We start from the raw sequence: 72,089 nt of genomic DNA on the forward strand, positions 1-72,089 counted from the left end.
TCTCACACACACACACACACACTGTAGATTACACACACACAGACTGGCCACCCCCAAACCCCACACACACCCACTCAGACTACAAACACATTCTCATACTTTCCCCTCCCCCACACACACTGGACTGCAAAAATGTACACACACTCACACTGTACCACACACACACATTTAACATACACTCACACTGTCCCACACACACACAATTAACACACACGCACACTGTCCCACACACCAGTGGCGTGTGGTGAGGTCAGTGGCTGGTGAGGCACTACAGCCATAATGTCAAGAAGGAAAATAATCAAAAACCCAAGGCGCAATCTCACTTATGCAGCTGATTGAGCAAGTGAAGGCCACTTAACCCTCATATAGATACAACAGACAAATAAAAAAAGCTCAAATAAAAGCGCTCAGTGTGGTTTCATATAACTGAAATGATACTTAATGTCCATATGATTATGTATGAAATAGTCCAATCCCAAGATGATTCCTCCTGTTGTGGTATGAGGATGATCAAATCTCCCACTCCATAGGACGTATCAAAGTGATATGTAACAAAAGCAGAAATAACACATTATGGTGTAGTACGTCTTTAAATGCTGAAAATGAACATGTAGCTAGAAAAACCAGATTTTCAAAGGAGATGAATGGCGTACCCCACTCACAATCAATATAGCTAGTCTCCGCACATAAAGGTATCTTTCACTCCACCATAAACTGTAAGTCAAACGTATAGTACGATGCGTACCATTACTCACTCAGAAAAAGATGTAAATCCTCACATAACGGTTTCTTTGTGTGTTGCTCCAAGAATATTCATAAAAAAAAGTGTTATAGTTAAAAACACTTTATTGCAAAATTAAAAGGTTATATTTACACAAGCAGGGGACCTTGACACAAAATGGCTCAGGGGCGGACAGTGAAAAAGCTGATATGGCCGCCGGCTGTTTTCGGAGCAACACACAAAGAAACCGTTATGTGAGGATTTACATCTTTTTCTGAGTGAGTAATGGTACGCATCGTACTATACGTTTGACTTACAGTTTATCAGAGGCGTATCTAGGGTAGAGCGAGTGGGGCATGTGCCCTGGGCGCCGTGGCAGGCCCAAGAGAGGGGGCGCCGCCGGCGTCCAGGGCATCATGCCCCACTCGCCCCCGTCAACCCTAAGTGTGAGGGGAGGAGAGCGCAGCGTCTCTCCCTCCCCTCACCGCCGCTGCCAGCACTATCAGCGCTGCTGTGTCCGGTCTCCGGCGTTAGCCAATCAGAGCTTGCGGACCGGCTCCTGATTGGCTGCCGGTCCGCGAGCTCTGATTGGCTAGCGAACCGGCGCCAGACAGCCGCCGGAGACCTGGAGCGGTGAGGGGAAGGAGAGGCGCTGCGCTGCGCTCTCCTCCCCTCACATAGCAACATCAACAAGCGGTAAGTGACCGGGGGGGGGGGGGGTCCGGCGGCACAGTGGGGCATATGTCTGGCACCAAGTGGGGCCTGGCACTATGGGGCATGTATCTGGCACTGTGGGGCATGTAACTGGCACTGTGGGGCAATGTATCTGGCACTGTGGGGCAATGTAACTGGCACTGTGGGGCAATGTATCTGGCACTGTGGGGCATGTAACTGGCACTGTGGGGCAATGTAACTGGCACTGTGGGGCAATGTAACTGGCACTGTGGGGCATGTATCTGGCACTGTGGGGCATGTAACTGGCACTGTGGGGCATGTAACTGGCACTGTGGGGCATGTAACTGGCACTGTGGGGCAATGTATCTGGCACAGTGAGGCAATGTATCTGGCACAGTGGGGCATGTAACTGGCACTGTGGGGCATGTAACTGGCACTGTGGGGCAATGTAACTGGCACAGTGGGGCATGTATCTGGCACAGTGGGGCATGTAACTGGCACTGTGGGGCAATGTAACTGGCACTGTGGGGCAATGTAACTGGCACTGTGGGGCAATGTAACTGGCACTGTGGGGCAATGTATCCGGCACTGTGGGGCATGTATCCGGCACTGTGGGGCATTGTATCCGGCACTGTGGGGCAATGTGTCCGGCACTGTGGGGCATGTATTCGGCACTGTGGGGCATTATATCCGGCACTGTGGGGCAATGTAACTGGCACTGAGTGGGGCATGTATCTGGCACTGTGGGGCAATGTATCTGGCACTGTGGGGCAATGTATCTCGCACTGTGGGGCAATGTATCTGGCACTGTGGGGCAATGTAACTGGCACTGTGGGGCAATGTAACTGGCACTGTGGGGCAATGTAACTGGCACTGAGTGGGGCATGTATCTGGCACTGTGGGGCAATGTATCCGGCACCGTGGGGCATGTATCCGGCACCGTGGGGCATGTATCCAGCACTGTGGGGCAATGTAACTGGCACTGTGGGGCAATGTATCTGGCACTGTGGGACAATGTAACTGGCACTGTGGGCCATTTTCAGTGGCCACACCCCTTCTGCAGCGTGGCCACACCCCTTCTAGTGTGTGGCCACGCCCATGCTTCTTTTTTTGTGTGTTTTTTTTTTTTTTTGGGGGGGGGCGCCATTTTCCATCTTGCCCTGGGCTCCGAAAACCCTAGTTACGCCTCTGCAGTTTATGGTGGAGTGAAAGATACCTTTATGTGCGGAGACTAGCTATATTGATTGTGAGTGGGGTACGCCATCCATCTCCTTTGAAAATCTGGTTTTTCTAGCTGCATGTTCATTTTCAGCATTTAAAGACGTACTACACCATAATGTGTTATTTCTGCTTTTGTTACATATCACTTTGATACGTCCTATGGAGTGGGAGATTTGATCGTCCTCATACAACACCAGGAGGAATCATCTTGGGATTGGACTATTTCATACATAATCATATGGACATTAAGTATCATTTCAGTTATATGAAACCACACTGAGCGCTTTTATTTGAGCTTTTTTTTATTTGTCTACTACAGCCATAATGTCCGCCGAATCCTGCCGATGACCCCCTACCGTCGCCGAGCCAATGCCCGTTACTGCCTCTGAGCCGCTGCCACAACCAATGGCTTACAAACTCGCCCACCATCAACTGACCCAGCCCTCCGCCACTAATTTGCATCTCAGTCTGCTGCCTGCCTGCTCATGCTTGTGATATATTGTACATTTTTATAGAAAAAAATAATAATTAGGGTTTGGGACTGGGAGGAGGACATGAATGCAATTTTGTTGTCCAGGGCTTCCATTAACTTAATGGAGAAGGGTCTGAATGGGTTAAAAAAATTAAAAAAAAAAGTGTGAGGTCCCCCCTCCTAAGTATAACCAGCCTCGGGGTCTTTGAGCCGGTCCTGGTCGTCTAAATACTGGGGAAAAATTGGACAGGGGTTCCCCGTATTTAGACAACCAGCACCGGGCTCTTAGTCCAGTCCTTGTTCCAAAAATACGGGGGACAAAAGATGTAGGGGTCTCCCGTATTTTTAAAACCAGCACCGGGGGGGGCGTGGCCTGGAGGCTGTATGAGCAGGCTGCTTTTCTGGTGAGCTCCCAGGGACCTGGGAGTTTTGTTTATAATAACCTAGCCTCCTCACGATTATTTTCCACCCTAAGTGCCTGGATTAACTTCCCAAAGTGTTGGAGCAGGTGATGAGTACGAGCTGCGGAATCGGGGAGCCGGTTTCCTGGCTCCCGCGGATTGCGGCCTACTCGTTGCCCTGAAGCCGGGGACTAAATTTCTATACTACCCCCAGCCGGGTGGTCGGCCTTCCCGGGACGTCGGACGGACCTGCCTTGACCCTGTCCCTTGCTGGGACGTCACTACAAACAACCCGGCAGTCCTTGCTGGCTGGCGGGGGAGATCCGGGACCGGATCGGGGCCGAGACGCGCGCTCCGGAGCGCGGGCGGCGGCCATCTTGGAGGCCGAACGAAGGGAGGCGAGGCGGCGGTGACTCAGAGGAGACGTCGGGCGGCCCTCGGGGGTAAGCGAACTGCAGCGTTGGCTCCACAGGGGTGGCTGTGCCTCTCCCCCCCGAGTGCTTTTGCCGGACACCAGCGGCGCGCTGCTGCAGAGGACTGTGGGCCCGGCCGGAGCCCCCCCCCCCACTTGTCAGAGAGAACGTAAGCAGCCAATTTAACAGACGCCCCCCCCCCCCCGTACACCTGGGGTCCGGGGTTAGCCGGGCCACACCCAGGGGTGCAGACCCCCTCGAGCGGAGGACGAGGTCCCCCCCTTCTTCACAATCTGCCCTACCGATCTACCCGTAGATACCCGAGGGACCTGTGCGCCCCGACCCCTCTGCGAGTCCGCCCGCGGCTGTGGGTGGCTCGTTGGACGGAGCGGGAGGTCGACACGGAGTCCTGCGACCTGCAGTTGCCCCACATTAGACCCGGGAGCCGTGAGGAAGAAGCCCAGACTAACACGGCGGTGGGGGCGAATACGACAGACCGGGCCACCCAGCCCTGTAGACGCATCCTCCATCTGTCTGGACCCCTCTATTGTGGCTGTGCAGCGCTACTGGATCTCCACTTGGAACTACCAAGACTCTCCTTTCTCCAAGTTATAATATCCCTCCGGGGAGCCCTGGGCTTGATCTTGATCTTCTACAACCTGCAGCCCGATCCTGAGTGTACCTGGGTTGCCTGGGGTGGGGGACTGGAGTTCCCCCCAATGCTTCATATGCACACAGACGAGGATGGCTAGTCTCATAGCCCTGCCGGCCCTGCTCATGCCAATGTAAAACAAGCAGTATCTCCTACCCTTGCCAATATCTACGTGACATCTTGGTGATCCCGGAGACAGCGGAGCCTCCAAATTTTCCTATTTTAAGTGATTGGAACCGTCGAACTATCTTTCTCAGGCCTTAGTATGCCTTCCAGATGCAGCAAGCCATCAAAGCCCGCACAGCAGCTTTCATTTTTCAAGTCATCTCCGAGGATGTCGGGTTCTAAAACCACTGGGTCCTCTACAACAGATACAGTCCCGCAAACTCCCCCCTCTCTGGAGGTGCCCCCTTCCACTTCCACTTCCATAGCTGCTACGAGCCTGGACAATGTCAGAGATGGAGATGCTCTAACCGTGGGCACTATGAAACTACTTCTGTCTCGCTTTAAGGAGGACGTGGCAGCGGAGTTCCGTACCACATTAACGGCGTGTCAACAATCCATAGATGACCTAGGTGACCTTACTGACCATTTGGAAACTAAAATGGAGGAGGTCGTGGGGTCCCATAACAGCCTGCTAGACTCCCATGACGCCTTGGAGGCGGAGGTGAAGCTTTTGCGGGACAAAGTCACAGATCTGGAGGACAGATCGCGTCGCAGCAATCTTAAATTGCGTGGAATCCCCGAGTCTGTGTCACACAGCAGTTTGCACGACTATGCCGTGGCCCTATCTAAAGCTCTATTACCCCAGTCCCCTTCGGCAGAACTCCTTATCGACCGAATACACCGGTTGCCAAAGGCTAGAGCGGCCCCAGGAGACGCGCCTAGAGATGTCCTAATGAAAATGCACTACTTTCACGTTAAGGAGGCCTTACTGAAAGCATCAAGACCGACGTCAGACACATCTTCAGCCCTTCAAGGACTTCAACTCTTCGGGGACTTGTCTGCAGCCACCCTCTACAAACGGCGTTCCTTTCACCCTATCACGGCAGCTCTTAGGGAGGCGGATATCCCTTATCGCTCGGGTTTCCCCACCAAGCTGCTGATTCACCGAGATGGCTCCACTGTCTCTATTTCTACCGCAGATGAAGGAGCAAAGTTGCTTAAATCCTGGAACATTGCAGAACCCTCAGCGGACTCCTCACCCCGTCGACTTCAGCAGGACTGGTCCTCGGTGAAGTGAGATGGCCTGCTCGGGATCGGAAAGCTTCCAAAGATTCTATTTCTCTACTGTTACGACTCTGGTGGCTTTCCAGTTATGGTTGTTGGCTCTGCCAGCATTACCTCTACCCTTATTTGGGGGGGCGTGATGTGTCGGGGGAGGCGTTGAATGTAGCGGGCGATCAGTCCATGTTTCAGAAGTATTCTCATAATTGCATACTTTATTTTACTGGCTGCCTAGTTTGTTCTTTTTTGTTCTTCTTTCTTACGGGCGATGTGCCTGGCGCTCCCCCGGACATGGCGGGCCCCTACCAAAATTAACCTGTTGGAATAACTCAGGAGCTTGATATGTAGGGTGAGTCGCTGGAGAGACCCTAATGATTCTACTGATTTCAATGTTGGTTTCTATGCTTTGTTTCCAGGTTGGACCGTTTCTGTTATGCACTATTTGCTCTTCATGTTCTATTTACAAGCATGTGTATTTATGTGCCCTAATATTATCAAGATGTTCATGTGCTCTGTATAGTTTACAGTATAAAGTATGGCAACGGGTGGGTGCTATGCCACTAACCCCTCCTTTAGCCTACACAGCCGCCATATAATGGCGACTGGTTATGATCTCAAGAGAGATCAATTCAGTTTTGTTTTTTTACTTTTTATTCTGTCTACCTTCCTGTTCCCAGATATGTTTCCCCCCCCCTTATCAGGTATATCAGTTTAAGCACGGAAATTGGTCAACGGAATTATCAGCCTTATTTGCAATGGATTATGGTTAACATAATCTCTATTAATGCCAAAGGGCTCAATTCTCCCCATAAACGAAGAGTAGCCTTGAATTTTTTTCATAAGCTCAAGGCACATGTGGTTGCAGTACAAGAGACACATTTTCAGAGTCAAAATCCCCCCTCCTTCACTAATTCACGCTACCCCCACTGTTATATGGCAAATGGACCCGCCAAGAAAGCTGGCGTGGCTCTTCTTATAGCACAACATTGCTCGTTTGTTCTGTCCGATAAATATGAGGATCCAGACGGGAGATATTTAATCTTAGTGGGCAAACTGGATAATGTAGAGACCACTTTGGTCTCTTGCTATGCACCCAATGCCAAACAAATCCCATTTCTTAGAACCTTCTGTAGAACTCTCAAGGAACATACTAAGGGAGCCCTTTTGATTTTAGGAGATTTTAATATGGTACTGGACCCCGTTATTGACCGCTCCCGTCCGACCCGGGCCCTTCGTAGCAGTCCGCCCCAGGATCCCTCAGGCAAATTTGGTCAACTGCTAGCTGAGTATGCACTGTATGATGTCTGGAGGGCTAAACATCCGGCAGAACGGGATTACACTTTCTATTCCCACGTACATAGTTCGTACTCTTGAATAGACTTAGCATTAGCTGATAAATGGACACTAGCGGCTATAAGCAAGATAGACATATTACCTACTGTATGTCCTGGTCAGATCACTCACCGCTTATTGTTGTTTGGGATATCAGTAAGAAGGTGGTCCCTCACGCCCCCTGGAGAATGGGCCAATACCTACTGGCCCACCCTGAGGCTCTCCAGGCCATCCAGCAATCTCTGGATTTATATTTGACCACTAACTGCCCCGGGGATACATCTGTTTTCACCCATTGGTGTTCTCTGAAAGCCGTGATTAGAGGCTCTGCAATTCAAAGTGCGGCTAGACTTAAACGCGATTATAGGAAAAGACACGCCTCGGCCGAAAGAGAGGCTGCCCGGTTGGAAGCTGCACATAAAATTAGCCCCGATAATAAATCTCTTTTTAAACAACTTCTTAGTGCCCGTGACAAAGTAAACACCTTTGCCTTAACCAAAGTTCACCGCAACCTGCAGCGGCTAAATAAAAAATACTATAGGCTTCGTAATAGAGCGGGACGGTTATTGGCGCGTAAATTGAGAGGGCGTAGAGCCAAGGAACGCATACATGCTATTCATACATCTTCTGGAGTCAAAGTTACTGATCCGGTTGAGATAGCGAATGCGTTTGCTGAATATTATTCGCAGCTGTATAACTTCAGAGATGACCCTGGTACCCCCCAGCCCACTTTGGCAGATATTACCGGATTCTTGGACGGGCTGTCGCTCCCCACTATAGACTCCCAGACCCGCGAATCCCTTAGCACTCCCTGGTTACTCGACGAAGTCGAAGCAGCCATAGATTCACGTCCAGTAAATAAAGCCCCCGGCCCGGATGGGTACCCCTCCAGCTTCTACAAAACATTCAAATCAACCCTGCCCCACTCTTAACGTCAGTCTACAATGAAGCCACTGACTCCACATGTTTCCCGAAAGAGATGTTAGAGGCCCGAATAGTTACCATCCCTAAGCCAGGAAAATCCCCTACAGTGGTTAAGAATTACCGCCCAATAGCATTGTTGAACACTGACCTTAAATTGGTCGCCAAGATGGTTGCAAATAGGATTTCCCCTCTCCTGCCTAGTTTGATTAACCCTGATCAGGTGGGTTTTGTTCTGGGCCGGCAAGCGTCAGATAACACACGTAGGGTTATTAACTTGATTGACCGCTGCCAGGCCCGGAGCGAACCCCTCTTGCTTCTCTCCCTGGATGCAGAAAAAGCATTCGATAGGCTCCATTGGGATTATTTAAGGGTTACCCTGGGCCATTTTGGATTAACGGGTAGGATACTTGACTCCATTTTAGCTTTGTACTCCTCGCCTTCGGCTTCGGTTTTCACCAATGGGTGCAACTCCTCTTTATTTAATATTACTAATGGGACCCGGCAGGGATGCCCATTATCACCCCTTATCTTTGTACTAGCTGTGGAACCTCTGGCAGAGTGAATTAGGGTGTCAGACTCAATTGTTGGTCCAGAGGTGGGAGGGATACCACATAAAATCTGTCTTTTTGCGGATGATATCTTAGTGTGAGAGCCTGAAACGTCCTTACCTCATTTACACTCTCTTTTAGACTCTTATGCAGCGGTCTCTTACTACAAACTGAACGCTACTAAGACTGAGGCCCTCCCTTTGAATATTTCTGACAGCGCTCTTAGTCGTCTAAAGAATGACTATAAGTATGCGTGGCAACTTAGATCGCTTAAATATCTGGGTGTTCATATATCTAGGGGGCGGGACTTAATGGGGTGCAACTACGACCCACTTTTTCGTGCATTTGAATTATTAATTAAAGACTGGATGATGCAGGAGGTCTCCTGGGTCGGACGGGTGGCAGCTGCGAAGATGGTCCTCTTACCAAAATTGATGTACCTCTTTCGTACCATCCCAAGGGCTTTCCCCAAAGATGTTTGTAACAGATTCAATCGTCTATTAACTAAATATATATGGGAGGGCTCAATGCCGAGAATAGCGAAATCCAAATTAACTGCGCCAAAATGTGCCGGGGGAGTCGCATATCCAGATTTAGAGAGATACCGTATTGCTTGTTTACTCACCCAAGCTAGAGATTGGTTCACCCAGGGCAATTTTAAACCATGGGTATCCCTGGAACAAGACGCAATATCCCCCTTCACACTATCGGATTTGTTATGGTTGCCCATCAAATCGTTCCCAGCTAGAGTTGCTGAGTGCTCCGCAGTTCACGCAACCCTGTTGGCATGGAAAGAAGTAATTAAGTCTCTCCCTCCTGGTGCTTTGCCCTCTCCCCAGTTGTCCCTCCACGCTATAGCCTTATTGATCCCGGATTTGCAATTACACCACTGGCGAACCTTGGGTCTCACCACTCTAAAAGATGTCCTCCGAGACGGCGCCTTAGTCCCCTTCTCCCTACTCCAAGAACAATTTCAGGTACCCAAACAAGATTTTCATAAATATCTACAATTGCGGCATTGGCTTCAAAGCTGCTCTCCAAGTCGAGTCCCACATACTGATCTCCCTAAAATACTGATGTCACTTCTAGTGCCCAGCGGCAACAGGGGAGGCATTTCCCGATGGTACCAGCATCTTGTGACCGAGTCCCACCATGGGGTCTTCCCTGCACAGACTAAATGGGAAAAAGACCTCCATGCGGTCTTCACTGAAGATGTCTGGAAAGATATCTTTAAATCTTGTTTTAGAATTTCCAAATGTGTAAATCATTGTGAAATGTATTACAAACTGGTTCATAGGGTATATTTAACGCCGGACCGTTTGCATAAAATCTGGCCCGATGTCTCCGCTAGTTGCTGGAGAAATTGTGGGATGGTGGGAGATATTTTACATATTTTTTGGTTATGTCCGGTAATCCGGGCGCTCTGGAGGGAGGTGTTCCTATTCATTTCCCACATATTAGGAGTGGTCCTTGTGCCTGACCCCCTCTTGGCACTCTTTCACTATTATGAGAAGGAGATGTCCAGCGGTGATAGATACATTTTAGGCCATATCCTCATAGCTTCTAAAGCCGCCATTGCCTCCAAATGGAAGTCGGCGGTCATCCCCAATATTTCAATGATAGAAAATAGTGTCCATCAACACTATGGCCCTCATTCCGAGTTGTTCGCTCGTTCTTTTTCATCGCATCGCAGTGAAAATCCGCTTAGTACGCATGCGCAAAGTTCGCACTGCGACTGCGCCAAGTAACTTTACTATGAAGAAAGTATTTTTACTCACGGCTTTTTCTTCGCTCCGGCGATCGTAATGTGATTGACAGGAAATGGGTGTTACTGGGCGGAAACACGGCGTTTCAGGGGCGTGTGGCTGAAAACGCTACCGTTTCCGGAAAAAACGCAGGAGTGGCCGGAGAAACGGTGGGAGTGCCTGGGCGAACGCTGGGTGTGTTTGTGACGTCAACCAGGAACGACAAGCACTGAACTGATCGCACAGGCAGAGTAAGTCTGGAGCTACTCTGAAACTGCTAAGTAGTTAGTAATCGCAATATTGCGAATACATCGGTCGCAATTTTAAGAAGCTAAGATTCACTCCCAGTAGGCGGCGGCTTAGCGTGTGTAACTCTGCTAAATTTGCCTTGCGACCGATCAACTCGGAATGAGGGCCAATGTTTTTGAAACAGCAGAGGGCAATTGTTCTCCAGGAAATACCTCTATTAGTAAGAAATGGATTAAATGGTCCCTTTACAAGGAGGGTTTGGGCCAGATAGGTGCATCCAGTGCTCCAGCTGACATTCCAGACCTCTCTGTGCTTCGCTCCCCGGTCCATACCGGACAATGATTAGCTAAGTGATGCAGTCCTCTTGTCTTTCACTATACTATGATACCATTGTTGTATTACGATATCCCTGATACGTACTCCCCCCCATGTCTTTATTATTTCTGTTTTGTATGTTTCTCCCCCCCCCCTCCTGATTTTACTTACCAATCTAAATGTACATGTACATGTAATCTGTATGAAAACTCAATAAAAATTTAATATTGAAAAAAAAAACCAGCACCGGGCTTCACTAGCCAGGGACATAATGCCACAGCCGGGGGACACATTTATGTAGGTCCCTGCTGCCGTGGCATTACCCCCCCCTAACTAGTCACCCCTGGCCAGGGTTCCCTGGAGTAGTGGGGACCCCTTAAATCAAGGGGTCACCCCCTCCAGGCACCCAAGGGCCAGGGGTGAAGCCCGAGGCTGTCCCCCCCCATCCGTGGGTGGTGGATGGGAGGCTGATAGCCATGTGTGTAAAAAAAAGAATATTGTTTTTTGTTGTGGAACTATAAGGCCCAGCAAGCCTCCCCCGCTTGCTGGTACTTGGAGAACCTCAAGTACCAGCATGCGGGGAGATAACGGGCCCGCTGGTACCTGTAGTTCTACAACAGAAAAAATACCCAAATAAAAACACAACTCACACACCGTGACAGTAAAAATTTATTAAAATACACTTACACACTCACACATACTTACCTATATCCCACGCCGGTCACGTGCACTTGTCCACTAGAATCCAATAGGGGTACCTGTAAAAATGAGAGACAGATTACTTACTTACATCCCATGCCGGTCACGTCCACTTGTCCAGTAGAATCCAATAGGGGCACCTGGTAAAAATGAAAATTATACTTACAAACTTCAATCCACAGGAGGAGAGAGAGAGAGAGAGAGGGGGGGGGGGAGGAGGGAGGGAGGGAGAGAGAGAGAGAGAGACTAACCTGCTGCTGCTGCTGGGGAGAGCCACACACACTGCAGGGTCACGCCGGGAGGACGGAGCCGGCGGAGGAGGGGGAGAGCCGCACACCGCCGCTCCTGTCAGCGGGAGGACGGAGACGGCGGAGGAAGGGGAGAGCCGCACGGGGGAGAGCCGCACAACACCGCTCCTGTCAGCGGCGGAGGAGGACGGGGGACGCACACTGCAGACGCCACTCACCGCCGGGACCCGCCGCCTCCAGAGCCGTGTGTGGGTGATTGGACAAGCGGATCCAGCACTGGATCCGCTGTTCAATCACAGGTGCCTCGCTGACGTGGGGGTGGTGTCCCTGTCAGCGAACCACTTGTTTCAGTGCCGCTTTCCCCATCTGTTTTAATGGGCTTTTACAGCCCAGTGCTTGGCCCCGCCCCCCGCTCTGTCCCGTTTCCATTCTGTATGGGAGGCACTGCTATCAGTGCCTCCCATACACATTTAAGGTAGAAAAATTATTAGAATTAAATAAAGAAGATACTTAGTTATGGCACAGAATATGGGGGAGATTCAAATGTTTGAAAAGTCAGTTGGGAGTCTGTTTTTTCCTATCTAATAGACAGGAAAAAACAGACACCCAACCAACTTTTCAAACATTTGAATTTCCCCCTGTGTGTCTTAAGTATCTTCTTTATATTATTTTAATAGTGCCTCCCCTGCCTCCACTGGCGTTTCTATAATGGGTGCAGTGTGTGCGGTGCACACGGGCCCCTGAGTCCAGAGGGGGCCCCCACCGCACACACTGCACCCATTTGTAAAATACTTACCCCTCTGAAGTCCAGCGCCGGCATCCGTAGCGCCGCTAGAACACAGTGAAAATGGCCCAGGGGCCATTTTAACGGCGTTCTGCGCATGCGCAGTAGAGAGATCTCAGGGAAAATGGCCGCCGCGCCATTTTCCCGGAGATCTGCGCATGCGCAGTAGAGTCTGAGCCCTCTAGTGCTCAGACTCTACAGCGCTCCGGGCAGAGAGGAGGGGGCCCGACGGAGGATGCTAAACACGGGCCTCCTCCTCTCTTAAAACGCCCCTGCCTGCCTCCCCTGACTGCACGTCGTCCCTGCCACACACACACACAATTAACACACACTCACACTGTCCCACTCACACACAATTAACACACACTCAAGCTGTCCCACACACACACACACACACACAATTAACACACACTCACACTGTCCCACTCACACACAATTAACACACACTCAAGCTGTCCCCCACACACACACAATTAACACACACTCACACAATTAACACAAACTCACACTGTCCCACAAACACAATTAACACACACGCACACTGTCCCACACACACACACAATTAACACACACGCACACTGTCCCACACACACACACACACACACACACAATTAACCCACACACACACTGTCCCACACACACAATTAACACACACGCACACTGTCCCACACACAATTAACACACACTCAAACTGTCCCACACACACAATTAACACACACTCACACTGTCCCACACACACAATTAACACACACTCACACTGTCCCACACACACACAATTAACACACACGCACCCTGTCCCACACACAATTAACACACACGCACACTGTCCCACACACAATTAACACACACGCACACTGCCCTACACACACACAATTAGCACACACACACTGCCCCGCACCACCCTCCGCTCACCTCCCCTCCCCTCCCCTCCCCTCTCCTCTCCTCCCCTCTCCTCCCCTCCCGTATCCTTCCCTCTCCCGACACTGGGAAAGTATAAACTGCTTTAAACTGTTTAGCCCGCTGACCTGCACTTCATAGTCCGCGCACCCCCGAGGTCGCGCACACGCGCGCACGTACCTCCGAGGTCGCTTTTGCACACGCGCAATGTACACTTTGCAGGGGAGGGAGTAGGGAGAGGATCCTGGCTGCCGCTGCCTGTCCAGTGTGACAGGCACAGCAGCCGGGGAGACAGGGAGAGCGCCGCCGGTAGCGCCGGCAGAATTCCTGTCGCATGGTGCGAGCGGGCCGTGCAGGTGCCGGTGGCGTCCCCCTCTGTTGGGGCTGCCACAGCGCCCAGGGCACGTGCCCTGCTCGCCCCATGCTTGATACGCCTCTGCCTACATCCAACTCCTACATGTATTTTGCTAGTGGGCAATTGTTCTATAAGCAGGTTTCAGTACAGTGATCGCATTAACACTTGGATAGGAAAGTGTGCATATAAAAACTCCCAAGTGTATTTTTATAAATGCAAATAATTGGAGAAAAAGTGCTGGCATTAGAAGAGCCAGGCATTACCCATTGTACTCAGGGCCGGTAACAGAAATCTTGGGGCCCAGTTCAGTGATATCTCTGAGGACCCCTTAGATTTTTAATATATAATGGATGTATATATATATATATATATATATATATATATATATATATATATAGTTTAAAGAAAGGTCTGCGGCACTCAGGGTCTTGTAGTTGTAGAAAATGTATTAAAAATGCACAACAAAGGACATCAACGTTTCGTGGTGTTTAACCCCTTTGTCAAGATGTGAGACAAGATCTTGACAAAGGGGTTAGACACCCCGAAACGTTGATGTCCTTTGTTGTGCATTTTTAATACATTTTCTACAACTACAAGACCCTGAGTGCCGCAGTCCTTTCTTTAAACTGTCAATCACCGTTGCTGAGGGCACCGGGGCACATTATTTTGAGGAGGAGTGCCGGGCTCTGTATGTTGTATGTATATATATATATATATATATATATATATATACACATATATATATATATATATACATACATACACACACACACACACACACATATATATATATATATATATATCGTCTCGCAGCAGTTTCTGATTTACACAGTTGTAAATATAAATGAGTGTTATAAATTTGGTAAATCTATAGAGATGTAAATATGAGACGTCTTAATGTAAGTAAATATTAATCCATGGTTCTTTGCGTTATCCGAGGAGCACCCGTAGCAGATATGGTAAAAAGTGACAGGACCATTTTTGTAGTTTGTTAAATTCTACACACTGGAGGTGCAATCCAAATTTTGATCCAATTGTCTATTTGGGCGTTATCGTTCACACAACACAAGCCATGCATCTGTAATAATGTCAATATGTCAATCCCCTGTTCATTCCCTTAGGGGACGGTTATTAAAATTCTAATTTTCTAATTACGTAGTTTTCCTATTTCCCATCTGAAGAATACCTACTGTATTTGTAATTTCAGCTTCCTAACATATCGGGAAGAGAATTAGTGATGAGTCAGTGAGTGAGTGAGTGAGTGAGTGAGGGCTTTTGCGTACGTACGTACGTACGTACGTACGTATATATATATATATATATATATATATATATATATATACATATACACACACACAGGTTGAGTATCCCATATCCAAAATGCTGGATATTGGATTTTTCCGTATTTTGGAATAATTGCATACCATAATGAGATATCATGGCGATGGGACCCAAGTCTAAGCACAGAATGCATTTATGTTTCATATACACCTTATACACACAGCCTGAAGGTCATTTAATACAATATTTTTAATAACTTTGTATATTAAACAAAGTTTGTATACATTGAGCCATCAGAAAACAAAGGTTTCACTATCTCAGTCTCACTCAAAAAAAAAATCCATATTTCGGAATATTTGGATATGTGCGTGTGTGTGTGTGTGTGTGTGTGTGTGTGTGTGTGTGTGTGTGTGTGTGTGTGTGTGTGTGTGTGTGTGTATACAATTATTATTCTTAATAATAACAATAATAATAATAATGATGATAAAATATACCATTTACTTTTCAGATGATATTAATAAGCTAATAATATTTTCTTAAAATAGCATTCCTAAACCAGACGCTAATTATTATAATAGTAACTACTAATTAAATGTACATTTGGAAAAAGTATATAGGAAAAAAATGTAAAAAAATGTTGCCCTGTTGCTGTTATATGTCTCAAATAGCAATATTGAAGTAACCCGTTATTTATTTTGCTACATTAGCTCACTGTAATAATCCCAGCCAGGTCCTAGTTGCCATTGTGACATCATAATGAGGCGCAGAACGCATCATAATGGGGCTCAGGCTTATACTGCTGACAGGCTGTAACAGTCTCCTTTGATAGGTAGTTGTTGGAGGAGAAAGACAAGTGATTACTTGTGCTGACTCAGTATTTGCTTTAACATATTTTAGTATCATTGATACATATCTAAATAACATCTGGATATATCTGAATAACATCTGGATATACTATATCCAAAAAACATCTGGATAAGAAGGTCTTATATAAGAGACAGAAGGTAAGTGGACCCCTCAGATAATTCTATTATTTTTACTGAGCAGAAAAAAAAAAAACCACATTTTATATGGCTAATTAGTGACATAGACACATTTATACTTCAGCAGAATATACGCAGCTTACTGTACTGTATGTAGTTACACCTGCATCTACTGTAATACATAGAGATTTCCTGGATTTTGTCACATGGACTCAACGTAAGAATATTACAACAATATTTTAATGTTATATATGGAAGAATATATATTGAGAATTAAGTATGTGGGTGTCAGCTGCTGATTTGCCTGTGGCTACAAGTTAATTATAGAATGTTAAAACATTACAACAGATATTGGGAGCAATATTTCATATCCATGAAGCAAAGTGTTGCCAGCATTAGGGGGTCTATGTACTAAGCCTCGGAGAGAGATAAAGTGGACAAAGATAAAGACCAACCAACCAGCTCCTAACTGTCATTTTCCAAACACAGTCTGTAACATGGCAGTTAGGAGCTGATTGGCTGGTACTTTACCTCTGTCCACTTTTTCTCTCTTCAAGGCTTAGTACATAGAGCCCTAGGTGTGTTGAGTCCATGTAATGTTATCCTCAAAATCTTCATATTCAGGAACCATTAGACATATGTTGTATTGTAATTACCCCGTCCACTGCTGGCATACTAAAGGATGGGATGCCGCTGTCAGTCATGTGACAAGACAAAGGGTTATTACTGAAGAATAGAGATAAGCGGGTTCGGTTCGTCGAGATCTGAACCCCCCCCAACTTCACGTATGTCTCACGGGTCCGAGGCAGCCTCAGATCTTCCCACCTTGCTCGGTTAACCCGAACGAGGCCGAATGTCATCATCCCGCTGTCGGATTCTCGCGAGATTCGTATTCTATATAAAGATCCGCACGTCGCCACCATTTTCACTCGTGCATTGGAGATTGAACGGAGAGGACGTGGCCACGTTCTCTGCCTGAAAAGCTCCGTATCTGTGCTCAGTGTGCTGCAAATATCTGTGCTCAGTGTGCTGCAAATATCTACGTTCTCTGCCTGAAAAGCTCCATATCTGTGCTCAGTGTGCTGCAAATATCTACGTTCTCTGCCTGAAAAGCTCCATATCTGTGCTCAGTGTGCTGCAAATATCTGTGCTCAGTGTTCTGCATTGTGGGGACCACCAGTATAGTACAGTTCAGTAGGCCATTGCTGTATCTTGCAGCTTCATGTCAGACTCAGTTCTAGACAGTATCCTGATCATCAGAACTCAATATATGCTGCATTGTTGTGTGACCAGTGTATACTATATTATATATAGTAGTACAGTGCAGCATTTTGGCGACCAACAGTATATAGTTGTACAGTACAGTAGGCCATTGCTGTATCTTGCAGCTCCGTGTCACTGCAAGTATCCATTCCATATCTGTGCTGCATTTTGTGAGCAGTATATATAGTAGTACAGTGCAGCATTTTGGTGACCAACAGTATATAGTTGTACAGTACAGTAGGCCATTGCTGTATCTTGCAGCTCCGTGTCACTGCAAGTATCCATTCCATATCTGTGCTGCATTTTTGTGAGCAGTATATATAGTAGTACAGTGCAGCATTTTGGTAACCAACAGTATATAGTTGTACAGTACAGTAGGCCATTGCTGTATCTTGCAGCTCTGCGGTGTCACTTCAAGTATCCATATCTGTGCTGCATTGTTGCGAGCAGTATATTGTAGTAGTGCAGCATTGTGGTGACCAGTATACTACAGTACAATAGTCCAGTGCTGTTCTCGCTGCTCAGTGTCAGTTCTCCATAGTATCATCAGTGCTCAGTAAAATCAGTGCTCAGTATAATCAGTGATTGATCAGTATAATCAGTTCTCAGTGCAATCAGTGCGCTGTTAGACATGCGCCCGTTTTCCGCCATTAGTGCATTGGGATTTAGACAATTGATGACCCCGGTACAAAATCCCATCTAGATTCCACTTCACTAGGCAGGCGATAGCGAGATTTTACCAATTAATATCAGTGATTTATAATTAATTATTAATTACAGTGATCTTGCCAAATGATTCCAGTGATTTTGTCATTTTCTTCCAGTGATTTGGACCAATAATACCATTGATTAGAACGAATAATTCCTGTGATATTGAGGTGTTTGTGTCGCTTAGCTTAGCCATCCAGCGACCACAGTGCACCTCTTTTTCTCTTTTCTTTGCATCATGTGCTGTTTGGGGACTATTTTTTTAAGTGCCATCCTGTCTGACACTTCCGTATATGTCCAGTGGTACTGCCATTTAATATAATTCCCGACATTACTGCCATTTAATTCCAGTGATTTTGTCATTTTCTTCCAGTGATTTGGACCAATAATACCATTAATTAGAACAAATAATTCCTGTGATTGTCATTTTCTTCAAGTGATTTGGACCAATAATACCATTGATTAGAACGAATAATTCCTGTGATTTTGTCATTTTCTTCCAGTGATTTGGACCAATAATACCACTGATTAGAATGAATAATTCCTGTGAAATTGAGGTGTTTGTGTCGCTTAGCTTAGCCATCCAGCGACCACAGTGCACCTCTTTTTCTTTTTTCTTTGCATCATGTGCTGTTTGGGGCCAATTTTTTAAAGTGCCATCCTGTCTGACACTGCAGTGCCACTCCTAGATGGGCCAGGTGTTTGTGCCGCCCTCTTAGGTCACTTAGCTTAGTCATCCAGCGACCTCGGTGCAAATTTTAGGACTAAAAATAATATTGTGAGGTGTGAGGTGTTCAAAATAGACTGGAAATGAGTGGAAATTATGGTTATTGAGGTTAATAATACTATAGGATCAAAATGACCCCCAAATTCTATGATTTAAGCTGTTTTTGAGGGGTTTTTGAGAAAAAACAACCGAATCCAAAACACACCCGAATCTGACAAAAAAAATTCAGGGAGGTTTTGCCAAAATGCGTCCGAATCCAAAACACGGCCGCGGAACCGAATTCAAAACCAAAACCCGAAAAATTTCCGGTGCACATCTCTACTGAAGAAGCACTGACACCATGAGAGCTCAGAAATGCCCCTTTGCCTTATGGCAAATACATAGTCACCAGCATTATATAACCAGTGCTGCTGTACCATGTGCAATACTGTCTCGCAGCACCTTGGAGTACTACAACTCCCATCATGAATTGAAGTGAAACATAATGTAGCGGTTATTGCTTTTTACTAATGTCTAGTAATAGTAATAAGAATCACATCTGCAATGCAGACAATAAGGATTGTTACAGTACAGTTGGTCATTATTCAGTAATATATTTCCAGTGGTGTGGATTTCCGGGGATAAATCTGTATATTCTGGGACAGTCAGTGGAATTTAGGGCCAGTTGGTAACTCCGCATTTGGGTTGGCTGTGCTGAGGAATGATTTAACAGCATTGTAGGCCCCGGGCAAAGCAAAGCACTGGGGCCTATACACACCAAATCACGGGAATAAATACAAAATACATGTACCCCTCGTGCATTCCTGCGCCATCTCTCCACATGACTAGAGCCATGAGCTGTCTGGCTGAAGGCTGGGAGACAGGTAGAGAATTCTGACTGGCTGCTCTGATTGTGTGTAATTCACAGAGTGGCCAGGCTGTATTCTCTTACTGCCAAGAAGCTCCTGAGGCACCAGCCCTGGAGCAACAGCAGTATTTCTGGATGGCAGGTTCCAAATGCTTGATTTTATAGTGATTGTTGCCAGCCCATGAAGGTACCCCTCGTGCATTCCTGCGCCAACTCTCCACATGACTAGAGCCATGAGCTGTCTGGCTGAAGGCTGGGAGACAGGTAGAGAATTCTGACTGGCTGCTCTGATTGTGTGTAATTCACAGAGTGGCCAGGCTGTATTCTCTTACTGCCAAGAAGCTCCTGAGGCACCAGCCCTGGAGCAACAGCAGTATTTCTGGATGGCAGGTTCCAAATGCTTGATTTTATAGTGATTGTTGCCAGCCCATGAAGGATACATAATTAGCATGTAACAAGCTGTATTCCCAAAGTGCAGTTGATGTAATACAGTTCTTCAGACATATGTAGGCCCAATGATCCCAGTAAGCCAATTGAAGTACAGGTTGAGTATCCCTTATCCAAAATGCTTGGGACCAGAAGTATGTTGGATATCGGATTTTTCCGTATTTTGGAATAATCCACAGACACACACAACAGACTTTGTAGGAAAATCTGCTGTTTCTGGGCATTTGCAGCATCTGCATTCTGCCATTTATACTGCATGTAGTGGCCACTGGCCAGGCTGTGGGAAGGGGGTTTCTGGGCAACTGGAAACCCCTCTGTGTTTGCCTATTCAGCTCAACCCTGCTCAGTAGCCCCTAGAATTGGGGTGCCCTGGGCAGCTGCCCAGTAAGCCCATACATTAAGATGGCCCTGGCTCTGCTTAGTAGAGGGACCCAAATCTGGTTATGATGAAAAGGTGAGACCCCACACTGCAGATCTCTCCTAAATTATGATTGCCAGCCCAGGCTTTCTAGCTCAGGGACTGTGTATAGAGATTATAAAGGTGCCAGTCTGTGTTATTTTACTTATTACTTATATTACCAATACTCCTCATGATAAGGAAGCCTCTCTGCTGTTTATGAAAAGGTTTAAATAATGAATGAATATGTGTACATTGCTGTGAGATGGATAATTCACCTATGTGTTTCTTTCTTGCACAGATCTCATCGAAGCGATGGAGACTTTTCATGTGGCGCTCTTTGTGGCCCTGGCATTATGTGCCTTTTGCATGCTGTGCCTGTTTTTGCACACACTGTGGGGGTAAGTTACTAACATCATTTGCAGACTATTATGGTTTATTTGGCTAGATGTTATTACTAGACATGTTTTACTTCTAAAACCATTTGTGTGTTTTTGTTTTGGCAAGCCACTTTGTATTTGGATTTCAGTACAAATGGTTAGAAATATGAAGCGTGTATTTTGGAACTCTTTTTATTCATACATTAGTATTTCTATCTGTAATATTCAAAAGTCATTAAAAACCATTTAAAGTAAATTTCTCTAACGTCCTAGTGGATGCTGGGGACTCCGTCAGGACCATGGGGATTAGCGGCTCCGCAGGAGACAGGGCACAAAAATAAAGCTTTAGGATCAGGTGGTGTGCACTGGCTCCTCCCCCTATGACCCTCCTCCAAGCCTCAGTTAGGTTTTTGTGCCAGTCCGAGCAGGGTGCAATCTAGGTGGCTCTCCTAAAGAGCTGCTTAGAAAAAGTTTTTAGGTTTTTTATTTTCAGTGAGTCCTGCTGGCAACAGGCTCACTGCATCGAGGGACTTAGGGGAGAGAAGTCAACTCACCTGCGTGCAGGATGGATTGGCTTCTTAGGCTACTGGACACCATTAGCTCCAGAGGGATCGAACACAGGCCCAGCCATGGAGTCCGGTCCCGGAGCCGCGCCGCCGACCCCCCTTGCAGATGCCGAAGATGGAAGAGGTCCAGAAGCAGGCGGCAGAAGACTTTTCAGTCTTCCTGAGGTAGCGCACAGCACTGCAGCTGTGCGCCATTGTTGTCAGCACACTTCACACAGCGGTCACGGAGGGTGCAGGGCGCTGGGGGGGGCGCCCTGGGCAGCAATGTATAATACCTTTTTATGGCTAAAAAATACATCACATATAGCCCTTGAGGCTATATGGATGTATTTAACCCCTGCCAGATCTCACAAACTCCGGAGAAGAGCTCGCCGGCGGGGCTTATTCTCCTCAGCACACAGCGCCATTTTCCTGCTCAGCTCCGCTGTGAGGAAGGCTCCCAGGACTCTCCCCTGCACTGCACTACAGAAACAGGGTAAAACAGAGAGGGGGGGCACTTTTTTTGGCGATATTACTATATTTAAGCTGCTATAAGGATACAACACTTATATAGGGTTGTTCCCATATATATTATAGCGCTTGGGTGTGTGCTGGCAAACTCTCCCTCTGTCTCCCCAAAGGGCTAGTGGGGTCCTGTCTTCAATAGAGCATTCCCTGTGTGTCTGCTGTGTGTCGGTACGTGTGTGTCGACATGTATGAGGACGATGTTGGTGTGGAGGCAGAGCAATTGCCGGTAATGGTGATGTCACCCCCCAGGGAGTCGACACCGGAATGGATGGCTTTGTTTATGGAATTACGTGATAATGTCAGCACATTACAAAAATCAGTTGACGACATGAGACGGCCGGAAAACCAGTTAGTACCTGCCCAGGCGTCTCAGACACCGTCAGGGGCTGTAAAACGCCCTTTACCTCAGTCGGTCGACACAGACCCAGACACGGACACTGAATCTAGTGTCGACGGTGAAGAAACAAACGTATTTTCCAGTAGGGCCACACGTTATATGATCACGGCAATGAAGGAGGCTTTGCATATCTCTGATACTACAAGTACCACAAAAAGGGGTATTATGTGGGGGGTGAAAAAACTACCTGTAGTTTTTCCTGAATCAGAGGAATTGAATGATGTATGTGATGAAGCGTGGGTTAACCCAGATAGAAAAGTGCTAATTTCAAAAAAGTTATTGGCATTATACCCTTTCCCGCCAGAGGTTAGGGCGCGCTGGGAAACACCCCCTAAGGTGGATAAGGCGCTCACACGCTTATCAAAACAAGTGGCGTTACCGTCTCCTGATACGGCCGCCCTCAAGGATCCAGCTGATAGGAGGCTGGAAACTACCCTAAAAAGTATATACACACATACTGGTGTTATACTGCGACCAGCCATCGCCTCAGCCTGGATGTGCAGTGCTGGGGTGGTCTGGTCGGATTCCCTGACTGAAAATATTGATACCCTGGATAGGGACAGTATTTTACAGACTTTAGAGCAATTAAAGGATGCTTTTCTTTATATGCGAGATGCTCAGAGGGATATTTGCACTCTGGCATCGAGAGTAAGTGCGATGTCCATATCTGCCAGAAGAAGTTTATGGACACGACAGTGGTCAGGTGATGCGGATTCCAAACGGCATATGGAAGTATTGCCGTATAAAGGGGAGGAATTATTTGGCGTCGGTCTATCGGATTTGGTGGCCACGGCAACTGCCGGGAAATCCACCTTTTTACCTCAGACCCCCTCCCAACAGAAAAAGACACCGTCTTTTCAGCCGCAGTCCTTTCGGTCCTATAAAAAGCGGGCAAAAGGACAGTCATATCTGCCCCGAAGCAGAGGAAAGGGTAAGAGAGGGCAGCAAGCAGCTCCTTCCCAGGAACAGAAGCCCTCCGCGGGTTCTGCAAAGCCCTCAGCATGACGCTGGGGCTTTACAAGCGGACTCAGGAACGGTGGGGGGTCGACTCAAGAATTTCAGCGCGCAGTGGGCTTGCTCACAGGTGGACCCCTGGATCCTGCAGGTAGTATCTCAGGGTTACAGGTTGGAATTCGAGAAGTCTCCCCCTCGCCGGTTCCTAAAGTCTGCTTTGCCAACGTCTCCCTCAGACAGGGCGACGGTATTGGAAGCCATTCACAAGCTGTTTTCTCAGCAGGTGATAGTCAAGGTACCCCTCCTACAACAGGAAAAGGGGTATTACTCCACGCTATTTGTGGTACCGAAGCCGGACGGCTCGGTAAGACCTATTCTAAATCTGAAATCTTTGAACCTGTACATACAAAAATTCAAGTTCAAGATGGAATCACTCAGAGCAGTGATAGCGAATCTGGAAGAAGGGGAATTTATGGTGTCCCTGGACATAAAAGATGCTTACCTGCATGTCCCAATTTGCCCTTCACATCAAGGGTACCTCAGGTTCGTGGTGCAAAACTGTAATTATCAGTTTCAGACGCTGCCGTTTGGATTGTCCACGGCACCTCGGGTCTTTACCAAGGTAATGGCCGAAATGATGATTCTTCTGCGAAGAAGAGGCGTATTAATTATCCCTTACTTGGACGATCTCCTGATAAGGGCAAGGTCCAGAGAACAGCTGGAGGACGGAGTAGTACTAACCCAAGTAGTGCTGCAACAACACGGGTGGATTCTGAATTTTCCAAAATCTCAGTTGACCCCGACAACACGTCTGCTGTTCCTGGGAATGATTCTGGACACGGTTCAGAAAAAGGTGTTTCTTCCGGAGGAGAAAGCCAAGGAGTTATCCGAACTTGTCAGGAACCTCCTAAAACCAGGAAAAGTGTCTGTGCATCAATGCACAAGAGTCCTGGGAAAGATGGTGGCTTCTTACGAAGCAATCCCATTCGGCAGATTCCACGCACGAACTTTTCAGTGGGATCTGCTGGACAAATGGTCCGGATCGCATCTGCAGATGCATCAGCGGATAACCTTATCGCCACGGACAAGGGTGTCTCTTCTGTGGTGGTTGCAGAGTGCTCATCTGTTAGAAGGCCGCAGATTCGGCATACAGGACTGGGTCCTGGTGACCACGGATGCCAGTCTGAGAGGCTGGGGAGCGGTCACACAGGGAAGAAACTTCCAGGGAGTATGGTCAAGCCTGGAGATGTCTCTTCACATAAATATACTGGAGCTAAGAGCGATTTACAATGCTCTAAGCCTGGCAAAACCCCTGCTTCAGGGTCAGCCGGTGTTGATCCAGTCGGACAACATCACGGCAGTCGCCCACGTAAACAGACAGGGCGGCACAAGAAGCAGGAGAGCAATGGCAGAAGCTGCAAGGATTCTTCGCTGGGCGGAAGATCATGTGATAGCACTGTCAGCAGTGTTCATTCTGGGAGTGGACAACTGGGAAGCAGACTTCCTCAGCAGACATGATCTTCACCCGGGAGAGTGGGGACTTCATCCAGAAGTCTTCCAAATGATTGTGAACCGTTGGGAAAAACCAAAGGTGGATATGATGGCGTCTCGCCTCAACAAAAAACTGGACAGGTATTGCGCCAGGTCAAGAGACCCTCAGGCAATAGCTGTGGACGCTCTGGTAACACCGTGGGTGTTCCAGTCAGTGTATGTGTTTCCTCCTCTGCCTCTCATACCCAAAGTACTGAGAATTATACGGCAAAGGGGAGTAAGAACGATACTCGTGGCTCCGGATTGGCCAAGAAGAACTTGGTACCCGGAACTTCAGGAGATGCTCACGGAAAATCCGTGGCCTCTACCTCTAAGACGGGACCTGATTCAGCAGGGACCGTGTCTATTCCAAGACTTACCGCGGCTGCGTTTGACGGCGTGGCGGTTGAACGCCGAATTCTAAGGGAAAAAGGCATTCCAGAAGAGGTCATTCCTACACTGGTTAAAGCCAGGAAGGAGGTGACTGCACAACATTATCACCGCATTTGGAGAAAATATGTTGCGTGGTGTGAGGCCAGGAAGGCCCCCACGGAGGAATTTCAATTGGGTCGATTCCTACATTTCCTGCAAACAGGATTGTCTATGGGCCTCAAGTTGGGGTCCATTAAGGTTCAAATTTCGGCCCTGTCGATTTTCTTCCAGAAAGAATTGGCTTCAGTTCCTGAAGTCCAGACTTTTGTAAAAGGAGTACTACATATACAGCCCCCGGTTGTGCCCCCAGTGGCTCCGTGGGACCTTAATGTAGTTTTGGATTTTCTCAAATCCCATTGGTTTGAGCCACTCAAATCGGCGGATTTGAAATATCTTACATGGAAAGTAACCATGCTACTGGCCCTGGCTTCAGCCAGGAGAGTGTCAGAATTGGCGGCTTTATCGTATAAAAGCCCATATCTGATTTTCCATTCGGACAGGGCAGAACTGCGGACGCGTCCTCATTTTCTGCCTAAGGTGGTGTCAGCTTTTCACCTGAACCAGCCTATTGGTGTGGCTGGTATGAGTCTTACCCGGGATTCAAAATCCTTCCTTATTGTGTACGCTCGTCCGGGCACAGTATCCTAACTGAGGCTTGGAGGAGGGTCATAGGGGGAGGAGCCAGTGCATACCACCTGATCCTAAAGCTTTATTTTTGTGCCCTGTCTCCTGCGGAGCCGCTAATCCCCATGGTCCTGACGGAGTCCCCAGCATCCACTACGGACTACGAGAAATAGATTTATCGGTAAGTAAAATCTTATTTTTCTAATGACCACCTCACAACTGGCCAAACTACTGCTACTGTCCTTATTACTGGTACTTCCACTCATCTGTCATGTGCAGGGCTGGCCCGACCATTACGCTGGGTATGCAGCCACATAAAGCGCTACACTGTGGAGGTCACCGCCAATGCCTTCTCCATTTGCCGAGACCTCGCGGGAACTCCAACCCGGAAGTCTCGTGCAGTCCTTGCGGCTAACTGAGACATCCACCAGTATATAGAAAGTGCAGAAAGAGCCTCAGATCAGTGATGACCTGTGACACTAGCCGTTGGACAACTTCCATCAGGCTCTGCGCCCAATTTTTCAGACAGCTGCACAGAATTCCACCATCAAGATACAAACTCAGGTATAATGATACATCGTAGAGGTGTGGGACTCCGCCTTCTGTGTACACCTATCCTTTTCACTTTATCTCCACTTACTAAAGGGTCTCACCACTGTATGCCCAAGATCTTTTACTTTCAAGCTATACCCACCAAAGACATATACCCCTATTTTCATCATTAAAACTTTTAGTGAAATTACAGAAACAGAGTTTTTCTATCTTTAAGAACAGTGTGGACTTCCCAGACTAATGCACAGTATTGGAAGAATGTATTCTTCTTAGATCTAATTAAGAAAGCCAATCCCACTTCATCTGTTCAATCACAGGATTTGGGATTGGAAAAAAATCTTAATCCCAGGATTCCCGCTATTCTTGGGATTGACTTGATCAATGAAAATAGGTCCCCAGGGAAAAAAAAGCTTTCATGGACCCTGCCAGCCCAGCCTTTACCCCCAGCCCACACTGAGAAGAACCTGTGTTTGACCTGGTGTGAGTATGTGTGTCACACTTGTTGACTCACCCTCCACTCAGAAGAACATTAGGTTGAACTCGATGGACAATTGTCTTTTTTAAACCTTAGTTACTATGTTACTATGGTAACATCAGCAGCAGCAGCACAGACACAGTCATCTGCAGTCACTTCTGCAGTGCAGGACAGGGCAGGCTGCAGCAGGTATCTGCAGCAGGCACGCGCTGTCCCTTTATACAGTTTGTCCCATCAAGGGCGCCAAACTCTATATTTGCTTACCAAAAAAACGAAGCTAGGTCCGAACCCATGCCATGTGATCTTACTACTGCCACCACCCAGCTATCATGTTCCAACCCAGTTGTGTCCTTATTTCTACAACTATCATCCCCAGCTTTAATGCATCCCTACTAATACGAACCCCATCTCTTATCCTGTGTCCTTATGACTACTACCCTATACTAAATATATTGTGGGGGGAACGTTCATTAAATAGCCTGGAAAATGTTAGAGAAGGTAAGAGACATTGGCGTTTCTACCATGGGTGCAATGTGTGCGGTGCACACGGGCCCCTGGGCCATGTTTCCAGAGACATGCGCAGTAGACATTTTCTAGTCAGTATTGCTATTTGTCACAGCCTGTGTTGTGGCTGAGGAATGGGAATATCTTGGTTGTCCCTTGTACATGGTGGAGAGTGTATTGATATATTTAGGTGGGATCTATGGAAACTGGCATTGGTAGTGGACCTGAAGGATTCCTTTCCCAGGAATAGAGTTATAAATGCTGTAAAAAGCTCCCGCCAACACTTTCTGTACTCTGCTCCACATTATATATATATATATATATACATATATATATATATATATATATATATATATATAGATATATATAGTGCCTGTGTTGCTGTGATGTGATACATTCTGCCATGTGATACTTTGTACCATGATATACTGCTACCTGTAATTTACCTGTGATTTACTGTCATTTCTGCTAATGTTTCCTGTTAGTTGTGTATAAGCTCTAACTGACCCTTTCTTCTTATTTTTGCAGTTGGCTAACTGACAGTGAGAAACAGAAGCAAATCGACATCGAATGGGCAGCTGCTTTTGGCGACGGTAACAAAAATGAAATATAGGACCTACATTATACTATTTGGTCAAATTACTAAAGAGAAAAAAAAACATCAATGGAAATGTTTTAGATAGTGATTCTGCCTATTTATCAATGACTACCACTGTGATATATTCACTTTTATATAGTACGTGTTAGACATGGGATAAAAATGACTAAAATTGTTTCCTGATTTTCTTGTTTTAGCTGATGTGCCGGTGGCTCTAGTGATATGAATTGGAGAGCTGGGGATTAGGGCTTCTGGCGACACCCCAAGGAAAAAAAAAAAACGACACTGGGCAGCCACCTCATGGGTGTGTTGGAAGAGCTGCTAAGCTGCTAATTGTTTTTAAAATGTTGACAGTTACATCCAACTCATTAACTGAATAACTTTACATTTAAACCCAGGTAATTCAGCTAGGTAAGATAGGTTATGGGTAACCTACAATATGACGTATTTTCCACAAACGCTTAGGGTATGAAGTGTTGATGCAAACTTGGAAGGGTGACCTCTTTGAAGTGTTGGAATGGGAAATCGCTACTGTGCATTCTCCAGTATTTCTCCTATGGGGATGATGCTTCATTCCCTTACCAAGATGGCCACCAGAGTTGTTACAGTGCATATGCAGCGCCATCTTGTTACTGTGTACAATAATATACTGGGAGACGGATGTCTCCCCCTTAACTCCAAGGGACCTCTTACTTTTACCCGTGATACTGCTGTTCCAGCACCCTGCATCGCTACCCCCATCCAGAGGACAGTCACCGGCTGATGATCTGTCAGAACCCTGCTCCGCTTCATGCCTCAATCAGTGTAACAGTGAGTATATCTGTACCTTCAATTATCAATAAGCCACACTACTGGTTAAGCCACTGGACTTGTGATTGGGTCAAATACAATTCCGTTGGTGCGTACATTACTCGGCCAAATCACCACCGTACACTCATATTCCCATTAATGTAATGACTATGAACAAACACAAAGAGCAGATTTTGAGGCTGCATGCAATACATGTCCATAACATAAAAGGCTGCCATAAGGGGATATAGGCAGTACACCTTTAACCACTTGCCTGGCATGGTCGCATCAGATGTGACCATGTCTGCAAGTGCTCTATCTGACCTGGTCGCACAGGATGCGACCAGTCAGATAGAGAGTGTTAGCAGCGGCAGGGAAGATAAACTTCCCTCCGCTGCTGCTGTCAGAGGGACACGAGGTCCCTCTGCCTCCCTGCACTCTCCCCGTGTCTGCCGATCACTGCTGATCGGTCAGCATGGCAGGATCTGTCCCCTCCAGCGGCTGCAGACAATGGCAGCCACTGGGGAGAATAAATTAACCCTCCCAAGCCACCCCCTGACCCCCCCTGCATACCTGCAAGCTGTCCCAGCTTTCAAAATGAAAGCCGCGATAGTCGCAATGTTCCCGATGTCCCGATGGTCGCAATGTTCTCGATCGATGTTTTGATGTTTTGGGGGGGGGGGGGGGGGGGGGAATTTTCTTTTTTTTTTTTTACTGAAATCATTTGGGATAGGGTTAAAGTCATGTTCTTCACTTAATTCACTCGTAAAAAAAACCCTGAGCGGTTTTCAGCTAAATAAATCGTCAGTTAAGTGTTAAGGGGCCCCAGCTGACAGGGATAATCCAGATTGCCAGATTCCATTTTGTTTAATGTTCTGCTGAGGCCCTCACTCACTTACTCTGTGGAGCCCTATTCAAAAAGAAAAACAGGTGAAACAAATGTTTGATACCTGAGAAAGTTTCATTGCTACCCTGTCTTCTATATATAGAAATGCAAAAGCCCTCACTCACTCACTCACTCACTCACCACTAATTATCTTATTTCCCCATATGTTAGGAAGCTGAAATTTAACATAGGTATTCTACAGGTGAGAAATAGGAAAACTAATTAATCAGAATTTTAATAAACATCTCCTAAGGTTAAGAAAAGGGGGTTGACATAATTACATCATTACTGATGCGTGCCTTGCGTTGCATGATAATGCCCAAACGGACAATCGGATCAAAATTTGGATTGCACCTCCAGTGTGTAGAATTAAACAAACTACAAAAAAATAGTCCTGTCACTTGTTGCCATATCTGCTATGGGTGCTCCTCAGGTAGCGCCAAGAACCATGGATTAATATTTACTTACATTAAGATGTCTCAAATTTACATCTCTATGGATTTACCAACTTTTTAACAATAATTTCTATGTACAACCGTGAAAATCAGAAACTCCCTTGCAAAGAACGGGTAGGACAGCTAATATAAAAGTCCAAATTCACAAATGCTTCCACTCAACACTATGGTTCGAAACTCGGATACTCCTACAGGTTGATCCGATATGTCCCTCTTGACTGGCACTTTTCAGTGGCTTTATGGGGCTTCCCGCACACGCCTACCAGGAGCAGTTCTTGGGGCGGGCAAGCAGTGCCTGCGCCTGGGGCACTGCTGCCTGCGGGCACGGCTGCAGTCACCCCGCAGGTGCCCGCCACCTACCCGCACCCTGCATTCCGTTCCCCAGCTGCAGCAGACGCCGTGGGCTGTGTGGGCGTCCGCTGCAGCCGGCTCCACTGACAGACACTAGAGGTCATAATTGACCTCTAGTGTCTGTGCAGCGCTGCTATGGAAGAGATATCATAACGTCTCTCCTATAGAGAGGAGCGGGCGGCCGGAAGGAGCAGCAGCGGCAGCAGCGGTCGGTAGCAGGAGCGGGGCTGGTCAGTATTGTTGCTTGTTTATTTTTTTGTGTTTGTAAGCGGCTGCTGGGGGAACAGCAACGGGGGGCACAACTACTGGGGGCACAGCTACTGGGGGCACAACTACAGGTGGCACAGCTACTGGCGGCACAGCTACAGGGGACACAGCTACTGGGGGCACAGCGACAGGGGGCACAACTACTGGGGCAAATCTACTGGGGGCACAACTACTGGGGCACAGCTACTGTCGCACAACTACAGGGGGCACAGCTACTGGGGGCACAACTACTGGGGGCAAATCTACGGGGGCAAAGCTACATGGGGCACAGCTACTGGGGGCACAACTACTGGGGGTAAATCTACCTGGGGCAAATCTACTTGTGTCATAGCTACAGGGGGAAAATCTACAGTGCACAACTACAGGGGGCACAACTACTGGGGCATAGCTACAGGGGGCACAGCTACAGGGGGCACAGCTACTGGGGCAAATCTACTGGGGGCACAGCTACAGGGGGCAAAACTACTGGGGCAAATCTACTGGGGGCATAGCTACTGGGGGCACAGCTACTGTGGGCACAACTACTGGGGGCACAACTACTGGGGGCATAACTACAGGGGGCATAACTGTGGCCAGTATGAAGCACCTGTGGAAACTTTCGCCCTGGGCGCCACAAAGTGTAGAACCAGTCCTGACGCCTACCTAACATACTTGACCTTCTCTTTATCTCTGTAGTTGTTCATAGATAGCATAATATTGTTTTTTATGTGATTGGTACAATTGTCTCAGTATGTTGAACTTATATGTTAATTGCATTTGGTCTTTTTTATGTCCAAGATGTCAACAAAAGGAGAAATATATGCTGTTTATCTTCTGAGCCAATGCTTTAAAATAAAAAAAAAGATAACTAACCCAAACGGGTGTAGTACGGGTGACTGGCGGTTTCCTGACCGCCGGTCACCTTACCGACGCCGGGATCCCGGCAGCATACCGACGGGGAGGGGCGAGTGCAGCAAGCCCCTTGCGGGCTAGCTGCGCTCGCCACGCTGCGGGCTCGGTGGCGACCTGCGGTCGCCACGGGTTCTATTCCCACTCTATGGGTGTCGTGGACACCCACGAGTGGAAATAGTCCCTGTTGGTCGGCATGCCGACCATCGGGATAGTGAGCCGTCGGGCTCACGGAGGAGGTCATGTGACTGTCGGTCAGCCGACCGGCGGTCACATGACTACCACCCAACCCAAACTTGTACTAAAACCTGTAAATTATTTAAAAAATTGCTTTATTAAATTGTTTGTTTAATGTTTGAGCTCTGAGTCTCCCACCACCTAAACCTAATCCTACCCTTCCACAGACTAACCCTAATCCTCCCCTCCAGCAACCTAAATTACCCCTTCCACAGACTAACCCTAATCCTCCCCTCCAGCAACCTAAATTACCCCTTCCACAGACTAACCCTAATCCTCCCCTCCAGCAACCTAAATTACCCCTTCCACAGACTAACCCTAATCCTCCCCTCCAGCAACCTAAATTACCCCTTCCACAGACTAACCCTAATCCTCCCCTCCAGCAACCTAAATTACCCCTTCCACAGATTAACCCTAATCCTCCCCTCCAGCAACCTAAATTACCCCTTCCACAGACTAACCCTAATCCTCCCCTCCAGCAACCTAAATTACCCCTTCCACAGATTAACCCTAAATCACCCCTTCCACAGACTAACCCTAATCCTCCCCTCCAGCAACCTAAATTACCCCTTCCACAGACTAACCCTAACACTCCTCTCCAGCAACCTAACCCTAACCCTCCTCTCCCAACAGGCTAACTCTGACCCTCCACTCCCACAGCCTAATCCTAACCCTCCCCACTCGCAGCCTAACCCTAATCCTCCCCTTCCGCAGCCTAACCCAAACCCTCCAATCCCGCAGCCTAACCCTAACCATCTGATGCCACATCTTATCCCTTTGGTCCATGCAGGATGTCGACATTTCACTTGTCAACATTCTGCAGTCTGACGTGTTCAATATCAACATTTCAAACTGTGGTGTCGAAAAACAGTGTGGTGTTGAAAATATGAAAGCCTACACTGTAAATGTAAACATACTGCATCCCCATTAAGAAGCATGAGAGGGGCTCAAGGTTACTTTGATTTGGGAGCACACCAGCAGAGGTGCTGAGGAGTTGGTACCAGGGACAGGTAAGATTACGCATTAAGGGGGTAATTCCAAATTGATCGCAGCAGGAATTTTGTTAGCAGTTGGACAAAACCATGGGGGTAATTCCAAGTTGATCGCAGCAGGAAATTTTTTAGCAGTTGGGCAAAACCATGTGCACTGCAGGGGGGCAGATATAACATTTGCAGAGAGAGTTAGATTTGGGTGGGTTATTTTATTTCTGTGCAGGGTAAATACTGGCTGCTTTATTTTTACACTGCAATTTAGATTGCAGATTGAACTCACCACACCCAAATCTAACTCTCTCTGCACATGTGATATCTGCCTCCCCTGCAGTGCACATGGTTTTGCCCAACTGCTAAAAAATTTCCTGCTGCGATCAACTTGGAATTACCCCCCATGTGCACTGCAGGGGAGGCAGATATAACATGTGCAGAGAGAGTTAGATTTGGGTGTGGTGTGTTCAATCTGCAATCTAATTTGCAGTGTAAAAATAAAGCAGCCAGTATTTATCCTGCACAGAAATAAAATAACCCACCCAAATCTAACTCTCTCTGCAAATGTTATATCTGCCCCCCAGTGGCGTGCGGTGAGGTCAGTGGCTGGTGAGGCATCTCAGGGTGACAGGAAGAGGGTGACACCATGGAGAGGGTGACAGGGAGAGAGTGACGTCAGGGAGAGTGTGACAGCGGTGGGAGCTAGGAGAGGGTGACAGCAGTATGTGACACAAGGGAGAGGATGACACCAGGGAGAGGGTAACAGCAGTGGATGACAGGGAGAGGGTGACAGCAGTGACAGGGAGAGGATGACACCAGGGAGAGGGTAACAGCAGTGACAGGGAGAAGGTAACAGCAGTGACAGGGAGAAGGTGACAGCAGTGACAGGGAGAAGGTGACGCCGGGGAGAGGGTTACCCTAGGGAGAGGGTGACAGCAGTAGGTGACGCCAGGGAGAGGGTAACAGCAGTGGATGACAGGCAGTGGGTGACAGCAGTGACAGGGAGAAGGTGACGCCGGGGAGAGGGTTACCCTAGGGAGAGGGTGACAGCAGTAGGTGACGCCAGGGAGAGGGTAACAGCAGAGGATGACAAGGAGTGGGTGACGCCAGGGAGATTGTGACAGGGAGCGGGTGATGCCAGGGAGAGGGTGACAGTGGTGGGTGACGGAGAGAGTGACAGCAGTGGGTGACTGAGATTGTGACAGGGAGCGGGTGATGCCAGGGAGAGGGTGACATCGGTGGGTGACGGAGAGAGTGACAGCAGTGGGTGACGGAGATTGTGACAGGGAGCGGGTGATGCCTGGGAGAGGGTGACAGCGGTGGGAGCTAGGAGAGGGTGACAGCAGTGGGTGACGGAGATTGTGACAGGGAGCGGGTGATGCCAGGGAGAGGGTGACAGCGGTGGGTGACGGAGAGAGTGACAGCAGTGGGTGACGGAGATTGTGACAGGGAGCGGGTGATGCCAGGGAGAGGGTGACAGCGGTGGGAGCTAGGAGAGGGTGACAGCAGTATGTGACACCAGGGAGAGGATGACACCAGGGAGAGGGTAACAGCAGTGGATGACAGGGAGAGGGTGACAGCAGTGACAGGGAGAAGGTGACCCCGGGGAAAGGGTTACTCTAGGGAGAGGGTAACAGCAGTGGATGACAGGGAGAGGGTGACAGCAGTGACAGGGAGAAGGTGACCCCGGGGAAAGGGTTACCCTAGGGAGAGGGTAACAGCAGTGGATGACAGGGAGAGGGTGACAGCAGTGACAGGGAGAAGGTGACGCCGGGGAAAGGGTTACCCTAGGGAGAGGGTGACAGCAGTAGGTGACGCCAGGGAGAGGGTAACAGCAGAGGGTGACAGCAGTGGGTGACGCCAGGGAGATTGTGACAGGGAGCGGGTGATGCCAGGGAGAGTGTGACAGCGGTGGGTGACAGAGTGACAGTAGTGGGTAACGGAGAGATTGACAACATACACTGCATACCCCTCTACCCCACAACATACCTTACTTCCCCTGTCCCCCACATACAATAAATATCCCTCTGCTCCAATATACCCAGCACTCCATCCCCCCACATACACCTCATATCCCTCTACCACTCACACGCCCTAATCCCTCTGTCTCCTCACATAAAACCCTAGTTTTCCCACATACAACCCTCTACCCCAACACATAAGCTAGTCCCCCTGTTCCCTTACATACCCCAAATAATGCACTACCCCCACCACACACCCTACTCCCACTGTCCCTCTATATGGTCATGCACACCCCATAATCCCACTTCCCTGTGTAGCCCACACCTGGGTAGTGATCTCCTGATCTCGGACGGAGCTCCAGCAGCAGTTCATTGCCCCATCAGCACAGTCAGAGTGTAGTGGGCGGCTCTGCAGCTCAGCGTGAGCTCCACTCAGGGCTCCTCTCCTCAGGATAGCCGAGCGGGACCAGCGCAGCGGGGGAGCTGAGACAGCCGCGAGCAGGGAGCAGAGCAGTGTCCAGCCGGAGATTCTGCTGCTGGCAGCGTCCGTCATCCTCCTTTTGAGGGTGTACAGGTGCCGGACGGTAGGCGGGTGTGTGAAGGTGCTGCCGCCGGAGGACATAAGGTGTGTTCAGGCGCCGGGTGGAGGGAGGGGGGGGGGGAGCGGCCGGGTCTGGACGCTGCACAGCTTTTAGTGCTACCCCCTACCACTGCTCGATCACAGCTAACTGTGACACCCCTGACAAAGAGGCACTTATAGAAAGTGCCGCTTCAGGCGCTTTTTTTAATGGGCTTTTGCTGCTCATTGCTTAGCCCCGCCCCCCGCTTCCGGCCATTTCATATTAATAGCGGGAGGCACCGAGAGTGGTGCCTCCTACACACATTTAAAACAATATTTACAATGTAAAAATTATTAAAATAATTCAAAGTCTAAAACATATACCTATTTGTATTATTTTAATCATTAATGACAGGGGAGGCACTGCCTCCCCTGACTGCACGTCCCTGCGAGTGCCCCCCCTCCCTGCAGTGCACATGGTTTTGCCCAAATGCTAACAAAAATCCTGCTGCGATCAACTTGGAATTACCCCCTAAGTGTCCTGCAGTGCAGCCATTGACTGAGATCCTTCACCAGTCATAGGAGAAGCAATAATAATATTTCTTACCCCCACAGCAGGAACATAAAATATAATACACATGGCTCTCACATGGCGGACAAGACTGCATTGTATCTCATCACCCCCTAGTGGACTAGATTGAAAGATTCCACAAAGACACATTTCGGTCCCTTTCAAGATCAGGACCACTCATCTTACTTTAAAGGGGGAAATACATCATACAATCCAACAGTTATTCCAAAATACATTATAGCATAAACTCCTGGCATGGGTATTGACAGATCTTCTGCAGGAACATAATAAAAAACACATGACCCTTTCAGGCTGCAGCAGAGGTCCGATGCCTGCTCAGGTTTCACGTGCCACCATTTTTCTTCTATTGTGCAGTAGTTAAAATTGTAATCGATTGATATTTTTTTCAATTGATTATTGTCATTATAACTTTTGTCTTGTGTCATTATTTATTAGAGCTAAATATATTTTTGCTTTATTATTAGGTTGTTATAAGAGTGCAGGCCAGCTTCTGCCAGTTTACATTTGCTGCTGTCTTTGCAGCTTGGACAGAATGCACTGATTGCATCAAGTTTTCACCCCACCAGATGTCACTGTTAGATACAAATATTTAATAACACAAATTGGTCACTACTGTAAAATGCTATTCAGTATGCCGGTTGTGTTGTTGGAATCCCGATGCTCAGTATACCGGCTCCGGAAACCCAACACCCAACAAACCGACAACTACTCTCCCTATTGGGGGACCACGACCCCCCGGAGGGATAATAAATAGCGTGGCACATGTAGCGTGCCACCCTGGCCGCAGTGTGGCAAGCGCAGCGAGCCCGCAAGAGGCTCATATGCGCTCGCCCGGCTGCCGGCAGTCGGGATCCTGGCGCCAGTATGCTGGCCGCCAGCATAACATACTACACCCCTGAAAAATGGATTCTTACTACATAGAGTTACTCATTCTCTGTAGCAATTTGTGTGTTAAATAATCTAAACTAATGCCATAACAATGCACACTCCAAAATAATTTTCAGAAATATATACACCTATATAATGCCACCTCTCCTCCAACTGATTACTTCCTCCCAATCCCGCCTCCAAGATTTTCCCATGCTGCTCCCCACCACTGGAACTCTCTCTCTCTCTCTCTCTCTCCATCAGACTCTCCACCTCTACAAAACTTCAAATGGGCTCTCAAGACCCACTTCTACATCAAAGCTTTCCAGATGTCATCCCTCACTGTCTTTCCTCCGTGTCTCCCCTGTCTGTCTGCCCTTTAGAATGTAAGCTCTTATGAGCAGAGCCCTCTTCTCTTACTTGCTTTTCCTTAACTTTTATCATCATTTCCTCACCAGTGCCTTCGCTGACACCAAACCCTTAGGTTCAGCTGCCCTGCTGCTTATTTGGGCATTATGACTACTGATTCAGAAATGTTTATAAACCTTGTAGTCCATGCCCTGCAATAAGGCCCAGATTGGCCATTACTTATACCGGGGAGAGGTCCAGAGGGCCGATTGGTGAGCGAGGCCACGTGTCATATGTGGGCCCCACCCCCCGCATGTCACATGCTGGCTGACTCAATAAAATAGTCTGGTGTCAGTCGAAGCCACTGGCCCCTATTGGGAGAACAGGTCCTGCCCCCACCCGGCTGTCAGGAAGAGATGGTCCGCAAGAGAGGTGAGTATTAGTCTACTCTAATCTGACCTCTTCCTGCACTAAGCTATTTATGTGCTGTCCCTTGTAGACAATACAGTAGCAGGTAGCTCTGAGAGTCTGTTCCCCATGCGCTCCACCTCTCCACCTCTTCTGTCACTCATTTTTTGGCGCTGCTGCTGTTACAGTGAGTGGGAATCAGCCCTGGCAGTGAAATGGCCGCTCCTGCACAGGGTGTCTGAGGTAACTGTAAACTTGGCTTAACCCAGACCATTAGCACTGGAGACACCTGCAGCTGATGGCAGTAACGCCCTACTCATATCTGAGTCTGCTCCATCTCTCTAAGCTAAATGACTATCAGGGAGCCATGGGGGAGTCAGAGGAACATAGGATATACTGACGGTGAGGGGGATTGAGCCAGCCAATGAGCTGTTTCTGGGCTAAAGCCAGCTGATTTGGGCTCTCCTCTGAAGCGGACCTTGATCTGAGCTGCCCACTGAACCGCCTTCTAGCTGGCTCCAGCTCTCCTCTTACTACCCACCTTCCTTTAAAGATGACAAAGTTGCTCTGAGGAGAGGACACGCTGTTAGGGAGGGAGGGGTTTCTGAGTAGCCAGAAAATCCCCCGATCACTGGTGGCCGGAACATACTCAATCTTAAATTCTGTACAGAGAATGGCTCTTTATGAGCTAGCAGGGCGGAGAGAGCTGCACTAACTGCAGAGTGCAGTACTGCCTGGCACCACTAGATGTCCCCATCTCCATTTCTGCTGTACAGAGTGACTGCTAGATCATACTTGCCCACTTTTGAAAAAGCATTTCAGGGAGATGTAAAAGTAACATATATCAGCACTGTACTGCTACATCTGAGAGGCGTGTCATAAAAATTACTTACATCCAAATGTAAATGAGCCCTACAGTTTGTAAGATCTACTTGTTGAAGAAAAGACACCGATATTTTCAGGAATTGTTCGTGTATTGTGTTATAGAAGAACTTCCATATACTGTAAGTGGCCAAAAGAAACCTTATTTAAAATGCATGTAGCCATAGGGATCATTAGGGGTCTATTTACTAAGTCTTGGACGGAGATAAAGTCACTGGAGATAAAGTACCAGACAATCGGCTCCTGTCATTTTTCATTGCAGTTAAGAGCTGATTGGCTGGTACTTTATCTCCAGCGACTTTATCTCTATCCAAGGCTTAGTAAATAGACCCCATTGTGCTTTATTACAATGCAGGAAATAGCACTGATGAACTAATTTGAATGTATTTATCTCCGATTTATTTTTTTACCCCAAAAATGTAAAGCACAGTATAATCAGGGAGATTGCTGGTCTATTCAGGGAGTGAGGGAGATTGGTATTATTTCAGGGAGTCTCCTGCAGAATGAGGGAGGGTAGGCAACTCTGCTCTGCACATGTTATATCTGCCCCACCTGCACATCCCTGGTTCTGCGGTGTTTAGAAATCATGCTTGTGTACTACCAAAATTAAAAAGTAAAACTAAAAACAAACAAAAAAAACTACTGTACAGGACTGTCCATCTGCAGGAGTAATGTTTGACCAGAAGAACCAACATATAGGCGTTTTCAAACATGTAAGATAAGAAGTAAAGACATACAGCATGAGCTCAGACTATACACTGCTTCTGGCTGCAGGTGAGGGTCCTTTTTAAATACTTGGGCACATTGATTTAGGGCCTAATGCGGAGCAGATCATAGCAGCAAATTTGTTAGCAGGTGGGCAAAACCATGTGCACTGCAGAGGGGGCAGATATAACATGTGCAGAGAGAGTTAGATTTGGGTGTGGTGTGTTCAAACTGAAATCTAAATTGCAGTGTAAAAATAAAGCAGCCAGTATTTACCCTGCACAGAAAAAAATAACCCACCCAAATCTAAAGGGGGGTACTCACGGGAGAGATGTGTGCTGAGCGATCTTAACACAGACCGCTCAGCACACATCTCTCACCCCGCTCAGCACAGCGCGATGTGCTGAGCGTGGGGGAAAACCGACGGGGGGGGCCGCTCACTTCACACAACGGTGAAGTGAGCGACCCGCTAGATTGAGCCTGCATGCAGCTCAATCTAGCATCGGCGATAGCGATGCGCGGGGCCGCGCATCGCTATCGCTGGAGGGCATACACACGGCAGATCCGTGCTTAAAATCTAAGCAATCTAGCAAGATTGCTTAGATTTTAAGCACGGATCTCTCCGTGTGTACCCCCCTTTACTGTCTCTGCAAATGTTATATCTGCCTCCCCTGCAGTGCACATGGTTTTGCCCAACTGCTAACAAATTTGCTGTTGCGATCAGGTCTAAATTACCCCCATAATCCTAATAATAGGGTATGGACCTTTTTTTCCCCTTCTTTATAGAGCCTTCATAAAAATAAAAAATATTAAAGGAAGCATGAAAACAAAAAGCTTCAAAGTCTCCTCCATATGTGTAACATTATCACACCTGGAAATGCTTAACTTCAGGAAGTAATAATTCCCTTCAGTTATGAAGTCAAGTGGATGTAGCCCAGCATGAAAGAGCTTTCTGGTAAACCAATGACAAAATGCAAATTGCTAGTATGCGTGCTGTTCTCTATCGTGGTTTTCTGGCAATACCACACAGACATATCAGTGTCCACTGGAGAAAAAAACAAAAACATCCGATTGGTTTTGTCTCAAAGTCGTACAGTAGTTACTGACCGCAAAACAACTAATAATTAATCAGGCTGAATTGTCCTACATATAAAACAGCTAGAAATATAAATGCTTTATTTGGGTTTTATTTGTGAGCCCGATATATTTATAATAACAGTAAAAAAATAAAAAAAATATGTACAGAAATGAAAATCATAATAATGAATCATTTTTTATCACATTATTAAAAAGAAACTTGTCCAAAGTGCTGTGTTAATAATCTGCATTTTCACTAAGTCCTTCAAACATCATAAGTGGGGATATAACTACAGTAGATTCAAGGGGTGTTGTTGCTATGGGGACCAGCTATGGAGACTGCCTCTGGGGACGGTCTTCCCTGCATCCAGTTTATGCCCAGAGCGGAAAAAAATGGTTGAAGGGCACCCATCCTCTCTCTCAGAGTGGCCCCCACTACTGTTGTTGGACTTAAGCTTGGTATACACTAGGATGACATGTTGGGTACAACTAGATAATGTGCCCAATATGTTGGTCCGATCCACCGGACTGGACAACATATCGCCTAGTGTGTACCCAGCTTTACCGATCAGCTGCATAAGATGTCATCCCAATGTCAAAGCTGGGCAGGCATTTGAATTTGTCCAGCCAGCTGTGTCAGCGGTCCTTGCAGCAAGTATAAAAGTGGGTACACACTGACAGATATATCTGCAGATCAATGGATCTGCAGATATATCTATAGGCGGATTGGGCAGTGTGTTGTGCATACACACTGCCCGATCCGTCAGGACTGATGTCATGAACTGAGCGGGCATTTACATGCGCCCACCCAGTTGAGCAGTCAATCACCGCTGGCTGGTGTAGGAAGTGTACGGCCGGTCGACTGACTGCCCGTACAAACAGAACGATGCAACAATATATCTGTAGATATATTGGTCATCGTGTGTGTTGCAGGGCCAATGCGATATGTTTGTGAACTACGGTATTCACAGACATAGCGTTGGTAAACACTGGCTGATAGACCAGCAATATATCGGCCTTTCAATAGAATGGCCGATATATCGGCCAGTGTGAACGCACCTTAAGGGCAGCCGGCAGACTGCCCATACATACAGACAGATGCACCAATATATATGCAGATACAGTGCATCCTGTAAGTATTCACAGCGCTTCACTTTTTCCACATTTTGTTATGTTACTGTCTTATTCCAAAATGGAATAAATTCATTCCCCCCCAAAAAAAAATTCTACATACAATACCCTATAATGACAACGTGAAAAACATTTTTTTTGTGATTTTTGCAAATGTATTACTGGGTAAGGGTACAGAAAAATATCTGCTGCTTTGAAGGTCCCAATGAGCACAGTGGCCTCCATCGTCTGTAAATAGAAGAAGTTCGGAACCACTAGGACTCTTCCTGGAGCTGGCCAGCCATCTAAACTGAGCGATCGGGGGAGAAGGGCCCTAGTCAGGGAGGTGACCAAGAAACCGATGGTCACTCTGTCAGAGCTACAGCATTCCTCTGTGGAGAGAGGAGAACCTTCCAGAAGGACAACCATCTCTGCAGCAATACACCAATCAGGCCTGTATGGTAGAGTGGCTAGACGGAAGCCACTTCTTAGTAAAAAGCACATGGCAGCCCGCCTGGAGTTTGCCAAAATGCACCTGGAGGACTCACAGACCATGAGAAACAAAATTCTCTGGTCTGATGAGACAAGATTTAAATCTTTGGCATGAATGCCAGGCGTCATGTTTGGAGGAAACCAGGCACCGCTCATCGCCAGACCAATACCATCTCTACAGTGAAGCATGGTGGTGGCAGCATCATGCTGTGGGGATGTTTTTCAGCGGCAGGAACTTGAAGACTACTCAGGATAGAGGGAATGATAAATGCAGCAATGTACAGAGACATCCTGGATGAAAACCTGCTCTTGACCTCAGACTGGGGTGACGGTTCATCTTTCAGCAGGACAATGACACTAAGCACACAGCCAAGATATCAAAGGAGTGGCTTCAGGACAACTCTGAATGTTCTTGAGTGGCCCAGACTTGAATCCAATTGAACATCTCTGGACAGATCTGAAAATGGCTGTGCACCGACGCTTCCCATCCAACCTGATGGAGCTTGAGAGGTGCTGCAAAGAGGAATGGGCGAAACTGCCCAAAGATAGGTGTGCCAAGCTTGTGGCATCATATTCAAAAAGACTTGAGGCTGTAATTGCTGCCAAAAGTGCATCAACAAAGTATTGAGCAAAGGCTGTGAATACTTACATACATGTGATTTCTTAGTTTTTTATTTGTAATAAATTTGCAAAAATCTGAAAAGACTTTTTTCACATTGTCATTATGGGGTATTGGGGGTAATTCAGAGTTGATTCGCAGCAGCAAATTTGTTAGCAGTTGGGCAAAACCATGTGCACTGCAGGGAGGGGGGGCAGATATAACTTGTGCAGAGAGAGTGTTAGATTTGAGTGGGTTATTTTGTTTCTGTGCAGGGTAAATACTGGCTGCTTTATTTTTACACTGCAATCTAGATTTCATTTTGAACACACCCCACCCAAATCTAACTCTCTCTGCAAATGTTACATCTGCCCCCCCTGCAGTGCACATGGGCCCTCATTCCGAGTTGATCGCTAAGAGTCTTCGCAACGCAAATGTACGAAATGTAAGTATCTGCGCATGCGCAAATGCGTGATTACGCATGCGCGAGTACATACGTACGACAACTGGGCAAAATTACTCAGAAAAAAAAAAGCCGTAACTGGCAAACGAAAACGAGGAGTGGCGTGGCGGAGGCGAGACTTCGCAATGCTCCGACATGGGCGTGAAAGTGGGCGTACAGTGTGGGAGTATGCAACTCGCAATGGGCGTGTTTTTCGCAAATAAACATTGTCGCTGTTAAAACTAACATAGGAAACCGTAGCAACATTCACGCAGCAGCCGAGTAGGTCTACATTTGCGAAGTACTGGTACAAGTGTGTATGCAGTAATTAGCAGTTAATTGGATATCACATTCATCTGATGTCCAATTACTTGTTAATTAATGAGCAGATGAAAGTTACCAACCAGCAATTGTCTGAACACACATCACATGTTTATTCTACTCACATATAAATCTCACACACTGCCAAATAAGGGTGTGATTTTTGTTGAATTTGTTGTGTAAGCATTTGTAAAACTAGTTTTAATGTGTGTAAGACTCCCAAATACAAGCAAGTGAAAATATTTGTGAAAGGGTTTGAAATCTGCAACATTTTTTACAAATAAACCAACACCCACATAATGCAGCATACACTTTAATGTAGTCTTAAAAGTCACAATAATATTTGATTATAATATCTGACAATGTTTGAAATGATGTCCTGTTGACCATAGATATTTATAAAAATCGTCGTGTCTGTTTACTTAATATGGACATTAAAGTGTGGTGCAAAGCATACCTTTTTTTTGTTTTTATTTTCAATTTTTAAGGAGAATTAGCAGATTGGTCTACAAGTGTCTATATGCTGACCTAATCTTTCTTGAACTGCATTACCTTGAAGAAACTGCTCAAATTTTTAAAATATATTTTTTATTACTATAATAATATTTCACAACATTTAAACTCCACGTGAGTCGCACAGGCAGAGATGGACCAAGCAGCAAGCAGATGGCACTGACAATCATTAGATAGCAGAACTCAGTACTCTGCAAAATTCTGCTTCTGACAAAAGTATATTTTTAAAGCATAAATAAAACATGACACACCCTGCCACACACAAATTTTAAACCAAATGAGAAAGAATTAGGATCCACCACACAAACACAACAATACATAGCACACTAGTAAGAGGAAGATGGCTCTGGTGTTTATACACAGAAACTCACAGGCTACAATACATCCAAACAGAAAGAATACATTTCACTAAGAGGGAGTTATCCATTCTGGTCACACAAGCCAACTCCAAAAATACATAGAGGCAACATCAAAAACATGGGTGCTGCCCATCTGGAGAGACATCATTTTCTTCTTTTTCTACCCGCCTGAGGCTGTTCTTCTTTGGAAGGTCTGCGGAGCGACCTTCGTTGGGCCTGCCCAGTGGGCTGTTCTTCCTGGGCAGGGGCAGGGGAGGGAGCCGATGTGGGTGGCTCTCTGCCACTGTGGGCAAGGGAGACAGCGATGGCCTGGAGCCCTTGCAAGATGTTATTTGCAAGGGTTTGGAATGAGGAGGCAAGTTGTTCTTGGCCCTGCCTGATCTCTGCCAGACCTTGGCAGAGTTGAGCAACACCTTGCTCAACACAGGTTCGGTGCTCAGTGAGCCGGACAGCTATCTGGCTTACCTCCCGGATGACCCCGTCTTGAAACCGATTTAGGCTCTCACCATACCTAGCGATTTCAAGCAGGATCTCTGGGATAGCAGAGGGTTGGGTGGGGGGGCCAGTAGGAACCTGCAGAGGTGGGATTTGTTGTCCCACACTGCCAGACTCACTAGGTCCCTCCACCTCAGCCTCAACCACATAACCGTCCTGTGACTCAAACGGATCACCCCCCTGTGCTGTGTTTTGTGGCAAGCAAATAGAAGAATGTGTGGGGAAAAAGTAGGATACAAAATTAGTTTATTATTATAAATACTGTCAAAATTTCAGACAACTAAATGTGTAAACTTACCTTCCAAGTCATGTCCCGTCAGGATCTCAGGCAGGTCCGTGTCCATATGAGACACCCCTTGGCCCTCCTCATAACTGACACAGGGCATCGCCATCTCCTCCAAGTCAGTATACTCCACAGCGACAGGTGCTCCTCCACCTGTAGCCCTTGAGGCATTCCACTCCGCAGCCCTCTTTGCCTTCAGGCGGGATTTGAAGTCGGCCCACCTACATATGTATTGTGAAAGAGGGACAAAGTAGAGTCTTATTATTTGTCTAAGCTAATATATAGGACACGTGTTCTGCTTGTGTTTGCTAGACATAACATCACATGTAACTAAATTTTTTAGTCAACTTAGCACAGAAAAAGGACTGTCAATATGCACTTACCGTCGTCTCACTTCCTGTGATGTTCTGACGACAGAGCCAACTTCATTCACAGATTTTGTGATGTCTCTCCAGATTCGTTCTTTTGAAGCAGCCCCCATGTTTTTTGGCCCTCTATGGATTTTGGACATGGCCTGCGTGACCAAGACACGCAACTCCTTCTTAGTGAATGCAGGCTGTCTTTTCTTCCGTCTGGAGGTAGCCTGTGAGGTTTCTTCTTGTTGGTCATCACCATCTTCCTCCTCACTAGCAGCTTCTGTCTGTTGTGTTTGTGTGGCTAAAGCCAATTCTCCCTCAGTTTGGTCACTTTGTGTGTGTGGCAGGGTATCCCCACTCAATTGTTGTGGTTCAGAAGCAGACATTTGCAGAGTACTAGGTCCTGCCTCTTCTACATCCGCAGAGGCGGATTCCAACATGCGCCTCTGGCAATCTAGGCGTCTTTTCCGCAATGCCATCTCCTGCTCTGCAATGCGGTCCATCTCTGCTGCGATTTGCTCACGAGAAGCCATGTTTGTGATGACGTGTGTACGCCGAGGTGTGTGCTTATATACCTACGTGCGTATCGTTAATTCACACAGGTGTACACTGTTAATCTGATTAATGATTGCACTGCTTATTTAAGGGCCTACTTTGCACGCTGTGAGTGTAGGTAGTTTGGAGTTTCACTTGAGTTTGTTGGCTTGTGCGTGAAGGTGCTATAGGAATTTTCAGAGTGAGTAATTGTCAAGCATACATTTGTCCTTTCGTTTGCGTTTAGAATATAATCAGTGTAGCATTTTGTCTGCGAATTTTCGTTTGTGAGTATTCTGGAATTCGTCTTGTTGTTAATTTTTTGATTTCAAAGTGTTTATTTTATGTTGATTGTTTCTTATTCTTTTTTTCACATATATATTTAGCTAGTCCATTTTTGCAAATAAACCTGTGCTTCATTGCTTTTACTGACATTTTTGTTCTCTTGTAGGAGTTTTTTTTGGGGAGACGTAACCCTAGTTGATTTTGTATCTTTGGTGTGCTGTATAACACAAAGAGTTCCTTTCTTTATTTTGGATCAGGTAAGTTCCCTGGGCCTGTGTTGGTGCCTGTTTTGTTTATTGGTCTGTATGTTGTTTTTGACTGTCATATTTGCTCTCTTGTAGGAGTTTTGTTTTTGGGTGACGTAACCCTAGTTGATTTTGTATCTTTGGTGTGCTGTATAACACAAAGAGTTCCTTTCTTTATTTTGGATCAGGTAAGTTCCCTGGGCCTGTGTTGGTGCCTGTTTGTGTTTGTTCAAAGTGTTTTGATTATGTTTGTTTTCCATCTTGATAATAAATGTTATGTTTTGTACCGGGATTGATCAGCAAAGTAGTGTTGTTCTTGGCTGGGCTAGCTACTAAAGGGCTAACTTTTTATTTTTGTAATTTAATTTTTTTTAACCAATTATTCTTAATTTTGTAGTAGTTGTTTGTGATGTGTTTGATGTTCTGTTTTTTTAAATAATAGTATTTTTAACAGTTACAATTTAACATATGTAGCTTTCATTATAATAATGTTTTTTATTTATTTATTTTTTATAATATTCTTTTTGGTCCTGAATTGAACCCAGAAAAAATGTCTTACGCTCCTGCAGTAAGTTGACACACCCTTTTTGTAATAATTTTTTGTTTGCATATTTTTTGGACTTTGTTTTTGTCTTATTCATTTTTTATTTTTTTTTATAAGTGTGTGATGTCTATATTTATCGCAGCAGAAGCCCTACCTCCCCAACCCACGCCAGCACTCCCACCCCAACCGCCAGCCCCACAACCACAACCGGCTCCTCATCAACCAAGGCAACGGAGGCGTGCTAGGCCACCAATTTTCCGAACCCGTGTCCTACTTTTTGGGATGCCAGATGATGTGGTTGTACGTAGATACAGGCTGCCACCACATCTAATCCTAGACACTCTCTCCATAATAGAGAGTGATCTGGAGTCTGAAATTCGGTATCCTACAGCAATACCACCATTGACACAATTCCTTGCTGTGTTACATTTTTTGGCAACAGGGTCTTACCAGCATGTGGTTGGAGACCTGGTTGGCATGTCGCAGGGCCAGTTCAGTAAGGTCCTGCGGCGTGTCTGCCAGGCTTTCCTCAAGCGTGTGAAGCAATTTATTGCTATGCCTTTGGATGTTGGTGCCCTAGATGTGGTAAAGCGGCAATTTGCGGAAGGTGGTAGTCGCTTCCCACATGTTATTGGGGTTGTGGATGGCACACATGTAGCTATTCAGCCACCAAAACATAATGAAATTTTTAGAAACAGGAAACTGTTTCATTCTCTGAATGTAATGGTTGTTTGTGGGCCATCCCTCCAGATCCTTTCCCTGAACGCTAAGTTTACTGGAAGTTCCCATGATGCGTATGTCATTAGACAATCAGGGATATGGCACAGATTAAGATCAAGTCAACGAGCAGACATGTGGTTATTGGGTGAGTTGTAGCACATATTTTGATCAAAATTTTGTATATTTTTCCAAATTGACTATTTCTAATTATTTTTTTTGCCTCAAACAGGAGACCGTGGATATCCTTGCACCCCCTGGCTCATGACTCCTTACCGTAATCCCAGGCCAGGACCACAGACGGCATTTAACTCCGCGCTTACTGCCACTAGGCAGCTGGTGGAGCGCACAATTGGGGTCCTTAAAGGGCGGTTTCGTGTGCTCCACCGCACTGGTGGCGACATCATGTATTCGCCGGAGATGGCAAGTAAAATAGTGGTCCTGTGCGCTATACTCCACAATATCGCGGTAAGGAGTAGCGTAGAGCTTCCTCAGACAGAGGAATTGCCTGATGAGGAGCCAGGGGTTGTCCGACACTTCGGTGGGGGGAGTGTTACAAGGAGGGGGAGCCAAGTCAGGGCAAGCATTGTTGCTGAATTTTTCAGGTATAGTGTTTTTTTTTACTCTATTGTTACCAAAATAAAAGCACAGTATGCATCATTTTGTATTTAAATGTAGAAATTGTGTTTGCTATTGTAAGGTCATTGTGTAATGCTTTTTGTGTGTTTGAATCTGTTTTTTTTTTTATCTTCAAAAAACAATAACACGTTAAGCTGACAATTTAATTTTGTGTCAAACAATACTGTGATGTTGCTAAATAGTGTCCTTATTTTTTTACTATTCTAACATCATGATTATTTAAACAAAAACACAAACAAATGAAACTGAATGTTGCCCACTTTGTGAATGTCCAGCTGAAAGACCACACAAACTGAGGTGAGTACTCAGATATGTTTATAAATTGATCTAAAACTGTGTGTGTGTCTGTGTTTTTTTGTTTTTAAAATTATGGTTGTGTTTTGCTTAAAATTTGCTTATGCGAATGCGTAGATCCGCTCGTGCGAAATAACACTCTGCTCTTCACAGCATTGCAAAGATCAATAAAGTTATTATAAATGACATATGACAGCATAGATTGTGGACCAATCACATGCTAACAGACATTATAAATATATGCCCAAATAAGGAAAACGCCATTGCCATGATGCGTGCGGCACCTTTCACCAGGCGGGAGCTCCGCGTCCTGGTTGCGGTGATGGACCGCCGCGTAGGCCGCGTTGGGCGATTCATCCCCAATCGTGTTAAGCGCGAGGCCTACACGGAGGTCCGTCGCCTGCTGCGGTCTCGCGTCCGCAGCAGGCGGACCATCATCCAGTTAGAGCGGAGATGGAGTGATCTCCGAAGGAGGACTCCAGAGCTGTTGGCGGAGATCCGCCAGCAAATCCGCACTATGCATGCACGCAGTAAGTAACATTACATAAGATTATTAGCATAAATAGTGCAAATTTTCACTAAGTGGTAGGCTAATTGCAACACTGAGTGAACATTGTGAAAAAATAGGACAGTGTGTGTGGTTAGGGCAAACATTACTGACTGTAGCAAAGTGTCCCTAAACAAGTGCATGTTTTACATAATTAGTAACCAGGCAGGAAACTGTACCAAAACACTTGATCAGTGCTGTCTATATAATAAGGTAGCTTGAATAGTGATCTGGTGATGTTGGCTAGACAAATCAATATGTCTCAATGGAATAGATACAGGAATGACCGACAAAATTTTTAAATTTCATAATTTTGTTTGCAGTGGGCAACATGAAGAGGTTTGAATAATTATTTTGTAAAAATTCTAACAAAAACTTTCTTTTACATGGAACCGAACAGTGAAAATTAAAATTGATTAGTATGTAATTTAACATGCAAATTGAAATATATTTTACCAATCATTCTAGGACGACCACAACGGCAAGCACCACATGATGCACCAGCTCAGCACCCTTCCCCTTCTCACTCCCCCTCCACTTCCCAGTCCCCCTCCCCTTCTCACTCCCCCTCCCCCCTTCTCACTCCCCCTCCCCTTCTCACTCCCCCTCAGCTTCCCAATCCACCTCAGCTTCCCAGGCCCACTCAGCTTCCCAGGCCCACTCAGCTTCCCAGGCCCACTCAGCTTCCCAGGCCCACTCCACTTTCCACTCCCCTTCTCAGCCAACCTCTCCTTCTCTTTCTGTGACCCCTTCTCCTCCTTCCCATACCCCTTCTCCTTCTACTTCCAACTCACCTTCTCAGCCCCCCTCACCCTCTATTGGCCTAACATTTTCACCGCCCCCCTCGCCCTCTCAATCAGACCCACCCTCTGAAATTACATCCCCAATCCAACCTCCTTCCCCCATCCAGCCTCCTTCCCCCATCCAGCCGCCTTCCCCCATCCAGCCGCCTTCCCCCATCCAGCCGCCTTCCCCCATCCAGCCGCCATCCCCCATCCAGCCGCCATCCCCACCCAGTGAATGGGCAGAGGAAGCCCCTGAAGACAGTTCAGGGAGTCTTCATGTTGCAGAGGAAAGTAAGTGTTTTATCATTTTGTTAAAAATGATTACCTACTTACACTTACAATGACAAAACATGCAGTGTTGTACTGTTGGAATTCTTGTACCAAGGAAAATTAATTGTGTTTTTCTTCATGGTGTACATGTTGAATTTACATTTATTTGAGTGTCATTATATGTCCAGTGTTTATGTGTGCCATGTTTTGTGTGTCCACTCTAGGTCGACACTCATTAGGTCAACAGGGTTGGCAGGACAACAGGGTTTATATGTGTTAGGTTTTCGGGGAAACAGTTAGACCTGAGTGGAGTTTAGTATGTTGTTGTTCTTTTACACTTGTGCCTGTGTATTCTTAATATTTACACTTACAAATCACATGCTTCACTTTGTTAGGCAGCCTAACGACCCAATGATTTGTGGTGTGAAAGTTACACTCACAAAATGATTATTGGATAAAGTCAAACCTGTTTGACCTTATTTAGTAAGGGCAGCTTTCATGGAGTGTGGGCATGCTAGGATATGTTGTCCTTCTGAAGATGTTGATATGCAGTGTGATGATGCAGGACCAACACCCTTAAAAAAAAAAAAAAAAAAACCCAAATGGGAATGAATGCCAACATGGTGTAACATTGACGAAGATGGTAGTTATCTTTAACATGGGATGTCGGCCATAGCAACCAATAAGATTATACTTAAAAAATTGGGAACCACTTCTACAATATAATATTCATATTTTTGCTTGTTTGCTATGGGCAACGTTCCATCTTAAATATAACTCACATAGTAGTAAATGTAACCCATGGTCTGGAACACTTTAAAATCTTAAAAAAAGGCTGAGCAGGCTTGTGTGTTGTTCTGCTAATGATTGTACCATAAAACAGGCAGGATGTAGTAACTTTGCCATTAAAGCAGGCCTGTCCAAACTGCGGCCCTACAACTGTTGAGAAACTACACATCCCAGCATGCCCTGACACAGCTTTGGCATTCCCTGACCACAAAACTGTGTCAAGGCATGCTGGTATATGTAGTTTCACAACAGCTGGAGTCCAGCAGTTTGGACATGCCTGCATTTAAGTGTGCTTTGCGCCTTGCTTGGATAATAAGTAATGTAATTAAGTTATTAATGTTTGTGTTGCATCTTAATTTCAGATGTTGCAGTTGGAGATCCCACAAGTTTTGGAGGCATTCTTTACACCATGCGCCAACACCTGCAAGGATTAATGCATTGTGTTGACAATTTGCAAAAATATGCATGATATTGTTTATTTTCAGGGAAAAAAAAATGATTTATTTAAAAAAAAAAAAAAAAAAAAGTTGATTAAAGTTAACCGGGTGTTGTGTTTATTAATGCAAAAAAGGATCAGCTGATTGGCAGGCAGAAATTGTTTGCCAAAAACATTACACACATCTTACGTTAGATTATTAACCAAAAAAACAGGAGATTATTGTGTTAAGAAACATGTAAACACCTTCATTCACAAACAACACCTTTAAAAACAAACAAAGGGAAAAAAAAAAAAAACACTTTTACATGTTGATGGGCAATTATGGCAACAAAGTGTTAATCTGGTTTGTTTTGCAGACTTAATTGTTTAGGAACATTATCAATCATTACACTAATTGGATTCGTTATTGAAAAGGGCTTGTTGACTTTAAAAGGAATGGTGTAATTTCACTTAATAGCTTTAAAAAAACATTTTTGAGCGTTTTTCCTTAAAAGTGTGCACTTTTACGGTAAAATGTGTAAATCTACTAAAACTTAGTATTTTTACGATTAAGTATGTGTTATTGCGATGGATTCGCAATGCTGCGATGGTTTCGCATTACTGCGATGTCATTTGGCGTACGCCCACTTTGTGTAATACTGCGTACGAATGTGCAAAAATACGTTGGGGGCGGAGGTTCGCATATTTACTACATTAACGCAACTTTGCGAATATGTTGTGCGACCGAAAAACTTAGCGATCAACTCGGAATGAGGGCCATGGTTTTGCCCAACTGCTAACAAATTTGTTGCTGCGGTCAACTCTGAATTACCCCCGTTGTGTGTAGAATTTTGAGGGAAAAATTAATTTATTCAATTTTGGAATAAGGCTGTAACATAACAAAATGTGGAAAAAGTGAAGCGCTGTGAATACTTTCCGGATGCACTGTATATCGTCAATTGGCTGTGCTGCAGAGCCAACGCAATATGTCTGTGAACAACATCGATCACAGACATATAGTGGGTATACACCGACCTGCTTGCGATATATGGTCGTTCAATAGACCGATATATAGTCCAGTGTGTACCCAGCTTTACTCTCACCCTTCTTACTACTGATATTGGTCAATGTGACCTACCCATTAGGAGGAAACTAAAAAGTGAGCCAGGCGACACAAAGTGTGCTTTGGGCGGAGTGGGGTAAGGTACAGTAATCACAGAGTGAAGAGGGATGGGGTAAAGGAACAAAATGGATAGGGGCATGGTGATGGCGGGTGGAGAGGAGCTGGGCACATTGTTTTCAACCTCTCTGGAATTATAAGCACCTCTATTCCCTGTATGTGAGTAAATACTGTCAACAAACTGGATTGTTTTCATCATTATGAACAAGCTAAATTCCTTATTTGTGTTTGTTCCTCAGTGATCTACATCAGCCCAAGGGCTGGACTTAGAATGTGGGGTTGTTATTTTAACACATAGGGGATAAGGGATGTAGTATTCTAAGTCAGGCGCACCTGCGGCAGCTTTTCGAAGTGGCTGTGGCTTTGAACTTTCTCTAATATGCAAATGTAGTAGCCGGATAAGTGTGTTGGAAGTCCATGCGGCTGCATGAGAAATACTTTCCCACCCATTGAGTTAGCGAGCTTAGACACAGCCGACATTACTAGTATTACCGACTGCCCCATACTAGCTGGAAAATCTGTGACACTGTAGAATGTTTATACATTTATTTATTTTCAAACTAGACTCACATGCTAGCCACGCCCACTTTATCAGTAAGGGGCGCCATGGCTCAGCGCTACAGCTGAGATGTTTATTGTTGATCCTCCCAGCTATCTCTATCTCATGAACAGCTAGAAGTTGACTCCCCTTACCTATATATATATATAAATGTGAGAGTCCTCGCTCACACACTCACACACTCACACACTCACACACTCACTCTCTTACTTCCCGATGTGTTAGGAAGATGAAATTTAACATAAGTATTATTCTGGTGGGAAGTAGGAAAACTACCTAATTAGAATTTTAATAAACTTCCCTTAAGGGAATGAACAGGGGGTTAACATAATGACGTCATTACCGATGTGTGGCTTGCGTTGCGTGAAAGGATAACGCCCAAACGGACAATCAGATCAAAATTTGTATTGCACCTCCAGTGTGTAGAATTTAATAAACTACAAAAATGGTCCTGTCACTTTTTACCGTATCTGCTACGGGTGCTCTTCGGGTAACGCCAAGAACCATGGATTAATATTTACTTACATTAACACGTCTCAAATTTACATCTCTATAGATTTGCCAAATTTTGAACACTCATTTATATTTAGAACCGTAAAAATCAGAAACTCCCGTGTGAAGAACGGATAGAACCAGAGGTTAAAGTGAGCTGGAACGGGCGGAACTGCATTCCGTCAGTTCCATTTGGAGCTGGAACACAGTTCAGCCTCCTCCTGCTCACCTAGCCCAGGGAGAAGTCGGGCGTTTGCTGAGATTTTGTTACCAGCTGGTGCCAGCTTCTTCCTCTCAGTGGCCGCTGGAGGCCGGAGCTCACTCCTGAGTTCCGGCTTCCAGCTCAGGCAGTGTGCACTGTGTGGCGCTATGGGAGAGATGTCATGACATCTCTACCATAGATCGGAGGAGTGGGCGGCCAGGCAGAGGGCAGCGGTCCGGAAGCAGGAGTGGGGCTGGTGAGTATTTTGGGGTTTTTTTGTTTGCTTTTTGTGTGTATGTGTGTAAGCGGCGCTACTAGGGGGCACATTTACTGGGGAAACAACTACTGGGGGCACATCTACTGGGGGCACAACTACTGGGGGCACATCTACTGGGGGCACATCTACTGGGGGCACATCTACTGGGGGCACATCTACTGGGGGCACATCTACAGGGGGAACATCTACTGGGGGCACAACTACGGGGGTCACGAGTACTGGGGTCATGACTACTGGGGGCACGTCTACCGAGGGCATGTCTACTGGGGGGCACGTCTACTGGGGGTATGACTACTGGGGCACGACTACAGGGGGCATAACTACTGGGGCATAACTACTAGGGGCATATCTACTGACTGGGGACATAACTACTGACTGGGGGCATAACTACGGGAGACATAACTACTGGGGGCAAATCTACTGGGGCATATCTACTGGTGGCATAACTACTGACTGGGGGCATTACTACTGGGGGCATAACGATGGGGGCATTACTACTGGGGGCAACACTACACGGGGGCACCTCCACTGGGGGCATTACTACTGGGGGCACTAGTAATGAAGCATGGCATAGGGGGCACTTAATAAAGGGCATCACTCCTGGGGACATAAGGGGCACTACTACTGGTGGCACTGTATAGGGGGCACCAATACTATGAGCTCTACATAAGGGGCACTACAACTGTGGGCACTACAATTACATTGGGCATTGCATTAGGGGCACTACTACTGAGGGCATTGAATAAGGGGCACTATTACTGGGGGCATTGTATAAGGGGCACTATTGCTGTGGGCATTATGTGTATTTGGGGTGCTACTACTGTGGGCTTTGTGTATAAGGTGCACTAATGTGTGTCATAACAAGAATAAGGTACATTACTATGTTAAATGGTATTTAACTGTGCTGGTGATGTTTTATGGAGAAGCAGCTCTTGAAAAAGGGGGTGAATTATAATTGTAAAATTTGTTTTGGGGCGCTTGATTATATGTGTAAATGCAAAACCTGTATGGAAAAAGAATGGTTTGGAATAGTTGTAATCCATTATGAGGAGGGGTTTCCCATTATGCCTATTTGAGTGGAACAGTGGGTACTTATTTATTTACTAGCTGTCCCTATCTAAAAGTACCTGCAATGTTGTCTGAAAGGATTCTTGTGTCAGCGGCTTCTCTTCTGGCTGTCTGCTGTAGCGCTGGCGGCTGGGGCTTCCTATATCAGCGGCTTCTCTCACAGCGCGGCTGTCTATTATAGTGCTGGCGGCTGGTTCCCTCTGTGTGTGGTCTTCCATTTGCCTGTCGGCGGCTTGGCGGCATCCACAGATCTCTCCTCTAGTGCTGTTAAAAGCAGTCCTTTTAGTAAAGATCAATAATAATTTTGACCCAGTGAGACTGTTCTGGGCCTTCCACTGGATGGATTTGGATAAAAACTTTAACCACTTGCCTGGCATGGTCACATCAGATCCTACCAGACCACACTGGGCTTTCCTTGACGTGGTTTTATCTTATGCGACCTGTCACAGTGGTGCACACAGGGTGTTTCTGAGTACCCAGAAACCCCCCCTGACAGATAAGGAGAGGGAGCACTGTCTTTTTTAAGCCCTATCCCATGTGGCAAAATGCCACAATTCTCAGGTCAGTTGGGAGGGTGCGGGGCCAATATGAAACAATGCCATTAAAATCATGACATTTGGCCTAGCCCCCTTTCGACTGACCCGTGAATCGTGGCATTTTGCCTCGAGGGGGAGGGGCATAACGGTGACTGCAGCTGCAAGCCACTTTCCCTTCCTCTCGTACCCGGTTCATCATTGCTGTGTGACCATATCATACAGCCCACCAAGAACCTTTGCAATCTGGCGGACAACTATGCAATAGATAGCACCTTTCCTTGTGTATACATGCCTATTTCCCTATAGATTGTAAGCTTGCGAGCAGGGCCTTCCTACCTCTATGACTGTTTGTTATCACCCAGTTTGTTATATCACTGTTATTTCCAATTGTAAAGCGCAACGGAATTTGCTGCGCTATATAAGAAACTGTTAATAAATAAAAATAACTGGAAAATGTACACTTGGGCAACACAGAGTACTTCAGCTAGTTCCAAAAGAAATCTGTTTAGAATTAATTGTAATTCACATATCCAATAGATGGGGCACTTTCATTTGTGTCAGATATTCCTGCTACTTATCACATGCGGTATACGAATTATGGTGGTCATTCCGAGTTGATCGCTCGCTAGCAGTTTTTAGCAGCCGTGCAAACACATTGTCGCTGCCCACTGGGGAGTGTATTTTCGCTTTGCAGAAGTGTGAACGCCTGTGCAGCAGAGCGCCTGCAAACACATTTTGTGCAAAACAAGACCAGCCCTGTAGTTACTATTCTTGTGCATTGATTTTAACGTTGGTGGGTTGGATTGTGACGTCACACACCCGCCCAGCGTTCGGCCAGCCACGCCTGAGTTTTCCCTGGCACGCTTGCGTTTTTCTAAGCACTCCCTAAAACGGTCAGTTGACACCCAGAAATGCCCCCTTCCTGTCAATCTTCTTGCGGCCGCCAGTGCAAATGAAAACGTTGCTAGAACCTGTGCAAAACCACAAAGACCTTTGTACCCGTACGTCACGCGTGCGCATTGCGGTCTATACGCAAGCGCAGAAATGCCAATTTTTAGCCTGATCACTGCGCTGCAAACAACGGCAGCTAGCGATCAACTCGGAATGACCCCCTATATTCTAACCGCTTAACTCATGGCAGAAGGCAGGCGGCTTTTTTGCCACAATCAGCATCACAAGTGTACTGTACCTTACAGTGCCTTCTATCTCAGTGAAATGAATGCCTGTGTAGGTAACCGGTGACCTTTTTATATAAGATGTGCAATACTGGAGATAGGAAAAAATAGCTGATTCTCATCATGTTATTTTGTCTTTAATCTTTAGGCAAACTATTGTATTAGCTAACTGAAGTCCAATAGGTTTAAATTATCCCGTAATGATCACCAACCACAGGTTTAATATGTTTGGTAAACCTATTTGCTGTGTTTTTAGGATGCATTATGGAATGCCATTCATACTACCAGAAATGGCTCAATTAATTAGGGAGACATTGGTTAAAAATGAATTTTAGCTGCCATAACACTTTGATCTATAAATTCAGTCTGTATCATGGATATATTGAAACCACAGCATGTTATTTACACAATAGCTGGCAGTTATCCATAAAATGGCTCCACGCTAATGATACTGATTAAGAATTTATACCATAGCACTGTTCAATACTGTTCCAGTAAGCACTTTTCATGTCCATGACTCGTATTACTGACAAAGTAGATTGTCACCATTCTTGAAAGGAGATGCGGTCAAGATCCCGCCGGACGGGACCACGGCAGTCGGAATATCGACACCGGGATCCCGACCACCACAATCCCGACATATTCTCCCTCTGTGGGTGTCGACAACACCCATAGAGGGAGAATATATTAGTGCCCGCAGCGTGGTGAGCGCAGCGAGCCCACAAGGAGCTGCGTTGCGCTCGCCCCCCTGTTGGGATTGTGCTGGTCGGTGTTCCGACCGCAAGGATCCCGTCTGGCAGGATCTCGTACTGATCCCCTTGAAAGAATACTACTTGATGGGGGAAAATTACTTCACAGAAAGGGTAGTGGACAAGTGGAATGGCCTCCCATCGGAGGTGGTAGAGGCTAAGTCAGTAGAGCAATTTAAACATGCTTGGGATAGGCATGTGAATATCTTTACAAATAGGGTTGAGATTATCAAAAGGTTAAAAAAAGGGACAGACTAGATGGGCCAAGTGGTTCTTATCTGCTGTCAAATTATATGCTTCGGTGTTTCTATGGTACAGTGTTTACTGGTTTTGGAATCCAAGTCCAGATTCTACCAGCAAATATGTGGTTATATATTTTAGCTTTTACTTTAATAAAGTTATTTATAGGAAATATATTAATTTTAGCCTGAGCAGTGTCGTTTCTCTATACCAGACTGACAATTTTATATGTGTTCTAGTCTACAAAGATATGATGTTTGTATAACCAATTACAAAATATAGTTAGGGCTGACACCCATAAGTATTCACTCACATTGAACAGAGCTTTGGAAAAACATGAATGAGAACTATTTTTAGGGCATGCACATTACTTGTGGCGGTTTTGTGGCAGGTTGCCCAGAGCTCACAAACACACTCGCATTTCCTGTAGGTGCTGTATATAAAGAGCAATATATTACAAGGCTATATGAAAAAATAAAAATGGCAGAAATTACTAACACATGGAATTGGCTTAAAAAACTTATTATTTTATTAAAATTAATCTACAGCAAGAATAATCTAAAAACGCAACATCAATACAATTAAAACTAGTGATGTGCACCGGAAAAAAATTTCGGGTTTTGTGTTTTGGTTTTGGATTCGGGTCCGCGGCCGTGTTTTGGATTCGGACGCGTTTTGGCAAAACCTCCCTGAAATTTTTTTGTCGGATTCAGGTGTGTTTTTGATTCGGGTGTTTTTTTTACAAAAAACACTCAAAAACAGCTTAAATCATAGAATTTGGGGGTCATTTTGATCCCATAGTATTATTAACCACAATAACCATAATTTCCACTCATTTTCAGTCTATTCTGAACACCTCACACCTCACAATATTATTTTTAGTCCTAAAATTTGCACCGAGGTCGCTGGATGGCTAAGCTAAGCGACACAAGTGGCCGACACAAACACTGGCCCATCTAGGAGTGGCACTGCAGTGTCAGACAGGATGGCACTTCAAAAAAATAGTCCCCAAACAGCACATGATGCAAAGAAAAAAAGAGGCGCACCAAGGTCGCTGTGTGACTAAGCTAGGCGACACAAGTGACCGACACAAACACCTGGCCCATCTAGGAATGGCACTGCAGTGTCAGGCAGGATGGCACTTCAAAGAAATTGTCCCCAAACAGCACATGATGCAAAGAAAAAAAAGAGGTGCACCAAGGTCGCTGGATGGCTAAGCTAAGCGACACAAGTGGCCAACACAAACACCTGGCCCATCTAGGAGTGGCACTGCAGTGTCAGGCAGGATGGCACTTCAAAAAAATTGTCCCCAAACAGCACATGATGCAAAGAAAAATGAAAGAAAAAAGAGGTGCAAGATGGAATTGTCTTTGGTACCTCCCACCCACCCTTATGTTGTATAAACAGGACATGCACACTTTAACGAACCCATCATTTCAGCGACAGGGTCTGCCACACGACTGTGACTGAAATGACTGGTTGGTTTGGGCCCCCACCAAAAAAGAAGCAATCAATCTCTCCTTGCACAAACTGGCTCTACAGAAGCAAGATGTCCACCTCATCATCATCCTCCGAATTCCTCACCCCTTTCACTGTGTACATCCCCCTACTCACAGATTATTAATTCGTCCCCACTGGAATCCACCATCTCAGGTCCCTGTGTACTTTCTGGAGGCAATTGCTGGTGAATGTCTCCACGGAGGAATTGATTATAATTCATTTTGATGAACATCATCTTCTCCACATTTTCTGGAAGTAACCTCGTACGCTGATTGCTGACAAGGTGAGCGGCTGCACTAAACACTCTTTCGGAGTACACACTGGAGGGTGGGCAACTCAGTTAAAATACAGCCAGTTTGTGCAAGGGCCTCCAAATTGCCTCTTTTTCCTGCCAGTATACGTACGGACTGTCTGACGTGCCTACTTGGATGCGGTCACTCATATAATCCTCCACCATTCTTTCAATGGTGACAGAATCATATGCAGTGACAGTAGACGACATGTCAGTAATCGTTGCCAGGTCCTTCAGTCGGGACCAGATGTCAGCACTCGCTCCAGACTGCCCTGCATCACCGCCAGCGGGTGGGCTCGGAATTCTTAGCCTTTTCCTCGCACCCCCAGTTGCGGGAGAATGTGAAGGAGGAGCTGTTGACGGGTCACGTTCCGCTTGACTTGCCAATTTTCTCACCAGCAGGTCTTTGAACCTCTGCAGACTTGGATGCCGGAAAGAGTGATACAACGTAGGTTTTAAATCTAGGATCGAGCACGGTGGCCAAAATGTAGTGCTCTGATTTCAACAGATTGACCACCCGTGAATCCTGGTTAAGCGAATTTTAAGGGCTCCATCCACAAGTCCCACATGCCTAGCGGAATCGCTCTGTTTTAGCTCCTCCTTCAATGTCTCCAGCTTCTTCTGCAAAAGCCTGATGAGGGGAATGACCTGACTCAGGCTGGCAGGTTCTGAATTGACTTCATGTGTGGCAAGTTCAAAGGGTTGCAGAACCTTGCACAACGTTGAAATCATTCTCCACTGCGCTTGAGACAGGTGCATTCCCCCTCCTTTGCCTATATCGTGGGCAGATGTATAGGCTTGAATGGCCTTTTGCTGCTCCTCCATCCTCTGAAGCATATAGAGGGTTGAATTCCACCTCGTTACCACCTCTTGCTTCAGATGATGGCAGGGCAGGTTCAGGACTGTTTGGTGGTGCTCCAGTCTTCGGCACACGGTGGCTGAATGCCGAAAGTGGCCCGCAATTCTTCGGGCCACTGACAGCATCTCTTGCACGCCCCTGTCGTTTTTTAAATAATTCTGCACCACCAAATTCAATGTATGTGCAAAACATGGGACGTGCTGGAATTTGCCCAGATGTAATGCACGCACAATATTGCTGGCGTTGTCCGATGTCACAAATCCCCAGGAGAGTCCAATTGGGGTAAGCCATTCTGCGATGATGTTCCTCAGTTTCCGTAAGAGGTTGTCAGCTGTGTGCCTCTTATGGAAAGCGGTGATACAAAGCGTAGCCTGCCTAGGAACGAGTTGGCGTTTGCGAGATGCTGCTACTGGTGCCGCCGCTGCTGTTCTTGCTGCGGGAGGCAATACATCTACCCAGTGGGCTGTCACAGTCATATAGTCCTGAGTCTGCCCTGCTCCACTTGTCCACATGTCCGTGGTTAAGTGGACATTGGGTACAACTGCATTTTTTAGGACACTGGTGACTCTTTTTCTGACGTCTGTGTACATTTTCGGTATCGCCTGCCTAGAGAAATGGAACCTAGATGGTATTTGGTACCGGGGACACAGTACCTCAATCAAGTCTCTAGTTGCCTCTGATTAACGGTGGATACCGGAACCACGTTTCTCACCACCCAGGCTGACAAGACCTGAGTTATCCGCTTTGCAGCAGGATGACTGCTGTGATATTTCATCTTCCTCGCAAAGGACTGTTGGACAGTCAATTGCTTACTGGAAGTAGTACAAGTGGTCTTCCGACTTCCGACTTCCCCTCTGGGATGCCGATCGGCTCCCAGCAACAACAGCAGCGCCAGCAGCAGTAGGCGTTACACTCAAGGATGCATCGGAGGAATCCCAGGCAGGAGAGGACTCGTCAGACTTGCCAGTGACATGGCCTGCAGGACTATTGGCTTTCCTGTGTAAGGTGGAAATTGACACTGAGGGAGTTGGTGGTGTGGTTTGCAGGAGCTTGGTTACAAGAGGAAGGGATTTAGTGGTCAGTGGACTGCTTCCGCTGTCATCCAAAGTTTTTGAACTTGTCACTGACTTCTGATGAATGCGGACCAGGTGACGTATAAGGGAGGATGTTCCTAGGTGGTTAACGTCCTTACCCCTACTTATTACAGCTTGACAAAGGCAACACACGGCTTGACACCTGTTGTCCGCATTTGTGTTGAAATAATTCCACACCAAAGAGGTGATTTTTTTTGTATTTTGACCAGGCATGTCAATGGCCATATTCGTCCCACAGACAACAGGTGTCTCCCCGGGTGCCTGACTTAAACAAACCACCTCACCATCAGAATCCTCCTTGTCAATTTCCTCCCCAGCGCCAGCAACACCAATATCCTCATCCTGGTGTACTTCAACAGTGACATCTTCAATTTGACTATCAGGAACTGGACTGCGGGTGCTCCTTCCAGCACTTGCAGGGGGCGTGCAAATGGTGGAAGGCGCAAGCTCTTCCCGTCCAGTGTTGGGAAGGTCAGGCATCGCAACCGACACAATTGGACTCTCCTTGGGGATTTGTGATTTAGAAGAACGCACAGTTCTTTGCTGTGCTTTTGCCAGCTTAAGCCTTTTCATTTTTCTAGCGAGAGGACGAGTGCTTCCATCCTCATGTGAATCTGAACCACTAGCCATGAACATAGGCCAGGGCCTCAGCCGTTACTTGCCACTCCGTGTCGTAAATGGCATATTGGCAAGTTTACGCTTCTCATCAGACGCTTTCAATTTTGATTTTTGGGTCATTTTACTGAACTTTTGTTTTTGGGATTTTACATGCTCTCTACTATGACATTGGGCATCGGCTTTGGCAGACGACGTTGATGGCATTTCATCGTCTCGGCCATGACTAGTGGCAGCAGCTTCAGCATGAGGTGGAAGTGGATCTTGATCTTTCCCTATTTTAACCTCCACATTTTTGTTCTCCATTTTTTAATGTGTGGAATTATATGCCAGTATCAATAGCAATGGCCTACTACTATATATACTGCGCACAACTGAAATGCATCACAGGTATGGATGGATGGTATACTTGACGACACATAGGTAGGTAGAGCAGTGGCCTTCCGTACCATACTGCTATATATACTGGTGGTCACTGTCAGCAAAACTCTGCACTGTACTCCTCCTATATAATATACTGGTGGTCCCCAGTGCCCACAATAAAGCAGTGTGAGCACAGATATATGCAGCACACTGAGCACAGATATGGAGTGTTTTTCAGGCAGACAACGTATACTGGTGGTCACGGTCCCGGTTTTCCTCCGCATGCTGGTACTTGTGGTTCTCCAAGTACCAGCTTGCGGGGGAGGCTTGCTGGGACTTGTAGTACCGCTACTAAAAACAATATTCACATTTTGACAAAAAGGCTATCAGCCCCCCATCCGCCGCCCTTGGATGGGGGGGACAGCCTCGGGCTTCACCCCTGGCCCTTGGGTGGCTGGAGGGGGGGGGAACCCTTGTTTGAAGGGGTCCTCACTCCTCCAGGGTACCCCGGCCAGGGGTGACTAGTTGGGTATGTAATGCCAGGGCCGCAGGGACCAATATTAAAGTGTCCCCCGGCTGTGGCATTATGTATCTGGCTAGTGGAGCCCGGTGCTGGTTTCAGAAATACGGGGGGACCCCTACGCTTTTTGTCCCCCGTATTTTTGGAACCAGGACCAGGCACAGAGCCCGGTGCTGGTTGATTAAATATGGGGGAACCCCTGTCACTTTTTCCCCCATATTTTTTCAACCAGGACCGGCTCAAAGAGCCAGAGGCTGGTTTTGCTTAGGAGGGGGGACCCCACGCATTTTTTTTTTAAATTTTAACAATGTTTTATTTTTTACGAAAGGTGCACAATGAAGCCCAGCACGGATCTCACAGATCCGGCCGAGATTCATTGTGTTAAAGTCGGCAGTGTTTTACAATTCACTCCCGTAAAACACTGCCAAAAAATACGAATGACATCGACATCGGTAAATACGAAAATGCAGAATACGACAGCTTAGTAAATTAGTCGTAATAAATTCAAAAAGTTGCAAATTTACACTTTCGAATGTCATTCGTGTTTGAACTTTAACCTCATTCGGAAAAATACGAATTTTAGTAAATATACCCCATGGAGTGTTTTTCAGGCAGACAACGTATACTGGTGGTCACTGTCAGCAAAACTCTGCACTGTACTCCTCCTATATAATACAGCTGCTCCCCAGTCCCCACAATTAAGCAGTGTGAGCACAGATATATGCAGCACACTGAGCACAGATATGGAGTGTTTTTCAGGCAGACAGCGTATACTGGTGGTTACTGGTCAGCAAAACTCTGCACTGTACTCCTCCTATATAATATACTGGTGGTCCCCAGTGCCCACAATAAAGCAGTGTGAGCACAGATATATGCAGCACACTGAGCATAGATATGGAGTGTTTTTCAGGCAGACAACGTATACTGGTGGTCACTGGTCAGCAAAACTCTGCACTGTACTCCTCCTATATAATATACTGGTGGTCCCCAGTGCCCACAATAAACCAGTGTGAGCACAGATATATGCAGCACACTGAGCACAGATATGGAGTGTTTTTCAGGCAGACAACGTATACTGGTGCCCAAAAGAAAAAATTTTGGAAGGTGTGCCGCCCTGGGCGCTTAAATATAGTGAAATAATACAATATAGTGCAGTCACTTATTCAAAAAAAAAACTTCAGTGTTGTTCCATGTGTTGATGATTTGCTTGAGTTCAATTTCCAGAACGATGCAGTGCATGAAATAAAGAAAAAAATATATATAGTGTAACACAGTTTCAAATGAACAAAGGTTTCTGCGTGATTATATAACGTGATCTGGTATTGTGAGTGATATAATATCCAAGATTTAGCCAAGGCGTACCCCACTCACTATGTGAAAAATGCAGTATAAGCACATCAAGGTATCTTTGATCAAGGAAGAATGTGAGTTGGGTACGCCAATGTCACAAATGGTTTGAAGCTCATCAAGGTATCTTTCTTGTGGAATTGGGACCTTTGTCTTCTGACCCAAGTTGTTTTAATCCACGTGTACCCAAAACAAGAAACAATTCTCCAATGTGTAGTAATGCTTTCAAAACCATGTAAAGTACATACTAACTGCAACAACCACGTACTTTTTTTAAATTGATATTTTAGAGGAAATAAGCGTACCCCACTCACAAAAATGGAGTAATTTCTGTACACATCAAGGTATCTTTAACTACATCAAGGTATCTTGTATTCAAGAGTATAGAATGCGTACCCTACTCACAGAATCATGCGAGGTTTGCAAAGCCCATCAAGGTTTCTTTGATTTTCAATCTCCTCTCAAGAAAAAAAGGGCTGGATGTTTCTTAAAAACCATAAAAATTTTATTGTACAAAAACCCCAATCGGTAGGGGAAAGTTCCAGTGATACAATAAGTGCAATAAGAATGCCAAACAAAACTAAAAACAATTAAAAGCATGAACCATCCATGCTGAAACTCTGGAGGTATTTCTCCAAAAAACAATAATATTTCCTCAAGAGATTACCTGATCCAGAGTTCAGCAGTATATCTTGGATGGATGGATGGAAAAAAAAAAAAAAAGGCTGGCTGTCCACACTCCTGTTTGTCAGTCTGACAAACAGGAGTGTGGACAGCCAGCCTTTTTTTTTTCCAATCTCTTGAGGAAATATTATTGTTTTTTGGAGAAATACCTCCAGAGTTTCAGCATGGATGGTTCATGCTTTTAATTGTTTTTAGTTTTGTTTGGCATTCTTATTGCACTTATTGTATCACTGGAACTTTCCCCTACCGATTGGGGTTTTTGTACAATAAAATTTTTATGGTTTTTAAGAAACATCCAGCCCTTTTTTTCTTGAGAGGAGATTGAAAATCAAAGAAACCTTGATGGGCTTTGCAAACCTCGCATGATTCTGTGAGTAGGGTACGCATTCTATACTCTTGAATACAAGATACCTTGATGTAGTTAAAGATACCTTGATGTGTACAGAAATTACTCCATTTTTGTGAGTGGGGTACGCTTATTTCCTCTAAAATATCAATTTAAAAAAAGTACGTGGTTGTTGCAGTTAGTATGTACTTTACATGGTTTTGAAAGCATTACTACACATTGGAGAATTGTTTCTTGTTTTGGGTACACGTGGATTAAAACAACTTGGGTCAGAAGACAAAGGTCCCAATTCCACAAGAAAGATACCTTGATGAGCTTCAAACCATTTGTGACATTGTGAGTTGGGTACGCCATTCTTCCTTGATCAAAGATACCTTGATGTGCTTATACTGCATTTTTCACATAGTGAGTGGGGTACGCCTTGGCTAAATCTTGGATATTATATCACTCACAATACCAGATCACGTTATATAATCACGCAGAAACCTTTGTTCATTTGAAACTGTGTTTACACTATATATATTTTTTTCTTTATTTCATGCACTGCATCGTTCTGGAAATTGAACTCAAGCAAATCATCAACACATGGAACAACACTGAAGTTTTTTTTTTAATAAGTGACTGCACTATATTGTATTATTTCACTATATTTAAGCGCCCAGGGCGGCACACCTTCCAAAATTTTTTCTTTTGGGTATCTGTATATGTATTCAGATGTTTGGTGACATCTAGGAAGGTAGACCACCTAGGGCAGCTCTGATCTGTTTTAGCGCCACATAGCAGGGATTCTCCATTTTTTTTTTGTTTACCGTATACTGGTGGTCACTGGTCAGCAAAACTCTGCACTGTACTCCTCCTATATAATATACTGGTGGTCCCCAGTGCCCACAATAAAGCAGTGTGAGCACAGATATATGCAGCACACTGAGCACAGATATGGAGTGTTTTTCAGGCAGACAACGTATACTGGTGGTCACTGGTCAGCAAAACTCTGCACTGTACTCCTCCTATATAATATACTGGTGGTCCCCAGTGCCGCAGTGTGAGCACAGATATATGCAGCACACTGAGCACAGATATGGGGTGTTTTTCAGGCAGACAACGTATACTGGTGGTCACTGGTCAGCAAAACTCTGCACTGTACTCCTATATAATACAGCTGCTCCCCAGTCCCCACAATTAAGCAGTGTGAGCACAGATATATGCAGCACACTGAGCACAGATATGGGGTGTTTTTCAGGCAGACAACGTATACTGGTGGTCACTGTCAGCAAAACTCTGCACTGTACTCCTCCTATATAATACAGCTGCTCCCCAGTCCCCACAATGAAGGAATAAGCACAAATATTTTTGCATCAAGATTAATAAACGGAGAGGACGCCAGCCACGTCCTCTCCCTAACATTTCCAATGCACGAGTGAAAATGGGGGCGACGCGCGGCTGCTTATATAGAATCCGAATCTCGCGAGAATCCGACAGCGGGATGATGACGTTCGGGCGCGCTCGGGTTAACCGAGCCATACGGGAGAATCCGAAAATGCGCATGTGCATTGTACACACACACTGCTGATCGGTGAGTGATTGACAGGAAAGGGGCGTTTCTGGGTGGTAACTGAGCGTTTGAGGAGTTTGCTAAAAAACGCAGGTGTGTCAGGCTAAAACGCAGGAGTGGCTGGAGAAACGGGGGAGTGGCTGGCCGAACCCAAGGCGTGTTTGTGACGTCAAACCAGGAACTAAACGGACTGAGGTGATCGCAATCTAGGAGTAGGTCTGGAGCTACTCAGAAACTGCATGAATTTTTTTAGTAGCACTTTTGCTACTCTTTCGTTCGCTATTCTGCTAAGATAAGATACACTCCCAGAGGGCGGCGGCCTAGCGTGTGCAATGCTGCTAAAAGCGAACAACTCGGAATGAGGGCCAATGCCCAGATGTACGTTTTGGCTCATATATTGCATGTAAATCTGGCTCTGGTGCTAGACAGTGCCTCCTGAGCTATTTTGCTCACCGCACGTCCCTGATTAAAACTCCTCTATAGAGTACAGCGTAAATAGCATCCAACTACCATATATGTAAGAAAAAGGAATGGCATATAAAAAAAATATAGGAACTACAAGTCTCATATCAGCCCAGAACTCCTATAACCAGTCAACTGACAGATGGTAAGTAGTTCTTTGCAGGTACATTATATTGTGGAAAGAGTCTACAATCCAGAAACAACTGTATGGTTATTAGAAGATGTAACTTTGCATATAAAGTATAAAACAGGTAATGGTTTTTGTTTCACATCCAACACTAGCTTTTTTTGCAGCGGTGCGATCAGGTCTGAACTGCGCCTGCATATGCGCCGCAATGCACAGACACGTCGGCCGCCGGCGACGGGGATCACCGGACAGTGACGGATTTAACTAAGAAAGCGATCGCACGGGCGATCGCAAGAAGATTGACAGGAAGAGGCCGTTTGTGGGTGTCAACTGACCGTTTCTAGGGAGTGTGCAGAAAAATGCAGGTGTGCCCAGCCGTTTGAAAGGAGGATTCCTGACGTCAGCTCCTTGCTCCTTGGATCATCGCAGCGGCTGAGCAAGTCCTGAGTTGTGCAGAGACTATGCAGCTCTCTGCACAAGCGATCGCAACCCAGCACAGCGATTACCCCCTCTCCCTGTAGGTGGCAACTACCTGATCTCAGCACTGCAAAAAAACGCCTGCGTGCGATCAGGTCTGAATCACCCCCCGTGTACAGCAAGTAGCGGGAGAGCCGGACTTAGGAGATTTACCAAGCAGTGATAAAAGTGGAGAAGTGAGCCAGTGGAGAAGTTGCCAAGGCTGCAAAAAAGTTATTTTATAGTTAGGGAAAGTATACCAAATATAATAGGATGATCTGGGAGGTGAATGAGATATTTTGTGAATTTTAAAGAGGTGATAGAAAAAAATAGGATTTTGGTTACCTACCGGTAAATCCTTTTCTCGTAGTCCGTAGAGGATGGTGGGGTCCACATTAGTACCATGGGGTATAGACGGGTCCACCAGGAGCCATTGGCACTTTAAGAGTTTGAGAGTGTGGGCTGGCTCCTCCCTCTATGCCCCTCCTACCAGACTCAGTCCAGAAACTGTGCCCGAGGAGACGGACATCTTTGAGAGAAGGATTTAACACAGATAGTGGCGAGATTCATACCAGCTCACACATACAAGGCACATCAAGCTAACTAGCTTGAAAAACTCAGCAACTGCTGAAACATTACTTACCAAGTAACATTGCAGTACATAACTAAACAAAGTTCTACTGAACCAGATAACGACTGCAGGAAAACAAAGCGCTGGGCGGGCGCCCAGCATCCTCTACGGACTAGAAAAGGATTTACCGGTAGGTAACCAAAATCCTATTTTCTTTTATGTCCTAGAGGATGATGGGGTCCACATTAGTACCATGGGGATGTACCAAAGCTCCCAGAACGGGAGGGAGAGCGCGGAGGCTCATGCAGAACTGATTGACTGAACTTCAGATCAGAGGCCAAAGTATAGAACTTGTAGCACTTAGCAAACGTGTTCGACCCAGACCAAGTTGCCGCTCGGCAAAGTTGTAACGTCGAGCCACCCCGGGCAGCCGCCCAGGAAGACCCCACCTTACGAGTAGTGTGGACCTTAACAGATTTTGGACATGGCAATCCTGCCAAAAAATATGCATGCTGGATAGTGAATCTAATCCAGCAAGATATAGTCTGCTTTGAAGCAAGACACCCAATTGTTTTGGGATCATACAGGACAAACAGAGAGTCCAATTTCCTGTGACGAGCAGTCCTCTTCACATAGATTTTCAAAGCCCGCACAACATCCAAGGACCTTGATGAAATTGAGGAGTCAGTAGCCAATGGCACCATAATAGGTTGGTTGATATGAAATGCTGAGACAACCTTCGGAAGAAACTGCTGACGTGTTCTGAGCTCAGCTCTATCTTCATGGAAGATCAAGTAAGGGCTTTTACAGGACAAAGCCCCCAATTCTGACACACGTCTAGCAGAAGCAGAGGCCAACAACGTGACAGCCTTCCATGTAAGAAATTTGACCTCAACCTCCTGTAGAGGCCCAAGCCAGTCCGACTGGAGAAACTGCAACACCACAGTAAAGGTCCCAAGGCGCCGTAGGCGGTACAAAGGGAGGTTGGATGTGCAGAACTCCCTTCAAAAAGGTCTGAACCTCAGGACAGGGCCGAAATCTGGACCTTCACAGATCCCAACCGCAGACCCATATCCACACCTGCTTGCAGGAAGAGGAGAAAATGTCCCAGTTAAAACTCCACCGCAGGAAATTTCTTGGATTCACACCAAGAGACATATTGCTTCCAAATACGATGGTAATGTTTAGACGTTACCCCCTTTCCTAGCCTGTATCAGGGTAGGAATGACCTTCGGAATGCCCTTCCGAGCAAGTATCAGGCGCTCAACTTCCATGCCGTCAAACATAGCTGCGGTAAGTCTTGATAGGCAAACGGCCCCTGCTGTAGCAGGTCCTCCTGAAGAGGAAGAGGCCTTGGTTATTCCTGTAAGAGATTCAGAAGTTCCGCGTACCAAGCCCGCCTTGGCCAGTCTGGAGCAATGAGGATCGCTTGAACTCTTGTCCTCCTTACAAGCTTTAGAACTCTTGGAATGAGTGGAAGTGGTGGAAACACGTACACTGACTGGAACACCCACGGAGACACCAGGGCGTCCACTGCCACTGCTTGTGGGTCCCTCGAACTGGAACAATCGTGTTGAAGCTTCTTGTTGAGACGAGAGGCCATCATGTCTATTTGGGGTAACCCCCAAAGGTCTGTTATTTCCTTGAACACCTCCGGATGGAGGCCCCACTCCCCTGGATGGAGAGCGTTCCTGCTGAGGAAGTCTGCTTCCCAGTTGTCCACTCCCGGAATAAAGATTGCTGAGAGCACCAACACGTGTCTTTCTGCCCAGAGGATGATTCTTGTTACCTCTGCCATTGCAGCTCTGCTCTTCGTTCCGCCCTGTCGGTTTATGTAAACCACCGTCGTTACATTATCCGACTGTACTTGTATGGCCCAATTTTTTAGAAGATGGGCCGCCTGAAGAAGAACGTTGTAGACGGCTCTTAGTTCCAGGAGGTTGATCGGCAGGCCGGCCTCCAGACTTGACCACCTTCCTTGGAACGTTTCCCCCTGAGTGACTGCACCCCACCCCCGGAGGCCCGCATCCGTGGTTAGCAGGACCCACGTCCTGAATCCCGAACCTGCAGCCCTCTAGAAGGTGAGGCAATTGGAGCCACCAGGGGAGTGAAATCCTGGCCTTTGGCGACAGACGAATTCTCTGGTGCATGTGGAGATGAGATCCTGACCACTTGTCCAGGAGATCCAGTTGGAAGGCCCGAGCATGGAACCTCCCGTACTGGAAAGCCTCGTAAGAGGCCACCATCTTTCCCATAAGGCGAATGCATTGATGAACCGACACACGGGCTGGCTTCAGGACATCCCGGACCATTGTTTGTATCACCAACGCCTTTTCCTGCGTGAGAAACACCCTCTGCACTTCTGTGTCGAGGAAAGGACAACCTCTGGGTTGGTTCCAAATGTGATTTTGGAAGGTTCAGAATCCAACCGTGGAGTCTGAGTAGTTGGATTGTGAGAACAATGGACTGCAACAGCCTCTCCTTGGACGATGCCTTTATTAGCAGATTGTCCAGATATGGAATGATGTTGACCCCTTGTTTGCTGAGGAGAACCATCATCTCTGCCATCACCTTGGTGAACACCCTTGGTGCTGTTGAGAGGCCGAATGGCAGGGCCTGGAACTGGAAATGATAGTCCAGTAATGCGAAACGGAGATAAGCCTGATGCAGCAGCCAAATCGGATTGTAAGTGGCATCCTTGATATCCAGGGACACCAGGAATTCCCCCTCTTCCAAACCTGATATCACCGCCCGGAGAGACTCCATTTTGAACTTGAACTCCTTTAGAAAGGGGTTCAGTGATTTTAGGTTCAGAATGGGCCTGACCGAACCATCCATTTACGGTACCACAAAAGGTGGTTTGCAGATAAGGAGAAACTGGCACAATGACCTGTGCCTCCACCAACTTCTGGACAGCCTCTTGTAGGACAGTTCTGTCTGCCAGTAGAACTGGCAAGCCTGATTTGAAAAATCGGTGAGGAGGGAGATTTTGAAATTCCAGCCTGTAACCCTGGCACACAATATCTATCACCCAGGGATCCAGGCCGGACGATACCCAGACGTGACTGAACTGTCTGAGTCTCGCTCCCACTGGCCCCACCTCCAGGCCGTGCGGTCCACCGGAGGACTTTGGCGTACTTGAAACAGGCTTTTGTTCCTGGGAACCTGTGGCCGCAGGTTTCCTGGATTTAACTCGACCTCCCCTAAAGAAGGTATTGGACGGTTTGGCCTTTCTAGGCTTATTAGGCCGAAAGGACTGTGATGCTGATGAAGAAAAGGATTTCTTTGGAGCAGGTGCAGCTGAGGGAAGAAACGGAGACTTACCCACTGTAGCCGTGGATATCCACGCATCCAAAGCTTCCCCAAAGAGAGCCTGACCTTTGTAGGGCAGGGACTCCACGCTTTTCCTGGATTCCGCATCGGCCGACCACTGGCGCAGCCACAGTCCCCGACGAGCTGAAACAGACATGGAAGAGATTCCC

General features: G+C 46.4%; 1 long non-coding RNA gene across 1 annotated transcript; it reads left to right on the forward strand.

The window, feature by feature from the left end:
- Positions 1-16,003: 16,003 nt before the first annotated feature.
- Positions 16,004-28,298, forward strand: LOC134947781 (uncharacterized). The gene is made up of 4 exons (XR_010182770.1): positions 16,004-16,163; positions 20,833-20,932; positions 27,981-28,045; positions 28,248-28,298. It is a non-coding gene; the product is annotated as an uncharacterized LOC134947781 (long non-coding RNA).
- The last annotated feature ends 43,791 nt before the right edge of the window (positions 28,299-72,089 follow it).

The sequence above is a fragment of the Pseudophryne corroboree genome, chromosome 8 (genome assembly GCF_028390025.1).
Source record: "Pseudophryne corroboree isolate aPseCor3 chromosome 8, aPseCor3.hap2, whole genome shotgun sequence".
In the NCBI taxonomy this organism is placed as follows: domain Eukaryota; kingdom Metazoa; phylum Chordata; class Amphibia; order Anura; family Myobatrachidae; genus Pseudophryne; species Pseudophryne corroboree.